General features: G+C 39.8%; 7 protein-coding genes across 13 annotated transcripts in view; 6 read left to right on the top strand and 1 right to left on the bottom strand.

The window, feature by feature from the left end:
• Window positions 1–20,788: 20,788 nt before the first annotated feature.
• Window positions 20,789–27,029, bottom strand: LOC121792266 (pentatricopeptide repeat-containing protein At5g02830, chloroplastic-like). 5 transcript variants are annotated; one of them, XR_006048861.1, is made up of 14 exons: window positions 26,428–27,029; window positions 25,954–26,041; window positions 25,343–25,547; window positions 25,000–25,107; window positions 24,644–24,808; window positions 23,737–24,306; window positions 23,190–23,255; window positions 22,989–23,069; window positions 22,813–22,910; window positions 22,432–22,636; window positions 22,152–22,212; window positions 21,602–21,950; window positions 21,414–21,474; window positions 20,789–21,030 (listed from the first exon to the last, which is right to left on the bottom strand). XR_006048861.1 is itself a non-coding variant. In XM_042190138.1 (13 exons), the coding sequence occupies exons 1-12, from the start codon at window positions 26,969–26,971 to the stop codon at window positions 21,610–21,612; spliced, it is 2,532 nt and encodes an 843-aa protein (XP_042046072.1). In that variant the 5' UTR covers window positions 26,972–27,029; the 3' UTR covers window positions 20,792–21,030; window positions 21,602–21,609. The 5 variants fall into 5 exon arrangements, 3 of the variants coding, with proteins under 3 accessions (XP_042046072.1, XP_042046071.1, XP_042046070.1); XR_006048860.1 differs by having other exon boundaries at window positions 20,791–21,030; window positions 21,414–21,950; window positions 26,428–27,028; XM_042190138.1 differs by lacking the exon at window positions 21,414–21,474 and having other exon boundaries at window positions 20,792–21,030.
• A 618-nt stretch (window positions 27,030–27,647) lies between these two features.
• Window positions 27,648–32,397, top strand: LOC121792264 (zinc finger CCCH domain-containing protein 11-like). Its single transcript, XM_042190132.1, has 8 exons — window positions 27,648–27,953; window positions 28,086–28,170; window positions 28,383–28,523; window positions 28,631–28,725; window positions 30,470–30,658; window positions 30,805–30,935; window positions 31,041–31,140; window positions 31,950–32,397. Exons 1-8 carry the CDS (start codon window positions 27,786–27,788, stop codon window positions 32,142–32,144), a joined length of 1,104 nt encoding a protein of 367 aa, XP_042046066.1. The 5' UTR covers window positions 27,648–27,785; the 3' UTR covers window positions 32,145–32,397.
• A 1,917-nt stretch (window positions 32,398–34,314) lies between these two features.
• On the top strand, window positions 34,315–38,142 carry LOC121792265 (protein REVEILLE 8-like). Of its 3 annotated transcripts, none has more exons than XM_042190134.1 (8): window positions 34,315–34,569; window positions 34,645–34,702; window positions 35,024–35,147; window positions 35,244–35,402; window positions 35,535–35,657; window positions 36,024–36,133; window positions 36,920–37,054; window positions 37,652–38,142. In XM_042190134.1, the coding sequence occupies exons 1-7, from the start codon at window positions 34,436–34,438 to the stop codon at window positions 37,052–37,054; spliced, it is 843 nt and encodes a 280-aa protein (XP_042046068.1). In that variant the 5' UTR covers window positions 34,315–34,435; the 3' UTR covers window positions 37,652–38,142. The 3 variants fall into 3 exon arrangements, with proteins under 3 accessions (XP_042046068.1, XP_042046069.1, XP_042046067.1); XM_042190135.1 differs by having other exon boundaries at window positions 34,319–34,569; window positions 35,301–35,402; window positions 36,920–36,979; XM_042190133.1 differs by having other exon boundaries at window positions 34,319–34,569; window positions 36,920–36,979.
• Window positions 38,143–38,835: 693 nt separating this feature from the next.
• LOC121792263 (60S ribosomal protein L4-like) lies at window positions 38,836–40,577 on the top strand. Its single transcript, XM_042190131.1, has 2 exons — window positions 38,836–39,994; window positions 40,328–40,577. The coding sequence occupies exons 1-2, from the start codon at window positions 38,888–38,890 to the stop codon at window positions 40,439–40,441; spliced, it is 1,221 nt and encodes a 406-aa protein (XP_042046065.1). The 5' UTR covers window positions 38,836–38,887; the 3' UTR covers window positions 40,442–40,577.
• Window positions 40,578–51,090: 10,513 nt separating this feature from the next.
• Window positions 51,091–53,262, top strand: LOC121764629 (L-ascorbate peroxidase 2, cytosolic). Its single transcript, XM_042160650.1, has 9 exons — window positions 51,091–51,312; window positions 51,583–51,757; window positions 51,837–51,902; window positions 52,150–52,198; window positions 52,276–52,358; window positions 52,435–52,514; window positions 52,578–52,680; window positions 52,757–52,815; window positions 52,966–53,262. The coding sequence occupies exons 1-9, from the start codon at window positions 51,197–51,199 to the stop codon at window positions 52,982–52,984; spliced, it is 750 nt and encodes a 249-aa protein (XP_042016584.1). The 5' UTR covers window positions 51,091–51,196; the 3' UTR covers window positions 52,985–53,262.
• A 3,578-nt stretch (window positions 53,263–56,840) lies between these two features.
• LOC121792262 (probable LRR receptor-like serine/threonine-protein kinase At1g67720) lies at window positions 56,841–63,741 on the top strand. Its single transcript, XM_042190129.1, has 15 exons — window positions 56,841–57,233; window positions 58,287–58,818; window positions 58,903–59,408; window positions 59,718–59,850; window positions 60,022–60,093; window positions 60,188–60,256; window positions 60,335–60,406; window positions 60,714–60,782; window positions 61,049–61,197; window positions 61,292–61,533; window positions 62,120–62,246; window positions 62,317–62,385; window positions 62,532–62,718; window positions 62,920–63,055; window positions 63,155–63,741. The coding sequence occupies exons 1-15, from the start codon at window positions 57,155–57,157 to the stop codon at window positions 63,488–63,490; spliced, it is 2,778 nt and encodes a 925-aa protein (XP_042046063.1). The 5' UTR covers window positions 56,841–57,154; the 3' UTR covers window positions 63,491–63,741.
• A 4,753-nt stretch (window positions 63,742–68,494) lies between these two features.
• The window catches only part of LOC121792256 (nuclear transcription factor Y subunit B-8-like), a 14,000-nt gene continuing 13,051 nt past the window's right edge, over window positions 68,495–69,443 (top strand). Inside the window, exons 1-2 of the mRNA XM_042190128.1 lie at window positions 68,495–68,546; window positions 69,384–69,443. The exon at window positions 69,384–69,443 is cut by the window's right edge and continues 124 nt beyond it. Of these exons, the coding sequence (XP_042046062.1) occupies window positions 68,495–68,546; window positions 69,384–69,443 (112 nt within the window). The remainder of the gene's footprint in view (window positions 68,547–69,383) is intronic.

Below are 69,443 nucleotides of genomic sequence, written 5' to 3'. Positions count from 1 at the left end.
TGAACCGTTGGACGAGCTCGATGGCGAGCTCAACAAGATTCCCATAGTTAGGAAACAATACCCGGAGTCTGAGCTCGTCAAGGGCGACGTCGTGTTCGACATCTCGTCTTCGGACGAAGAGGCCGAGGGTGAGGATTTCTCTTTATCTTTATGCTCTACTGCTTTAACGAAGAAAACCTGACTTTGCTTTCTTGCTTTTTGGCAGTGTACATGCTGAGTAAGGCTACCCGAAAATCTTCGGAGTCCAAGGAGCCGGAGAGGCCGAAAACGACCAGCTCGGCGTCTGATGCCGAGAGGACTCCGAAAAGGCAAAAAACCTCTTCGGATCCGAAGAAGCCGGAGTCGACTTCGGCAAAGGGGAAGGGGAGGGCCCAGAAGCCCCCGAGAGTGCCAGAGAAAGATGTGGTCTTGGCGCCTCCTTCGGAACATATCTGTGAGCCGTTTTTATGGCCCACGGACTTCGCCGAGGTGAACTCTCTTCTTGATTTTCTGGCCTTGCTTTTTTTTCTGTATTTTTTGTGGCCCCTTTGTTGACTTTTTTCTTTATCCATTTTCAGAGGAACGATATGCTCTCCAAGCTCGTCGCCGTCGAACTCTCCAAAGCGTCCAATGACTATGCCGAGATGCAGAGGAAGTTGGCGGCTGCTTGTCATCGGGCCGGACAGGCTGAGGCTAACTTTGAGAAGGCCAGAGCTGCTAGGATTTCGGCCCAGGATGAAGCTCAGTTTGCCAAAAACCAGCTCGTCATCCAGCGAGAGCAGACGAAGCGGAGCGATGCTGCTGCCGTGGTTGCCCAAGGGGAGGCTCTCCGTGTTTACACGGAGAAACTCTTTTTGAGCAGCCAGTTCTCGGCCTTTGTCGGTAGCCTGGTAAGGCTAATTGCCGATAAGGGCGAGCAGGGGGCCGACGTCGTGCTGCCTCTGTACAGCCGAGAGATAGCAGCTCGGCTTCAGAATCTGCCGCTCCTTGAGGAGCTCGCTTCATCCTCGGTCCTGCTTTCTGCAGACCGAGTCCGGAGTTGTCGAGCTGATCGGGACGAGAACCTGGAGGCTATCTTTGCCTCCGTGGGACCCGTTTCACCCGCTTCGACTTACAACGGAGAGGGTGAGGCCGAGCCGCTGGAGCTGGAGGCCGAAGTCGAGCGGGCCGGGCATCCGGAGAAGGAGGCCGATCAGGAGGCGGAGGCGAGGCCGGCAGGAGACGAGGCCGGGGCTGAGGTAGTTCAGGAGAAAGAAGCTGAACCAGACCAAGGAGCCGGAGACGAAGCTGGCGAAGTATGATTTCGTCTCCCTTCTCTTAGTCTAGTTTCTTCCTTGTAAAATGGCCTTGAAGCCCCCCTAGTGTAAAAAATTTTCCTTGTGAATGAAAAATTCTCTACACTTGTCTTCGTATAGCTTTTCGTACTCGCCTTTATTCCTGTAGTATTTTACTATCTGCTCGGTACATCTGCCGAACTAATATAGCTGCTTTGTACTCAAGGAGATGGAGATACTTCACTGGAAACGGCTGTACTCTTCGGCTTTAGACGAAGCTGAGAAAAGAGCTATAGCCGATCAGACGAAGAATGACGAGCTTCTGGCTCGTTTAGTGAAGCTGGAGGCCGATAATAAGGACTTAGAGTCCGATAAGAAGGATCTGGAGGCCGAGCTGAATACGACCATTGCTGAGAGGACTGCGTACGAGGATTACATCCGTGTGCGCGGGGGCTTGACCATATCAGATGTTCAGAGTCGAGTTGACGAACTGTGGGAGGAATATCATGTACTCCGGAGGAACAATGCGCTGGAGAGCTCGGCTTGCCAACAAGTTGTGAAATCATTACGGCGCTGGGCTTCTCAGTACGACATTGTTCTTTCTCGGCGCCCCTCCATAGAAAGATTCATTCGGCATATCGTGGCAACAGATGCTCGCACTCCAGATCAAACCTCTGGTTCCCTTGTTCAAAATCCTACTCCCAGTCAACAACGAACTCCGGAACAGCCGGAAACGTCAAGACGAGAACGGGCTCAGGAGCAACCGGAATCGTCAAGACAGGGACGGACTGAAATTCGCCGAGGAGTTGTGACTATGAGCGAGCACGATCAGCAGATGCTTATTGCAGAGACTCTTCATCGCCGAGGTGTTAGGACTTCTCGGGCTCGGGGAAGAGGCGTTGGGTCGAGGATAGCATCTCGTCGACCTGCTTATTCTTCATCTGCTCGGAACAACCGAACTCGGCTTCCAGAGGGTTTTGCAGATAGGTGGCTTAACTTCAGCAACCCTGGACAGTAGAATAGTCCTTTGTAATAGCGTAACGCCATTTTGTAGGGTAGCGGAGTTGTATGCCGAACAAGATTTGAAAAATGAAATTTTGTTTTCGCTTCTAACACTGTATTTACAGCTTAGCGAAAAAATTTCATCATACTTGTCCTCGGTCTTATGAAGTAAACTTCTTTGACCGGACTTGGTCCTTGGTCTTATGAAGTAGACTTCTTTGACCGGACTCGTCTTTGGTCCGATGAAATAAACATCTTTGACCGGACTCGTCTTTGGTCTGATGAAATAAACATCTTTGACCGGACTCGTCTTTGGTCTGATGAAATAAACATCTTTGACCGGACTCGTCTTTGGTCCGATGAAATAAACATCTTTGACCGGACTCGTCTTTGTGTTCTAATTTGGCGATTTTTGTCGCCGGGATCGAACTTTCCCTTGTCCTAATTCGGCGAGTTTTATCGCGTGGATCGGACTTTCCCAGTTAACCGAAGTGGTCTTATGCAGTAAACCTCTTTGACCAGACATGGTCGTCCCCGGTCTTATGAGGTAAACTTCTTTGACCGAACTTGGTCGTCCTAATTCGGCGAGGTTTATCGCGTGGATCGGACTTTCCCTTATTGCAGTTCGTTTCAGACGAAGTGCTTGTTAAGCTGAATTGCGGTCTTGTATCCTCTTTGGAAGCTTGGACTCACAATCGTTGGCTTATTGCAGTTCGTTTCAGACGGACTGCTTGTTAAGCTGACTTGTGGTCTTATATCCTCCTTAGAAGCTTGGACTCACAATAGTCTTTAATAATCGATCTAAAAAGGGGATCAGTCTTTAAAGAACGATATACCTTGGTACCATTTGTAAGAGACGACAAGCACATAGAGACAAAACACAGAGAGAAAAAATGAAAAAGACGAAAGAAAAAACTTTAAACTTTTTATAAAACGACAAGTAAAAAGTACAAGTAAAAACAAACAAATAAAAACATGTACCCCTATGACCGAACTAGACACAAGACAGACTGACCGGACTTTGTCTCTTACAAGTGGAACTTCTTGAGGTTGGAGACGTGCCATGTTCGGGGTACTTGTTCTCCTGACATGTGAGTCAATTTATAAGACCCTTTGCCGAGGACTTCTGACACCCGATACGGACCCTCCCATGTGGGTTCGAGTTTGCCCAGCTTTTCTGCTCGGCTTACTTCGTTGTTTCTCAAGACGAGATCTCCCACTTGAAATTGAAGCTTTTTCACCCTTTGGTTATAATACCGGGCTACTTGCTCCTTATACTTGGCTGCTTTTATGCACGCCAATTCTCTTCTTTCTTCGGCGAGATCTAGTTCGGCTCTCAGTCCGTCGTCATTCATTTCTGAGGAGAAATTTAGAGTTCGGGGACTGGGTACACCGATCTCCACCGGAATTACGGCTTCAGTGCCGTACACCAGACTATACGGGGTTTCACCGTTGGAGGTTTTGGGTGTAGTTCGGTAGGACCACAGGACTTGAGGGAGATTTTCTACCTATTGTCCTTTGGCTTGTTCTAACCGAGCTTTTAACCCTTTCACCAGAATCCGGTTCGTTACTTCCGTTTGTCCGTTTGCTTGGGGATGGGAGACCGAAGTGAACCGCTGTTGAATGTTCAGCTCTTGGCACCAATTCTTGAACTTCTTGTCGGTGAACTGAGTCCCATTATCCGAGATGAGGATGTGGGGTATGCCAAATCGGCACACTATGTTCTTCCAGACGAAGTCCAATGCCTTTGAGCTCGTTATCGTAGCTAATGGTTCAGCCTCCACCCACTTCGTGAAGTAGTCCACGGCAACGATAAGGAATTTCATTTGCCGAGGAGCTTGAGGAAGTGGTCCCACTATGTCTATGCCCCATTGCATGAAAGGCCAAGGGCTTTGCATAGTGTATAGATCGGTCTGCGGCATCCTTGGGACATTTGCATGAATTTGGCACTTCGTACACTTCTTGACGAGCTGCACTGCCTCTTGTACCATGGTTGGCCAATAATATCCCCATCTCAGAACTTTTTTAGCTAAAGCTCTGGCTCCGATGTGGCTACCGCACGATCCTTCATGAACTTCTCTGAGGATGTAGTCCGTCTCTTCTGGTCCTACGCACCGCAATAACGGCTGGAGGTAAGACTTTCTAAAGAGGACTCCTTCATGAAGTTCGTACCGAAGTGCTCGGCACGTAATCTTCCGAGCTTCTCTCTTATCCTCGGGCAATTGTCCTTGATCCAGATACTGCAAGATCGGCGTCATCCAGTTCGGCGAGCTGGATACTGAATGTACCTCGGCTTCATCAATGCTTCGATGCATTAATTCTTCCGCCTTTGAGCTCGGATCTGAGGCCAACTTACTTAAGGTATCTGCTCGGCTATTTTCCGCTCTGGGAATGCGGATTATCCGAAAATAGGAGAAACTTCGGCTGATGCTTTGCGCTTTGTCCAAATACTTCTTCATTCTCTCGTCACGAGCTTCACTTGTACCCAACATGTGATTTACTATGACTTGTGAATCACAATGGACTTTGAGAGATTTGACGAGCAGACTTTGCGCTAACTGGAGTCCGGCCAGGAGGGCTTCGTACTCGGCTTCATTATTAGTAGTGGGGAATAGGAACCGAAGTGAGTAGGTTACCTCGTGTCCGTCGGGAGCGACAAGTAAAATACCAGCTCCACTTCCCATCTTGTTTGAAGCTCCATCTACGAATCCGCTCCAGCAGTCCGGCGGCTCTACTTCGGATTCCAAGGGCTGTGCTAGTTCGGCATTGGCAGAATTCTTCTGTTCGGCAATAACAGGAATTGCTTGATCGAACTTTGCTTCCGCAAGAAAATCTGCCAAGGCTTGTCCCTTGATGGCTTTCCGAGGTAGATATTCAATTGTGTGCTCTCCCAACTCTATAGCCCACTTGGCGATTCTGCCTGATGCTTCTGGTTTGGTCAACACTTGCCGAAGTGGCAGATCAGTTAGGACGCATACCTTGTGAGCATAGAAGTATGGCCGCAGTCTCCTTGCTGCATTTACTAATGCCAGAGCAATTTTTTCCAGAGGTTGATACCTTGTTTCTGGACCTCTTAATGCTCGGCTTGTAAAGTAGATGGGAAGCTGCTTTAGGCCTTCTTCTCGTACAAGCACCGCGCTGATGGTTTGATCCGATGCCGCTAAGTATAAGAATATTACTTCGGCTTCGGTTGGAGCAGAGAGAATAGGAAGCTCGGCTAGATAACTTTTGAGCTCGTCAAAGGCCTTTTTCTGCTCGGCTCCCCACTCGAACTTTGGTGCCTTTTTCAACACCTTGAAGAACGGCAGTTGCTTTTCGGCTGCTTGGGAAAGGAATCGATTCAGTGCGGCTAGACATCCGGTTAGCCTTTGCACGTCATGTATGGACTTCGGCATCGCCATGTTCTGAACGACTTGAACTTTTGAGGGGTTTGCCTTGAGTCCGTCCTTTGAAACCCAACAACCCAGAAACTTTCCCGAATCTACCAAAAAGGTACACTTTTGGGGATTAAGTTTGAGGTTGGCTTTCTTGAGCACGTTGAGAGTGGACTTGAGGTTGTGCTCGTACTCCGAAGTGCTTTTGCTTTTGACGACTATATCGTCAACATACACTTCGACCTCCTTTCCAATCAGGTGCCGAAAAAGCTTGTCTACCATCCTTTGATAAGTGGCTCCGGCATTCTTTAAACCGAATGGCATCTTTTTATAAGCGAAAATGCCGAAATCAGTAATGAAGGCCGTTTTTGAAGCGTCAATCTCATCCATTAAAACTTGATGGTATCCTTTGTACAGATCAAGAAAACAAAAAATTTCAAAGCCTATCAAAGCTTCTACTTTTTTATCTATGTTCGGAAGGGGATAGCAATCTTTGGGACAGTGCTTATTTAGATCGGTGAAATCTATGCACATCCGCCATCCTCCTTCCTTTTTCTTGATCATGACAGGATTGGCCACCCACGAAGGATACTTCACTTCGAATAACACATCCGCCTTCAATAATTGACGGACTTCGTCATGGATGACTTGACTTCGTTCTGCCGCAAAGAGTCTTTGCTTCTGTTTTATCGGCCGGACTGAAGGATCAATATTTAACCGATGAGTGATTACCTCGGGGGGCACTCCGGTCATGTCCAACGGAGACCATGCAAAGACGTCTTTATACTCCTTGAGGAGCTGGATGGTTTTTTTCCCGAAGTAGGGGCGTTCCCGCGAAGCCGATCTTAACCGTTCTGGATGGATCGTCTTCGTACAGCTGAACTGTCATCGAGTTCGGCTCCGGTATGACTTCGGTCATCGCCTCTGACTCCGGCTGCTGTGATTGCTATGCTTGGTGGTGCCGATCTGACTGCTCGGCACTTCTAAGCGCAATTTGCAGACATTCCTTTGCTCTCTTTTGGTCACCTCGGATGACCGCTATCCCTCCTTTAGTAGGGATCTTGATGGTGAGGTGATAGGTGGAGCAAACGGCCCGAACTGTGTTGAGCCAGTCTCTTCCCAGGATGACGTTGTACGGGGACCGAGCTTTCACCACGAAAAACTCAATCATCGTACTGGAGCTAGTAGGCGCTTTCCCCACCGTGATCGGAAGGCTGATAATACCTTCAGGGCGGGTGTCCTCCTGGGTGAAGCTCTTCAGGGGAAGCGGAGCCGGACTGAGCCGAGCTGGGTCCACTTCTAGTTTGTCGAAGCACTCTTTAAAAAGAATGCTAACCGACGCTCCTGTATCCACAAACACCCTGTGGATCAGTTTGTTTGCCACTCCGGCTTGGATGACAATGGCGTCTTGGTGAGGAGAGATGGCCGGGACGGGATCAGCAGCCGAGAACGTAATCACTTCGTCCTGCTTCAGCCTTTTATGCGTTGGCTCCTCTCGATTGGAGCCTCTGCGTTCTGACTTTAGGGACGACTTGGTCTTCCCGGCAGGGAGCGCGTCAATAGTCTGGATTACTCCATCATATTGCGGCTCGTCATCGTCTTCGGGATCCGGCTGCCTTTTCGGATCCTGAGGAGCGCAGTTCGCACCACTCTGCTTTTTATTCTTCTTTGGCTGCTTACTTCGGTATTTTTTCAATGTCCCTGCCTTCACAAGAACATCGATACCTGCAGCCAAGTTTCTGCACTCCTCGGTATCGTGACCGTGGTCTTGATGGTAGGAGCAGTAGTTATCCTGGGGTCGGCGCGCGGCTGATTTCGTCATCCGCTTTGGCTTTTCGAACAGGTCAGAGTGCAGTTCGAAAATTTCCGCTCTCGGCTTGTTCAGCGGTACGAACTGAGCGGGCGACTTCTCGGGATTGAGACGAGGTCCCAATCTGTCTTGCACCGGAGCCCTTTGAATTCTTTCAAATGGAGTCCGGCGAGGATGCCCCTGATCGCTATGATCGGGCTTCCTTCTGTCTCCTCGGGTCGATGAGCTGTCTAACGACCGTTTGCGACGGTCTGCCTCATCGGCCCGGGAGTACTGGTCCGCAATGTCCCACATTTCCTGAGCTGTCTGCGGACCGCACTCAACGAGCTTCCTGTAGAGAGCTCCGGGCAAGATTCCATTTTGGAATGCCGAGATGACAAGCAGATCGTTGAGATCGTCTACTTGCAGGCATTCCTTGTGGAATCTTGTCATAAAGTCGCTGATTTTTTCGTCGCGACCTTGACGAATGGAAAGCAGCTGAGCCGAAGTGATTCGGGCTTCCGCTTTCTGAAAGAACCTCCTGTGGAAGGCATCCATTAGATCTCGGTAAGATCTGATGCTGCCCTGGGGGAGGCTATCGAACCACCTTCTCGCGTTCCCGATGAGCAGCTCGGGAAACAGCTTGCACATGTGGACCTCGTTGAGACCCTGGTTCGCCATGTTATATTGATAGCGCCCCAAGAAATCGTGAGGGTCCACGAGCCCGTCGTAAGTCATCGACGGAGTTCGGTAGTTCTGTGGTAGGGGAGTTCGGGTGATGTCGTCCGAGAACGGAGTCTTCAGTGCTCCGTACACGGCGAATCCGATATCTCGTCGGTATGGAGGAGATTGAGTTCTCCTGTGATTCCGGTACCGAGGAGGAGCTGGAATATGTGGGGGACGGGGATTCTTTCTCCTGGGAGATGCGACACTACTGCGGTAGTGACTTTCTTGTGCGGAGGGAGAAGGAGAATCCGTCGTTTTCGTCTCCGGCGGCTTTTGGCTTTTTCGCAGGAAGGTTAAGAATTCCTCCTGCTTTTCAGCCAAAAACTGCTTGACAGCCTCATTCAAATCGGGCTGCTGGGAAGACTCAGTGGGACGGTTTTTGGAGCGGCTTGTTCCTTCGCCATGAGAACTGGTGGTGGATTTATCCCTAGGCTGTTTTCCCGACCTATGGGATGGATTGGCTTCCTCCTGGTTCTCACGGGCTGGAATACGGGTATTCTGCGATCTGGTATGCATTTTTTGGGTGGAAAAAATGGATCAAAAATTCGCTTTATCACAAATTTTGTTCTCTGCTTCCCACAGACGGCGCCAGTGATGAATCCGCGAATTATTGATGATGATGAATGCTCGTAAAAATAAATTACGACACGGTGAATTTACGTGGTTCGATTTACTGAGGTAAATCTACGTCCACGGGAAGAAGGGAGGGCAAGATTGTATTGCTTGATCTGGGATTACAGCTTACAACACAGACTTGCTATATGATTTTATCTCTAGAGAGCTTAACCCTTTTCTATCTGATCTAAGTTCTATTTATACATTGAACTAAGATCGTGGTTTGCAGCCCCACTAACAAGATCGTGGGTGAGCAATAACTGCTCAATAACTGCTTCATACCACTAAATAGATCGTGGGTATAGTGGAGGTCGTGGAGGCCTTTCATGAGTCCACTAACTCCTAGTTCGGTCGAATGCTGAGACCGGGCTGCTGGACTTTACCGATCAGCTCTTGCCGATCTGAGAGGAGAGCTTGACTGATCGGCTTTTACCGAGCTGTAGGCTGAGTCCGAACTCTTTGGTCGTGCCGAACTCTTTGGTGCCGAACAGATGATGGGCCGTCACTGTTATTGGGCTTGCCATTAGGGTTTAGTTCGTACCCCATCAATGTTCATCCAAAACATTGATCCCAGATTTTCAGCCGCAATCGCACTTTGATTACATTAATATTACGAAATTTAACCACAGCAACAATAATTTTTACACACCACTTTATTTTTCCAATTCATCATTTTCTATTAATCTTTAATTTCACATACTTATTGAATTTGATATATATATATATATATAGGGTCATGATCTATGGCAAACACCTCTTAACCATATAACTAGAGAACAAATAATAGCCACAAGATCAAAAAAATCAAGGGCTAGTATTAATTTTTGAATTTAATGAGATATTAGTTCTCTCAATCACAAATTTACTCCACAATAATAAGGCGGGGGTATAATGGTCATTGCACATCCAAAATTAGATTACATCATTGGCATTTGAAAAAGAAACCGCATTCTTCTCTCCTCCTCCTCTTCCTTCTTCTGCAAAATAGTTCTCAGCTCTCCTACCGCCGATTCGTCCGATTGAAGAGGAATTCGATTGGAAATTATCAATATTTTCGCGATTCAAGTGACTCTCTTTCCCCGACGAAGGAATCTGCATCGGTGTCTCCAATCATCACTCTTCCAGCGGCCAACAACACCGCCACCGTCAACAAGGCGGCGGCGGCGCTCCGGAAGGAGCTCATCGCGGTGATCAAGGAGAAGAAGGAGGCGATGGCCAAGGGCGGGCCGCTCTACGACATCTTGTCGCACATGATCGTGGCATCTGACCCCGAGCGGGAACACACAGATCTATGGTATAATTTAGCCTGCATTTCCCAATTTATCTTCTGTTTTTCTTAGTTTTGATTTCCTTTAATTAGGGAATTAACATTAGGTGATAAGCTATCGTTGCAATTTTTATGATGGGATGTAGTGTAGTATTTGAATTTTGTGAGATTTTAGCTATGCATTTCAAATGTAGCCCCTTTCTGTTTCTTCTTGCTCTGATCTAATTATAATATCAATGTTGAATTGTCCCAAAAATAATCATGCTAAGAGTGAAGAGTGAAGTAAAATCATGCTAAGAGTGATGTGTTTTGTAAACAAGAGTGAAGTAAAATCAGAACAAGAGTGATGTGTTTTGTGAACAAGAGTGAAGTAAAATCAGAACAAGAGTGAAGTGAAATCAGAACAAGAGTGATGTATTTTGTGAACAAGAGTGAAGTGAAATCAGAACAAGAGTGATGTGGTTTGTGAACAAGAGTGAAGTAAAATCAGAACAAGAGTGATGTTTTGTAAACAAGAGTGAAGTAAAATCACAATAAGAGTGATGTGTTTTGTGAACAAGAGTGAAGTAAAATCATAATAAGAGTGATGTGTTTTGTGAACAAGAGTGAAGTAAAATCAGAACAAGAGTGATGTGTTTTGTGAACAAGAGTGGAGTAAAATCAGAACAAGAGTGATGTTTTGTAAACAAGAGTGAAGTAAAATCAGAACAAGAGTAATGTGTTTTGTGAACAAGAGTAAAGTAAAATCAGAACAAGAGTGAAGTGAAATCAGAACAAGAGTGATGTGTTTTGTGAACAAGAGTGAAGTGAAATCAGAACAAGAGTGATGTGTTTTGTGAACAAGAGTGAAGTGAAATCAGAACAAGAGTGATGTGTTTTGTGAACAAGAGTGAAGTAAAATCAGAACAAGAGTGAAGTGAAATCAGAACAAGAGTGATGTGTTTTGTGAACAAGAGTGAAGTGAAATCAGAACAAGAGTGATGTGTTTTGTGAACAAGAGTGAAGTGAAATCAGAACAAGAGTGATGTGTTTTGTGAACAAGAGTGAAGTAAAATCAGAACAAGAGTGATGTTTTGTAAACAAGAGTGAAGTAAAATCACAAGATACATCAGTAACATTAAACGTAGACGGAAACTAACTATATCGAAGACGAATCTTAGAGCCTACAGCCACCGCGCCCCGCTCTTGTTCAGAAACTCCGCTTCTCTTCTACGGCAGCTCATCGTTGCGTCTCCTTACCCGCCGACGCTGATTCCGGTGAGTCCGACGTAGAGGTAGGTTTTGATTTGGGGTTTTTTCAGCATTGGCGCGACGATTGAATCCGCCAACAGCCCCTCCGCCCCGATCGCCTTTGCCAGCTCCCCCACCGCCGCCAGTATCCTCTCCGGCGCCACCCCCAGTTCAGAATTACGATTTGGAAGAAGAAAGGATCGCAGATTTGGAAGATTTCGCGTAATTTGATCGCATGTTTTAATTCAGAAAGTAATTTCCAAAAATACCCTCAGCATATTTTATTTTATTAAAATTAATAATATTTGTTCCATTAAGATGTGTGGCTGAGATTTGTTCTCTAGTTATACCCTTAAAAATAGTTATATCTTGATCACTATATATATATATATATATATATATGGTAGTGATCTATGACAAACACCCTTTAACCAAATAACTAGAGAACAAATTATAGCCATACGATCAAAAAAATCAAGGGTTAGTATTAATTTTTGAATTTAAGGAGATATTAGTTCCATTAATCATAAATTTACTCTATAATAAAAATGCAGGGGTATTATGGTCAAAAGTAAAGATCTGTGGTAAATGGCCACTCAATTGAATGAAAGTCTACGTCTACGAATTGCCACCGAAATTCAACTCCGACTGGCTAGCAAACAAGCGGTACAACAGCCATCTATTCGCGGCGGAGGTGGCCATCCACCGAGTCTTGTTGAGCAGTGATATTCGCACGTTCGAGCCATGGGAGGCCGACTTTTTCTTCGTCCCCGTTTATGTCTCCTGCAACTTCAGCACCGTCAATGGCTTCCCCGCCATTGGCCACGCCCACTCCCTCATCTCCGCCGCTATTGATCTTGTTAATTGCATTTCTAGAGAGAGAGAGAGAGGCGCACGATTCCATCTTGCGGGCGGTGTGGCGGTGGTAGCGTTTGATTTTGGCGGGGGCTGCTGCTCCGCCTCCTGCTCGTTGCCCGACGCTCCTTCGATGTGCTCGCTGCCGGAGCCGCTTTCCAATAAATCCTCTTTAGCTTTCGCCATCGCGGTGGCTGATTCTTCCTTCTGCTTTTTTCTCAGAATCAGTCAGCCATTGTTTTCAATTGCAACAAAATCAGAGGAGATCGATAGTGTAGAAGCTCTTACTGGGAGAATTGGAGAGAACATGTTGAAAGGGCTGATGAGAAATTGATGAAGATTAGGAAAACCAGAAACATTTTTCAGGTTCAGCGTGGTAGAGATATTTGGATGGGCTCATTTGTTTGGTGATATGTTTTGAATTTTGATCTCAGATATATGTACTATATATATTAATTGACACATGTTTTAAAGATTGCATTACTGGATTTGTATTTCATATACATTATATCCTTGATTGGTGATTAATAAAAAAGAGTTGGTCTCTGAATTCTGCAAAAAATTTCACCTTTGACATTTTGCATCCGTGTTTTTTTGTTAATAAGAGTGAAGTAAAATCATAATAAGAGTGATGTGTTTTGTGAATAAGAGTGAAGCGATATCATAATAAGAGTGATGTGTTTTGTGAACAAGAGTGAAGTAAAATCATAATACGAGTGATGTGTTTTGTGAACAAGAGTGAAGTAAAATCATAATAAGAATGATGTGTTTTGTGAGCAAGAGTGAAGTAAAATCATAATAAGAGTGATGTGTTTTGTGAACAAGAGTGATAAGGCTCGTTTCATGCATTGTTTTTTGGTAATATTACATGCTTTTTGGGGGAGATAATGCGCAAATTTGAGCTTAAGTGTGCAGATATTTGCTGGGTCAAGTAGATGCTGCAAATTGACCGAACAGATGCAAAATGAGCAGAAAAGGAGTAAAAAGTGTCAAACATCTGCTAGGTCAAGGAGAATTATCATGAGAGCAGGTGTGTGAAAAATCTGCCGGACCCAGGAACGCACACAAATTACCCGGGGCGGGGAAAATGGAGTAGAGCAGATTTAAAAGATCCTATTTTAAGGGTACAAACGTCAAATCATGAAGAGCATACCCTAGGGATTCGAGCTTGAAGCCTCCCTATATAAAGGGACCAACATGAATGAAGAAAAGGAGCGCTTAACGCTATGGTAGTTTAGGTAGGGAGCTCTCGGTAGCGCTTAGCGCTATGGTAGTTTAGGTAGGGAGCTCTCGGTAGCGCTTAACGCTACCGTTCTCGTAGTTTAGGTAGGAAACTCTCATAGGCGCTTAACGCCACTGCTCTCTTAGCTTAGTTTAGTTTAGTTGCTGATTTCTTAGCTTAGTTCAATGGTTTCGACGGTGGAATTGACGACTCCGACGTTGGATCCTTGCTTTCTTTACCGCTTTTGAGACGATGTAGTTGGATCTCGAGTTTCATCGGAGGAATTGACGACTCCGCCTTTGGATCTCGACCTATTTCTGGTTTTATGAAGCTTTGGTGTTTATTTTCATGTTGATGATGCTATTTACTTATGTTTCTTGGATGCTTTTCGCAATTGATGGCTTAGATGTTTAGATCCATGATGTTTACATGATTTCCAGTAGTTTAGAGGTAGAGGTCTAGTGATTCTCGTGCTCGATTCTGAGATCTGTTAGTTTAGGTGATGCATGCAAGGTTAATTTGTGTTTATTCTGTTTTCTGCTTGATCCAGGAGAGTAGATCTGGCAGTTCTAGCTTGAATTTCGTGTTTACGTTTCATTTTCGATGTTGGATTGTGGTGGATCTGAATCTGTGCTGGTGGATTTGAAGTTCTCTGTTTCTATTCTGCATGATTATGGCTGTTTACTATTCGATCTCGCATCTGCTAGACCCAGTAGCGTAGATCTATTAGTTTAGGCTTTAATTTCATGTTTAAATTTAGATCTGAGATTGCTCTGTTTTCATGGTGTTTAATGCTCTGTTTTGTTATGTATTTCTCGTTAAATTCATGAAGAAGATGAAGTTTGCTGGTAGTTAGAATCAGATCTACTTTAGTTTGTTAGTTGCAGCTTTCTTGTCAGTAGCTATTAAGGGAAATCTGTTCTGCTGCTTTTCTTACGATCTGTTGTCTGGCTGTTTTAGGAAACTTATTTGCTTGACCCAGGAAACTTATTTGCTTGACCCAGGAAATTTGGTGAATGAACTAGAGTTAATTTTCTGTTTCAAATCATGATTGCAATTACATTTGAAGCACATTCAGTTCTCTGGATCTAGTAGATAGAATAGATTAGGTTTAATTTCCCAGGTCTAGGAGTTAAAACTCAACCCTCTCGTTGCGTGGCAGCAGCCGATCACTTTTCTGAATGTGTCGTAGAAACAATCTCGAGTAGGTCCCTAGTCTCAGTGGTTCGACCCCGCTCTTGCCGCTTATACTTCGTAATATTTGTTGCATTAGTGGGAAAATTATAAATCTTGTTGAAAGGAGGAACACGTGCACACGACACACGTGCAAAAATCCTCTCTTCAAATGGCGCCGTTACCGGGGACTATGGCGTTATCTACTTGATTTTGTTTCTATGACACTGTAAATAGCTTTCGGCTTTCTTTAATTTTCTGTTTTTGATCATTTTCTTTTGTTTAGGCATGACTTCTTATCCAAGGCGGTCTCCAAGGTTGAAAAAAAAAATCAAGGGCTGAAGTGGAGAAGGAAAGCTCTCCTAATACATGTGGCTGAAAGAATGCCAGTGGGGGCAGGGAGTTTTCTTGTTCTTTCAATTTTATGATTATTGGTTGCATATATAATCATTGGATAGTTTAGAAGCTCATTTTGTAAATACTTTTAGTTGAGTTTTAATTTTTGTAAATAGTTTTCTAAAAAAAAAATTTTCAAAAACATTTTAAAAAATCAGAAAATTACAAAAAGATTTTATGTTTTAAAGAAAAAAAAAATTTAAAAATAAAAAAATAAAAAAAATAGTTTTTAGGGATAATTCGGAGTTACGCATAGTGGAAGAAATTCCACTATGCATGCACCTTATTATTGCCTAGGTCAGTTTGCTAAGTACTCTTTGGGAATCTGTTGGGTCAGGTAGATAGGAAGGAATTTGAAAATTTTTGGACTGAACCAGTTTACTCCCAAGAATACTTGAGCAAAAGTTGTACATAGTGTGAATATGTTTTTTCTGAAATTCCTTATTAAAATCCAAACAAAGAAAAAAATTTAATCCCAAAAATATTTTCAAAATTCTAAGTAAATCTAGGAAAGAAGTTTATAAATGAAAAAAATTTGGATCTTACATCCACTTGACCAGTTTGCTAAGAATTTCAAGTTTTAGTTTTGTAGGTCAGGAAGAGAGTACAAGGGACCTCCAAGGAATTCCAAGGATGAAGCTCCCAATTCAGGAATTAAGGATGACGACTGCCTGACCCAGCAGAATGGCAAGTCAGAAACAGGGGAAACAGATGATTATGCTCAGCAGGGGGTGGCCAAACCTGCTCTACAAACTCCAGAACTATCAATGTTGATGTACCAGCAAGAGAGGACTAACCCCCATGACCAGCAAGAGGACCAAGAAGGCAAGCACCCCAGCACCCCCAGGAAGGCTGACTCTCAAAGGAGCCAGGGTCTGAATTGATCCACCACCCCCAGTAACCAAGTAATTTTTTTTTTGTGTTTTATTTTTGTTTTAGTTTTTAGTTTTCTTTAGTGAGCATACTAGGTTGTTGTTTTTGTGCCTTCTCCCACTTAGGCTTTGGCTTGGCCTAAGTGTGAGAAGTTTGTATGCCTAGTATGTTGTGTTTCTTGTGTTTTTCTTGCGTATCTTCTTACACTTAGCCCATTGCTTGGCCTAAGTGTGAGAAGATTGTTTTGCTTTTGTTCGTTGTGTTTTTGCCTTCTTACACTTAGCTCAATTCTTGGTCTAAGTGTGAGAAGTGTGTGTCTTGTTGTTTTTCTGTTTTTTGTTTTGTTTTGTCGCCACTAATTGGCCTGCTTTCCACTTCATAAGGATTGCTTGGGGACAAGCATAAATGAAGTGGGAGGGGGGAAGCAGTTAGTGCAGTTAGTGTCTTGTACATATTCTGTTAGGTCTAGGAGTTTGCAGATGTTTTTTTAGGTTCTGTGTTTGCTTAACTGGTATAATAGATAGCAAAAGCCCCTTAGGGAGAGTAATTGAAGAGAAAATACATGCTAATTTGTGAATCCTTTTCTCTTAATAAATCAAAGTCAGTTGGATGAAGTAAGAACGATAGAAAATGCCTAAATTTTAAGCTTACTGTGAAGCCCCTCTATAAGAGTGAGTTATAAGCCTAAACACTTTGAGCTAACAAAAAAAGGGGGACCGCCACTGAATGCTTAGGGATAAGAGTCTGACGGAGAAAAAAAAGGGTTTCTGGAGGTATAAGCTGGACGAAGTCCAGGAAAAGGAGGTATAAGCTGGACGAAGTCCAGGAAATGGAGGTATAAGCTGGACGAAGTCCAGGGGAGAAATAAACTAAAAATTCGGAGGTATAAGCTGGACGAAGTCCAGGGGGAAAAATATATATATAAAAGGGGGAATAGAAGAAAAAAAAAAGAAATCTAAGGGCAGGAAGCAATAGTAACCTGACCCAGGATTTAAAAGGAAAAAGGGGACTGTAGAAAGGAGAAACTCTCATAACCCGAAGCATCAGTGGTGTGTCATTGACTTAAGAGTGAATCGATCCTAACATCCCTGGTGAGGAATGAGTGATCAAGTGAATCCAACAGAAGATAAAATTTAAGGCTATCTTGACGAACTGACAGCTTGACTAGATAGAAGAAGGGAAGGGGAAGAATCTGAGGCTGTAAATGCTTGGATTGACCTTAAACTTGTGGGGATGGCTGCTAGGAAAAATACCAGCTTATGCGTTTATGTGTTTTTTTGTTTTTCTTTGTCAAATTGTTTTCCGTATGAGTGTTCGTGTCTGTTTTCTGTGTCCAAGTTTTCCTAGGTCTAGGAGTCTTAGTTTGGTTTTCTTTTCTTAGGGTCGGTTAAAAGGGGAACATGCATTGAAACTTGCCTTATTTCTTTTTTCTTGTCTTTCATGCTTGAGGACAAGCATGGTTTAAGTGTGAGCAAAGAGTGAAGTGAAATCATAATAAGAGTGATATGTTTTGTGAACAAGAGTGAAGTGCAATCATAATAAGAGTGATGTGTTTTGTGAACAAAAGTGAAGTAAAATCATAATAAGAGTGATGTGTTTTGTAAACAAGAGTGATGTGTTTTGTAAACAAGAGTGAAGTGAAATCATAATAAGAGTGATGTGTTTTGTGAACAAGAGTGAAGTAAAATCATAATAAGAGTGATGTGTTTTGTGAACAAGAGTGAAGTGAAATCATAATAAGAGTGATGTGTTTTGTGAACAAGAGTGAAGTGAAATCATAATAAGAGTGATGTGTTTTGTGAACAAGAGTGAAGTGAAATCATAATAAGAGTGATGTGTTTTGTGAACAAGAGTGAAGTAAAATCATAATAAGAGTGATGTGTTTTGTAAACAAGAGTGATGTATTTTGTAAACAAGAGTGAAGTGAAATCATAATAAGAGTGATGTGTTTTGTGAACAAGAGTGAAGTAAAATCATAATAAGAGTGATGTGTTTTGTGAACAAGAGTGAAGTGAAATCATAATAAGAGTGATGTGTTTTGTGAACAAGAGTGAAGTGAAATCATAATAAGAGTGATGTGTTTTGTGAACAAGAGTGAAGAAAAATCATAATAAGAGTGATGTGTTTTGTTGGCACATCAAATAGGAGTATTTAATTTCACCATGAATAATGTTCTCAACTTTCGTCATATTGGATGATTCCACTGCCTACGGCAAATTCAAGGGTTCATAGCCATTGGCAAATTATGTGAGTAGTATATACAATAGTAATTGTTAGCAAATTTGACAAATGGAATAATTAGTTTTAAGTTGAATCTCATGTATTTTTGTTAGTAATATGTTTGGAGTGATTGGATTGATAGAATGATTCTTCTAAGATAAGTTTATTTTTTGACAAACCTTGATTCAAGTTATACGTACAGAAAATGCCAATCAGTTGCTTAACAATCAATGCAAATTTACAACAAAAACATGAAGAAACACAAGATCAAAACATACAAATAATCCATTCAATCAAAGCTCATCCTCTTCCTCCTCATATACAATCACCTCTCTCTCCTTCTCCTCAAGATACCCATACTTCCTCATCACATACAACACCGCCCTAGTCATATTTCCGACGAACACCACCGCCATCAGCACCAGCCACAGGATCATCGACACCCTCGCCACGTGGTACCCGTGGAAGGCTCAGCAACGTCGGAGCTACGATCGACGTCGACAAGTGGTACCCGCAGTGTATCCACGATCCTACAATTATTTTATTTTAATTTAACTATCACCAAATCCACAATCTTAATCATTCTCTAATAATGCAAAATATTGAGAACAAACTTGTTTGATCCCCTCTAGATTTCAGAAAAAATTGTGCACCGGCGTCTACCGCCTTTTCGCCGGCGAGAGGTATGCCGTCATTAACCTCTGCAGCAGTTGGTCGGACACCTCCCATGTTTGAGCTCGGCGGCGGAGGCTGGGGAGAGAAGGAAGAGAGGGGAGAGGGAAAAGAGTGTGAATAGAAGCCCAATTTTTTCTGAAATTGGAGTTGGAAATTTGAAGGAGACGATGGAGTTGAATACAGATTCCAAAAATGCCCTTGTTAATTTGTTTTTATTTAAAACATGTAAAAATAGCTAAGCCATGTGATTAATTTGGAGTATTAAGATGTGTGGCTGAGATTTGTTCTCTAGTTATACACTTAATATTAGTTATACTTTGATCATCACCCTATATATATATATTTATATATATATATTTATATATATAGGGTCATGATCTATGGCAAACACCTCTTAACCATATAACTAGAGAACAAATAATAGCCACAAGATCAAAAAAATCAAGGGCTAGTATTAATTTTTGAATTTAATGAGATATTAGTTCCCTCAATCACAAATTTACTCCACAATAATAAGGCGGGGGTATAATGGTCATTGCACATCCAAAATTAGGTTACATCATTGGCATTTGAAAAAGAAACCGCTTTCTTCTCTTCTCCTCCTCTTCCTTCTTCTGCAAAATAGTTCTCAGCTCTCCTACCGCCGATTCGTCCGATTGAAGAGGAATTCGATTGGAAATTATCAATATTTTCGCGATTCAAGTGACTCTCTTTCCCCGACGAAGGAATCTGCATCGGTGTCTCCAATCATCACTCTTCCAGCGGCCAACAACACCGCCACCGTCAACAAGGCGGCGGCGGCGCTCCGGAAGGAGCTCATCGCGGTGATCAAGGAGAAGAAGGAGGCGATGGCCAAGGGCGGCCGCTCTACGACATCTTGTCGCACATGATCGTGGCATCTGACCCCGAGCGGGAACACACAGATCTATGATATGATTTAGCCTGCATTTCCCAATTTATCTTCTGTTTTTCTTAGTTTTGATTTCCTTTAATTAGGGAATTAACATTAGGTGATAAGCTATCGTTGCAATTTTTATGATGAGATGTAGTGTAGTATTTGAATTTTGTGAGATTTTAGCTATGCATTTCAGATGTAGCCCCTTTCTGTTTCTTCTTGCTCTGATCTAATTATAATATCAATGTTGAACCATTAATACATTAACACTACATTCATTGAACAATAATAATAAGAGTGATGTATTTTGTGAACAAGAGTGAAGTAAAGTCATAATAAGAGTGATGTGTTTTGTAAACAAGAGTGAAGTAAAATCGGAGTAAGAGTGATGTGTTTTGTAAACAGGAGTGAAGTAAAATCTGAATAAAAGTGATGTGTTTTGTAAACAAGAGTGAAGTAAAATCGGAGTAAGAGTGATGTGTTTTGTAAACAAGAGTGAAGTAAAATCAGAATAAAAGTGGTGTGTTTTGTAAACAAGAGTGAAGTGAAATCATGCTAAGAGTGATGCGTTTTGTAAACAAGAGTGAAGTAAGATCATGCTAAGAGTGATGTGTTTTGTGAATAAGAGTGAAGTAAAATCATGCTAAGAGTGATGTGTTTCGTTAACAAGAGTGAAGTAAAATCATAATAAGAGTGATGTGTTTTGTGAACAAGAGTGAAGTAAAATCATAATAAGAGTGATGTATTTTGTGAACAAGAGTGGAGTAAAGTCATAATAAGAGTGATGTGTTTTGTAAACAAGAGTGAAGTAAAATCATAATAAGAGTGATATGTTTTGTGAACAAGAGTGAAGTAAAGTCATAATAAGAGTGATGTGTTTTGTGAATAAGAGTGAAGTAAAATCATACTAAGATTGATGTGTTTTGTAAACAAGAGTGAAGTAAAATCATAATAAGAGTGATGTGTTTTGTTCTTTCCAAAGCACCCTTAAAATTTAATTTCAATCTTAAACAAATTCTCATCATTTGAAATTTCGAATCCAGATGTAATTGGCACACTTTTTCCATCAAGTAATTGATCTAAAAGTATGTACTCTTTTCGACAATATATAAGTTGGAAAATTGTTCAAATAGACGGTTTTTGACAAATCAAAACCTTTAAATATTGCATATGTCGTGATACAAGTAATACAAATCATAGTTATAATTAAATAATTTCTAAAGTATCATATAGAACAATGGATTACATATTACAGTATTGAAGTAAAATTTGAAGACTTGCTTCATAATCGCCATCTTCCTCCTAATCTCCATCACCGTCATGGCCATTTTCTTCGTGACGGAGACCCCTCAAGTTGCGACGGAGCCAGATTCGGCGAAGAAAGGGCAAATCCTGGTGTTTGGGGAATTATTCGGTGCGCTGAAGGAGCTGCCAAGGCCGATGTGGATCGTGATGCTGGTGACCGCTGAAGGAAACCGCTTAATTGATTTAATTCTCATAATATAATTTACAAAAATACCCTTAGTCTATTTTATATAATTAATATAAATAATATTTGTTCCATTAAGATGTGTGGCTGAGATTCGTTCTCTAGTTATACACTTAAGATTAGTTATATCTTGATCACTACCCTATATATATATAGAAATTAAATTATTAAATATTCGAAAAATACTTAATTGAGATTCCTAAAATTACATAAGTAAAAATTTTAAATTAGTAAATATAATTTAAATATCAAAGTTACATGACCTAAGACAAATAAACTTCATAACTTTAATCAGTAGAGTGCCAATTTTCTTCAATGAGAGCTACTAGGTTTATTTATAGATTAGTGAAGAATCCTACCAACAATAGGAATTGGATGTACTGTTACAACTTACAACACTTCTCTCTCTCTCTCTCTCCCCTGCAAAATGACTATTATTATGGGACAACATAGAATCACAGCCAAACTTATTTGCATGGTGCAATGGTAAAAACTAAGCACCTACAGCATGAAAGAATAAAGAATGGATGAGGTAAAATACACCTACAAGAATTTTCACCGTTTTGACGACACAGTCTTCCTACGCAGCCATTGATGCAGAGATTTCTTGGTCACCTTTAGCCTTTGAAGAATTACAGGTCTTCGTGTTGGAGATTCTGATGTTTCTGCCAAGCTACTCTTTTTGTCTACTTCAAAATTTAAACTCGGACTTGTAGGACTTCCCTCGTTATCTCTGTCACTCCCAGTTCTTGAACCAACTTCAATAACCTCAAGCGCCAAGTCATGTTTCAATAATCGAATCACAGCTTCCCCAACTCCACTATCATCTCTGCTGTCACGGTCACCGTGCCTCTGTTGCTCTAGTATGATCGACAAATCATCTTTTATTGATTTTCCTGCAAACACAATTATAGGTGAAATTATTGGTCTTGTTAATCTTGACTTCTAACAGCAGAAACAACAAACAATGAGGATGTCAACTTTATTTAGTCACTGTTGTTTCTCATATTTTGAAGAATCATTTTCAGATAGAGATTATGAAGGATATGAATGGTTTCAAAATCACCAATGGGGAGTATTGTATACGACATTGTTACCTGCAGCACACTTCTCTTTGATCTTTCGAATAACTGCAAGAACAACAATTCGAGCTTCCACCTGCCATTGTATCATAGAAAGCATGGTGAAATCGAGCAACATGTGTTTAATGATATATATAACCAGAGAGCAACTACTTTCAGCAGCATAAAATTGATTGAATACTACTACTATTTAAGTCATAACATCATTTTTGTGGATATGTTAAATTAACATCATTTTTGTGGACTCTGTACAGCTGTTCCACTACTAGTACAACTTAAGGATGTGTAAGTATACCTTGGTAAGACCTCGGAGGTCAATGAAGAGACTTTCAGCATTACTATCTTGCAAGTATTCTGTAACTTTCTCCAGCAGCAGGCTTTGACGCCCAAAATCTGTTATATGAGAAGCATATTGACCTTCACTTCGACGTTCGGTTTGCAACAAACCTTCGCACCAGTCTTCAATGAGTTGCTTCAGATGATGATCATTAGGTTTGTACCTTCAGAAGGTTGGTTGATGCACTGAAGATTAGGAACCGTGAATAAAATTTATCACCACATACCAAATCCTAATACACAAGGGCATTACTGAACAAATCAAAGTAAACCTCATCATGTTCATGATTGATACAAAAGATGAATACAACATTAAGAAATAAATCTCAGGTGTTCATACCCTGCTTTTCTCATTTGCTGATATATTGCAAGACACTGTTGTAGTCCCCGCAGTGAACCATCCACACTACGGGCTCTAAGAATAGTGTTGTAGGTCACCTGAAATTCAAATTTTTAGGTAAACTGCAACTGACAAATTAAAGGGAAGAGGAAATCAATCACGGTGAGATCCTCTACCATATTTGGTTTTATTTGATATTTCTTCATCTCTTTAAACAACTTAAATGCAAGCTTTGGCTTCTTCTGTTTTACACAGATCTGCAGTCGAAAAGTTAAAAAACTATAGAAAGCAAACCAGTTATTTTTAAAAGGGCAGAGTATTCAAGCATACTCTTCGAACCAGTATAGGGAGCTGGAATAGTTACTGAGATTATGCACCTTAATAGCTGTTGTATAGGCAATAACATCAGGTTGAACCCCACTTTCACGCATGGATGTCAAGATCTGCAAAGCAAGAAAAAAGGTCATCTCCTCTAACCTTATTAACTTCCACTGCCTATCGTGGAAAATTTACTCAATGATACAACTAGATATGAGTGAAACTCCAAAGCCCAAAATAAGCCTGTACAAAGAACTAACATTTCTCTTTTCACGGTTCACTTGTGATATAACCTTTTACCCATTTGCAGGATTATGGAATGGCAGGCAATACAATATAAGTATAACTTAGACTGTAGAGCTGAAATTCTAGACCTTGCAAGTCAGGATCCTTTTCATATGTTCCAAGTTACATACAAATGACATCATTATGATAATTTCTCATATACTACTATATCAGAAACGAACCAATATTTCAAATGCAGCAGAATTTATTATTCTATGCACAAATGTGATATGAAGCTTTTCAACACTGCCATATTATTATAGGCTGAGACAGACCTTAGAAAGTTAAGCATTATATGACAGGGAAAGTAGAACTGCTTACTTGTAAAGCACTCAGTACATTTCCTGAGTCTCCACAAACATCTATTAATATTGACCAGCTAATATGATTAGGAGTAAGGTTGAAAGTCTGCATTTCATCAAACAAATCTTTGGCACGGTAATAATCAGTCCCACAGGCTTTCATCATAATATTATAAGTCGAAGTAGTGGGTCGAAATGGAATTCTCATGGTTAAGTGTGAGGACAATGTAAGAGGAACTCCCATTTCAGTCATTTGGTCCACTGCTTCATTGTATGCACTATTAAGCTTATCACCACTGATAGTTTGTTGAGAACCCCTCTCTTTCCAGCATTGGAACAGCCGAAAAGCCCGATCAAATTGGCAAACCTCAACACAGGCATGAAGAAGGGTATTGAAACACTGGGTATTGGGTTGAGCACCAGCTTGAAGCATATCATCAAATAGTACAATTGCTTTCTCTACGAGACCAGCATTCGCACATGCACTGATCAATGATGACCAAGTAATTGTGTTGGGAACGATACCAGATAACAGCATATCTTCTTTGATTTCGAGTGCCTGTTTCCACATTTTGGCATCTGCAAAGACCTGAATATTAATGGGAAGAGGGGACACATTTAACCTTCTCACTCATAATTCCTTGGAACAGAGAACAATCGTAGTATTCAAGGATTTTTCTTGTAACGGAATGCATATAGTTGAATGCAATGGTGAATACTGCAAAAATGGCATCTATTTTAATTGCAATAATATTTGGCTATCACATCCTCACAAATTGGTAGTCTATTTATCATGAAAAAATGGAGTACAAGGAAAAATACATCACAAGCATTCCTCACAGGAGAATGCAATTAAATTTTGTACCCTAGCAGGACTAAAAAGGCCAAAATTTTAAAAACATATGAGTCAAAATTCAAGATTATACCTTAATGATCGTGCTATATGTGAAGTCATCCAGTTTCAATACACCTTTTGACTCCAACTCCTGTATCTGCTTATAAGTATCTTGGGCAAGCTCAACTTTTGCAGCAAGACAGCATGATTTGAGAAGTATGTTATGTGATGTAATATCAGACATCATACCAAGTGTCTACATTTTGCAATAACTTGAGTCAAAGAGCTGATATAGTATTTCAGCTATACGTTAAAAGAGAAGATAGTCAAGAAGTAAAGAGAGCAAGGAGGTTAAAATCCTGCATCTTGTTATTAACGAATCAAGTTCGGAAGAGTGCATGAAAGCAACAATGCCCATGGAGAGAAGAAAGATAGAGAGAACCTTACTTCCATGTTCTTGTAGATATCCAGCGTGTAGTTTAGATCATGGGAATTCACATTCATAAGACTGTTGAATACATATATGTTTGGGGTGATATTTGCAGCAAGTAAACCCTGGAGAAAAATCATTTAATACATCAGGCATCATTTATAGGTTATAACAACATAAGACGCCCAGGGGAATAATTATTAATCAGTACCAGTTAGACATAAATTGTGCATAAGAGAATTCCTGATAATATGACATTGACAGTTCATATTTACATAATTTGAACATTGTTCCAAGATAACTAATAAAGAGTAAAATACACCCTTATCATAAAGGTCCATACAGGACAAGCATAAGTACCTCATAAATGGCCCTTGACTTCAAGTAGTCACCACAAAGACCACATACATCTATTATAGTCCGGTGAGCGTGCATATTACGAGAACTTAATATTTGCTTTGATGCTTCGAAGGCTTCCAGTGCAGAACCCAAGTCCCGTTTCTTCCCAAATTCAAGAATTATTGAACAAAATAGCACTTCAGCATGGGGAAAATTCTGTGCATACCTGAGAAAGTTTGATCAAGTCTTAGGAGAGTTTGTTATTCAATTAAAGGTTGCCCTTAATCAATACCATTGAGTCCTGGGCCCTACGGCTTACTAAATATTAGTACAAAACATTTTATTCTGTGTAGGAATATATTAAATGCATTTAGCATGAAATGAGGTGACTGGTTTTGATCGAGGGTAGAAAAAATGGAATAGAAAACCATAAGAGAGAAGTAGCAACAAACAGGTTATGAGTTCATAGTAGGGAGTTAATAAAAGAAGATGGAAGAGAAGGCAGAAGATATTATCTTCCCAGCCAGACCAATCATCACAGATCTATCGTCTTTTACTTCTAATAAGCTTCACCTCAACACATATTTAACAGAAAATGATCTATTATAAACCAAAAAAGAGTTAAAGTAAACCTGATGGCTGCTGTAGGATCCCTCTTGGTGATGCAAAGTTTTATGACCTCAGATGGCTCCACCAGCTCTTTGATTATAAATTGAAATCCTGAACCAGATAAACACACACTTCTGGGATGTAAAAATCTTGCAATCAATCTGATCAGGCTCTCTAATTCCAAAAAAAATTGAATAATACTACTAATAATTATAAAAATGATTAAGCTCTCCAATCTATATATATAGTATATATATATATAGACACTTTTTTCTTGCAATTCAATGTAAACTGTTTCTGCTTAGGCCTATTGCCCGGAGCATTAATGGTGGGTCAGTTAGTTTCATAATTCCTCATCAAATTTGGGGGAGAATAAGCATGCTGATATTTACTGATGAGGTCATTTGCAGAATAACAACCATAAGGTACTTTACTGATACAGTGATACTACAATTTAGACAGTATAAAATACTAAATGCTAGAGTTGAGTGTCATACCAGCAAACATTTCTATCAAGCTCACGAGCCGATCCAGCTCACCGCATTTCAATAATCTCCGGCACTCTGCCTTCAACGACTCAATAGCAACTGCATCAAACAGCCCCGCCGGCTCGACGCCGAGCTTCTGAATGCCGCTGAACAGCGTACCAACAATACTATCGAGCTTTCCGTCACGAAGAAGTCTGACAACACCACGGGCTAAATGTTCCGAATTCAGCAAAGCTAGAAATTCCGACATGTTTACCCCCGATGCGACGACGCTCTCTGCTATCAAGAGAAAATCATCGAACTTGCCGTCCTCGGCGAGCTTGGATGCTAGCTTGGTGTAGTAAGCCAGGCTCTGGCGATTAGCCCAGCGCGAAGAGGAGAGAAGAGGAGAGGAAGCGGGAAATTGGGGCTTTTGCTTGGGGTTATGATTTGGTCTGGATTTGGTGGTGGTAGAGGTGGCGGAGTGATGGTGACGGCGGCGGTAGTTACCTGAAGGGGTGGCTGAGGGAGGGAGGACGGGGGCGGAGGCGAGGATCGATAGTGCGTCCCTCATTTCCTGGCCAACCGTTTTTTCGCCTTTTTCCAGTTGCCGGTACAAATATTAAGTCAAGTGATGGTATTATGGTTTATTAACTTTATTTTCACTTTTCGTTTTTCAGGATTGAATTCGAAAGGCGGACGCTTCATTTCTTCACGTAATGAGATAAATTCATATAAATATTACGAAAAAATACGATTCTTTTTAGGAGTATTAATTTATTCGTGAAACAACTCCAAAATATTTATGAAGTTATTTACAAGTAACATTTTCACATTTTTTCTTTTCTATATCTTGTTACCTCAACATAAATTTATTTTTTGTATTTGTTCATATGTATTAAAACTTATATTTATTCAAAATTATTACTCAATATGAAAAAGATTAATCCCCGTGTTTTATAGTAATTAAAAGCATACTTAAAATTACATTGAAGTTACAAATAAGCAGTACTGTTGACTGTTTTATAAAATTACTATAAAAATACTAGTGTATGTAGTATTTTTTAGCATGTCAAATGTTTATGGTTAATTTTGAAACACGTAGTATGCATATGAAAATATTTATGTTTATTACGGACTTTTTTAAAATTAGAAAAATAGTTTGGGCCAAAAATTTCTGAGTAGTGGGCCAAAAGTCGGACGAGGAAAATCCAATAGTAAGATAGTTCGTTGGGCCAGACTTTGTTCACAATACGCGTATTGCCCTTCCTACCCACACATAGTGTTTCTCCACCGCCGGCCGCCGCCGAGCTATCACTCAAATTTCTTCGACGCCAACAACTGCATTCGGTATCAATTGAAGCGAAAGCAATCTTCAAGGAGAAAAAATGCCTCCCAAGCAATCGAAAGCTGAAGTAGCGAAGAAGCAGAAGGCGGTCGAGGACAAAACTTTCGGATTGAAGAACAAAAACAAATCTAAGACTGTACAGAAGTACGTACAGTCTCTCAAGCAGTCCGGACAACCCAAACCCGACCCAAGCAAACTCCAAGCGCAGGTCAAATTATAGTATTCTAGTTTTCAGTTATCAACGATTGCTTCTATCGCTCCAAGTTGTGTGTGCAAATCGCAGTTGCTACCAGCCTCATTTTTCTTTTTCTTATTTTTTAAATTGACTAAAAATGTACAGAAGAAGAAAGAGGATGAGAAAGCTAGGGAGAAGGAGCTTGCTGAGCTGTTCAAAGTCGCTGTGAAACAGCCTAAAGTCCCTGTTGGTGAGTTTTTCTCTGAGATTTTATCTATTGACTTACTAGGAAGCTATTATTAGGAGTATGTATTTGGTCAGATGCTCTCTGATTTGTATGTCTTAATCCATGTTTTCAATCTTATTTACCAATTTGTTAGTGAGGGGCGATGTTTAATTTTTTGAGTCCTCCTGTGATTTGTTATTATTGTTTGCTTATACTCTTTATAATGCTGTCTTCAGGCGTTGATCCGAAGTCTATACTGTGCGAGCATTTCAAGTTGGGGCAATGTGCAAAAGGGTTCAAGTGCAAATTCTCCCATGACCTGAATGTGCAGAGGAAAGGAGAGAAGATTGATATCTATAGCGATACACGGGAGGAAGGTTGGCACTCTAATTGTCATTCCCTAGTAACTTCACTTCAAGTCTAACCCCAACCCAAAATTTAATGCATGCTTTTTTAATGTTTAATTTTTGCACCAAACAAAAAGAACAAGGAACCATGGAGGATTGGGATCAAGAAACATTGGAGAAGGTTGTCGCGTCCAAGAGCAATGAATACAACAAGAATAAGCCTACTGATATCGTAAGCATTTGTCTGTTAATGTTGTCTAATTCTGTTACTTATTGACATTGTTCAACTGGATTGTTGGTATGCTTCCTTTTCCTTTAATGGAGTTCTTAAGGGCATCCACAATGTGGATCACGTCCAGAGGGGGCGGGACCCTCGCAGAACGCGATGTGGGTGGGGTGGGGGTGGAGGCTAGCATCATGAAAGCAAGCAAATGGGGCAGGCTATCCTGCCATGCCCCTTCCCTCGGTCGAGACCATGAATTAGTAAAATATTATACTTTGTGGGATATAATCCTATACATTAGAGAAGTTTTTATAAGTTGTTTCCCCCACCTTGTTCAATTGTGAATTAGAGGTGGGACAAAACTTGAGTGAATTTTGCCGTATGTTGAGGGATCATTTTATATGTGGTTTTCCCACTCTCATATTGCTTGTGACTTCAATGTGAGATATTGGTTGGTTTTACACTTGAGGGGAAAACTTTTATTGCTTTTTATATAAATATGTTGGGTTTAAATCCAAAGTCAATACTTAGCCTACTTGAAGATTTTCTTTGGTGAAATTAAAAGGTTGTGGGTTCAAAACCCACCTCACTCTTTTTTTAATTAATTTCTGTTTTCGACTCTTTTTATGTTTATTTCTGCTTTCACTCCTTTTTTATTGTTTTGTTTTGTTGTGTTTTTTTTTTTTTTGTTTTTTGCTTGTTTCTTTCTTATTTGATTTTTTTTAAATAGTAGTAGTATGTTTATATTGTTGTTAGCATGTGAATCCATTAGGATAGGAATTTAATTCATATACAAAAGTAATTAGCATTTGAATTTAATTTAAATATTAATTCAAAATTTTTAGTAAATATTGTTCACATATGTCTAATGAATTTCGTATTTTGAATTAAACTGAAAATTCAATTCAATTAGAATATGCATAATAAATAAAATGAAATAAGAGATGAATAAAAAATTAAAGGGTGGAACCTATGAATAGTTAAGGTAAGGAAGAGGTGATGTGATGGGTTGTAGGTGGTATTTGTTAAGGAAGAGAAGAGGTAAAAAGTGTGGTGGGGCCCATGAATAGTTAAAGCAAGGAAGGGTTAGGGGACGTGGATACTGGGGGCCTAATTGATTACATAGGATTTGTTAGATTCTAGCGCTCAACTTCTTGTAAGCACAAAAGGCTGTAATTTCGGAAGAGAAAAAACGAAACGAGGGATGAGTAAAATTATTCTGAATCATATATTGAGTAAAGTGATTATTTAGTTCTTCCAAATGCAATGTTTGGTAATTACAAGGTTAGAAACTCTTCTTTTGTTTGTTGGCTATGCATATGCTTGTTCGAAGCTTAATGGATGATCATCATGGTGAAACTAAACAAAGTTTATATAATATTCGTTGAATAATTTGAATTGCTAATGGAAAATGTTAGAATTTCATTTTGATAGATGTATGTAATAGAAAAAAGTTTTTTTTTTTGCTGTTTTTTATGAAGAGCCTCAGTTTATGACAAATGTAAATTTACAAATCTCATTTGCATGAGTAAGGAGTGGAGTCATTTTCTGTTGAGATAATTACATAGTCGATAAACATGCTGAGCTGCACTTCTTTTCTACTTAAAAAATGATTCATAAACAAAAGTTGAGCTATTGCGACTCTATTTAATTTAGCTTGGTGAGAATGTTTATGTGTAATTGACTAATTGTATAAGTGGTTTCTCATTATTTGGAATTTTGTGAAAAACTTTCTCTTCTCACCTGACTGCAGGTATGTAAATACTTTTTGGAGGCAGTGGAGAAGAAACAATATGGTTGGTTTTGGGTTTGCCCAAACGGCAGTAAAGAATGCCATTACCGGCATGCACTTCCACCTGGATATGTTTTAAAATCTCAAATGAAGGCCCTGTTGGAGGAGGAAGCTCAGAAGATAACTATTGAGGAAGAGATAGAAAACCAGGTAACTTCTGCCTGGTGGAGCCATATGTTCTGAATTCATCAGATTTTTTGTGGATTGTTTTGCTTCTTGAGTTTACCCTCCTCACTTCCTCCGAGCCCCTAATGTCAATTTATTGTGCTAATAGGTTTTCATATTTATTTTTTCAGCGTGCAAAAGTATCTACCTGTACTCCTATGACTACGGACTTGTTCGTGCAATGGAAGATGAAAAAGGTTGAAGAGAGAGAAGCTGGATTGGCTGCACAAAGGGCAGAGAGGGCCAAGAATGACCGTATGAGGTAATCCCTCTTCAGGAACTTCTCATATTCATGTTTAGGTATTCTAATCCTCATTTGCTTGCTGGGTATAAAAATATTCTTAATATATGTTTTCTTATTTCCCAGTGGCCGAGAGTTGTTCCTCTTAGATGCAAGCTTGTTTGTCGATGATGCTGAGGCTTATGACAAGTACCAGAGAGAAGAGGAACCGGACGTCGAGCAGAAGGTAGTGAGTTGTCTCTGTCCTACCATTCTTATCTCTTAGTTGGTGATCTGATTTGTTTCTGAAATGTTATCTGGTCCTCAACAAAACGTAGTCGATGGAAATTGCAAAAATATAAGGCAATTTAAGGGTTAAAATATGTTAGCACTGTCAAGTGATACTAGGTCCTCCTATCAGATACAGTTCCCCACATGGTGCTGTTAGTCAAATTAGCATGAAATCTTATAGCTCTCGAGAAGTCTTGCACACCTGTTGAAAGAAATAAATATACTCCAAAACCATCAACAGTTTGGCTCTCTTGTATTATCCTCTACATGGATCACCTTAGAGTAATGAAAGACGTAGTTTTCACTCATTATCTTTAGTCTTTACTTCTTTCTATCAAATTTGTAGCATCCAAATTGTTCCAATCTTCGATTGTGAAAATGTGCATACAACATACTACCCCCTCCTTCCCTCAATAGTTGACTCGGATTGTCCCATTATACTTGAGTCATTTATTTGTTTAGCCATAAGCAACATATTACATCTCTCTTAATTTATTCTCTCTCATACTTTGTTCTTTCTTCACTTAACTCATATAACACAGTTTTCTTAATTCCTGTGCCAAAAGAAATGTCTCTATTGGGACGAAGGGAGTACTGTATATATAGGCACAAGTGTGTATCAGATATTTTTTCTTACTTGCTGAGCTGATCATAGTGTCAGAAATAATTGCTTTTACTCTTATTATTTTTGTAGAGCTTCACAATCTTGTTCTCTTGTGCATTTTGATGGCAGTCTCTGATGTTTTGACTCACTCTTATATTCAGGCTGATAACGGTCCTGCCATGGACGGGCCAAGTTCGTCTTCGTCAACTGCACACAATGAAGAAGATATCACTAATCATGTTGGTGACAACGAGGAGGATGATGACGATGATCTTGACATGGATGAGCTGGACGAACTGGAAGCTAGCCTTTCGAGAACAACATTGCAAATCAAAGAACCAGGGGACAGCGCATGATAATCAGACTACTCCCAAAAGATGTGAAAAATCGATCAAATTTTTGACTAATTATCTGAATGAATGTATTTTATTCGATCTCGACTGATTGCTGAAGCAATTTTGTGAAAGTAGATACTGATTTTTGTTTGTAGACATCAATTACATTAGCAAGTTTTGGATTGTTTCAAGACTAAAAATATTTGTGGACTAAATTGCACCTAAACTGTATGCCAAACACGTTTGTGCAAAGAGTTTACTAATGGCAGGTTTATATTGATGGTCTATAATAAGTGATTCTCTCGTGTGATTTTTGTTCATACAAAAAATGTTGCTGGTATTTGTAAGATTGACTAAACGTTTCTATAATTCTATTTATAAAGAAAAATGTATTGTTATAAATATATTTAGACAAATAAATGTGTTCTCTCTCACACTATTTATTAGAAGCAAAATTTATATGCTTGTACATAAAGTAGTCGTGTTATAATTGATAGAATAGCTGCCCATGATACGGATGGGTGAGAATGGTGAGGGAGCACCGGAGCAGGAAGCCAGTCTAGTCTCGAAAGATTACTAAGAGGCCGTTCGGTTTGAAAGATTACATCTCATGATTGAATGTGTATTATACTTGGCTTATGAGATTAAATTTCACAACTTAATCTTAGATGGATAAGCATATGATAATGAGTCATAGTCAACCCATTTTAATTGAGTCTCACAACTTAAAATCATAGATGAATAATCATATGATGATAAATCATAGCAACTGAACAACACTCTATTAATTCTACTATGCCTTTGCATTTTCATTTTATTATCTCCTCCATTTCATTTCCTCTTTTATTCCATCATGCCAAGAAAATCCTTAATATTTGAGGATCAGAATGTCCAAAGCACAGACCAATATTTTGATAATATTTTTGTCTAAGCGACAATCCAACTTCATTGCAATTGAAGTCTGAATGTTTTTTTCCTTCTTTTCAATAAATGACTATAATGGTTCCTCATTTATTCCCATGATAATTTGAACTCCCGACCTATTGAATGGAGGAGACCCGTCTTACTATCTAAACCACACTTCATTGTCGCAATCGAAATTGAGGTTACTAGCTAAAAGTTCCCATAATAAAATGATAAATCATCTCCCAATCTACTGCGTGATTTTGCATGCAGTAACGATAAAGAACAACAAAGAATTATATGTGGTTTGGCAAATGCCTATGCCCACGGCCAGAAGAGTATCTCTATAGAAAGAAGGATTATACACAGATTAATCAAGAAGATCGACCCCCTCAGGCATCAACTACTACGAAAGAATTTCTCTATTATCTCATCCTTTAACTATTCATTGCCCTCACTGCACTTTTTACCCCAACTATTAACTAAGAGACAACACCTACAACCCTCCATCTCTTAACCATCTCATCCCTTAATTATTTATTCAATTTCATTTTTTATTTTTATTTCCAACAAATTCAATAAATATTTCATTGAAATATTAAATTAATACTAATAATTCATAAAATCATTAAAAACCACGAAAATTACAACATCCGAAAATACGAAAAATAAATAATTGAAATCATAATATTACAATTTATTGAAATCCGCATAATCATGGAAAGTGATGCGGTGATCGTCTAACGGTTGCCAAATTTTGCCCAAAATTTTGTGGGAATTATTTGATATTTATAGAAGTGATTGGTGGCTTAAAAAAATAGAAAAAAATTAAAATATTGGAAAAAATGGTTATAAACGGCTAGTCTTTCTGAGGGATTTTTTGTTCGATTTTTTTCGGAATTTAAAAAAAAAACATTTTTCAACGGATATAAACGGCGTCACGGCATGTAAATTCTCACGTCACATAAATAAAAATAAAGTCTTGACGCCCCCAAAAAACACATTTTATACAGCACACAAAATGAGTTCGGCCCCAAAACTGATGTCAACATCAAACTACCTATGCTCTAATTTGGCAGGAACAAAAACAAAAAGTTATGTGGACCACCTCGGGACACGTGTCGCGCACCGAGTTAGGATTGTCACAACAAGTGGCGGCCAATCGGTAACCACATAATATTAGAACGCTGTAAATCCTCGGATCTATTCTGATCGGACGGTAACCCTCGTGTTGTCGCTTTCGAAGAAGTTCAATCAAAGGGCCAACAGTAACGACGTGGCCACATGCGAAGGGAAGGGACCTGATTAATCCGGCGCCTATGATTTTCCCTCTAGTTCCACCAAACAAGTTGATTCGCATTCTCACAAACACCACACAACCGAATTCACAAACCACCCCGCCCAGCTGAATGAATTCCAATCCGCCGCCGTCCCAGCTCTCCGATGCCTCCGCCAAGAAGGTCCGGAAGCCCTACACCATTACCAAGTCCAGGGAAAGCTGGACGGAAGAAGAGCACGACAAGTTCCTTGAAGCTCTCCATCTGTGAGTGTCTCTATTTACTTATGCATCTTTGGTGTTTAACTTGTTTACAAGTCCAACGTTCCTGGTCAAATTCAGCTTCGACCGTGATTGGAAGAAAATTGAAGATTTCGTTGGCTCAAAGACAGTAATTCAGGTGCCAAATTCATTTTATTTAGGCATTTATTTTCAAAATTGGTGATTTCAGCCATCTCTCTGTATTCTATATTCTGTATCTCTATATATATAGTTATAAACAAGTGCAAAAGATAATTAACTTTCTGAAAGATCTGGGGAAGTTTGTGGCATCGCCTTGCTTGTACATGTGTAGGAATTATGGTCTCGATTTGGTGTTTCTAGTGATTGGCTCTGAGTACTGAACAGGATTTCATTTGAACTAAGAAATCTTACTAATTATATGGATTTTTCTCGTTTGATGTTTTGAAGACATAAAAGAATTTTAAAATGTTTTTGACAGATTCGGAGTCATGCACAAAAGTACTTTCTAAAGGTTCAGAAGAATGGAACAGTGGCTCATGTTCCTCCACCTCGTCCTAAGAGGAAAGCTTCTCATCCATATCCACAGAAGGCGCCCAAAAATGGTTGGTTCCTATGTGACAAGAAAAATACTTTTACTGGGCCTGAAGTTTGTGTTTCTGAAATCCTGAACTTGCTCTTCTCATTACTGTTTTTGGTAGTTTTGGTGCCCCTGCAAGCATCAATGGCTTATCAGTCTTCTTCTGTGAATTCTATAGCGCACGGATATCCGACATGGGAAGAGGCTTCAGTGCTTGTGAACAATGAAGTGCCTGGAAGCATGCCATCTGAAAATGAATACAATTATCTTGGAGTTGAAGGTTTGTTTATAATTTATTACTAATTGTTGTTGTGTGTGTATGATTGTCATAAAAAGGAGAAAAAATGAAAACAATGAGTTACTTATCAAGTGAATTTGCTCTTATTATGGCATGTAAACATTACTGATTCAGCTGATATTGGATCAAAGGGGGTTACAACTATTAGTAACTGCAGCATGAATGCCTTTGGAAGTTCCCCGAGAGCAACACCAAGTTCTGAGTTGCCAAATCAGGGAAAGCAAGGCTCTATTCATGGTAAACTTACAAACCTTGCTTCTAATTCATTCTAGTTACATTATCCCGTTCTGATTTCTCTCTTTCATCCTTTTGGCATCCAGATATTTATTGTCGTTATGGGTTTTGAGTTAAGCAGCCATATATTTTGTTCTCAACTCCTGCTTTGTAACATTACTAATTCACTTTTTGTTGCTTATCATTGTTGTGACTTATGAGAAACTTCTAGTTAGTACTGCTTCCTTGGAGGTTCAAATTATTTTGTTCAGTCAAATCAACCTCTTAGTATACTATACGAAATGGATAATTGAATGCATCATACCGTATCATATGACCTGCCTATAGGTTTATAAATATATGAGGTTAATGCCATATTTGTCTTTTCAGGTATTCCAGATTTTTCTGAAGTCTATGGCTTCATCGGTAGTGTCTTTGATCCAGATAGCAAAGATCATGTGCAAAAACTCAAGGAGATGGATCCGATAAATTTTGAAACCGTAAGCTCATATTAGCTTGATGTGGGTCATTTGCTTGAGAACTAATGCTGCAGTTGACATCTTGAATATGAAGTCAATGTGTTATGTATTCCTTCTTGCGATATACTCCCTCTGTCCCGGCTAAGATAATACATTTCTTCATCGGCATGAGATTTTGGGAGTTATTGGTTAATTGGTCGATTGAAGAGAGAAAGAGTGAGTTTATGTATTAAATGGAGAGCAAAGGGGGTTGAATATTTTATTGGAGAGTGAAAAAAGTGGTTGAATGTGTCATCTTGGTTGGTACAAACTAAAAAGGAAAGTGTGTCATCTTAGTTGGGACGGAGGGAGTACTATATAATTTCCATATCAAAATGAGGATATTTACAACTGGACATACAACTGAAAATATGTGGTTGAGAAGCGTAATAATGACCATCTCATGACTTATGGACCATCTATACCTAAAACAAGAGATGCAACTAATTCTATGCTACAAATAAAACAAAGGTTAACAATACTATCTCTGCTGTGGTTCTCCTTTCTCCATTCCCTTCTCATTCAGTAACCTGAAATTTTGGTCAAGCACCGTCAAGTATATTTTTTCCAAGTGTATGGAATGGGGTGGGTGGGTGGGGGTAGAGAGGGCTGGGATTGTTGTCTGCTCCCAGATGCTTGTAGCCAAGGCTCAGTTTGTGTTCATTACTTGGTATTTTAATGTGCACCTGTAAATGGAGAGTTATTTTGCATAACGTTTATTGACAAATTGTATATATGAAAGATTAATTGCTTCACATTGATTTGCAGGTCTTGTTATTGATGAGAAACCTGACCTTAAATTTGTCCAATCCTGAGTTCGAACCAATTGTAAGTGCGCTGCCTCATCTGGTTGCCCCAACATTTTATGTAGAATTTTCGATCTTGCCTACAAGAAGTGCATAGGTGTGCTTTCTGTTTGAGACATTGCGTTAAATGTAGTAGAATGAGACATTTATATTCTAAAATTGACCTAGTATAGTGGATTAGTTATTGACAAAATAGTAAGATGATATTTTTTCATGAAATTCTCCTATTAGTTCATCAGAGCAGGCCATACATATCATAAATCAGTTGTTTCAGGTTTATAATAAGTACTAGTACTAAAATCAATCATACGACCTCAACAACCATGAGTATTACCTCACTAATAAATTTTGCAACTCCAGAAAATTCTTGATTATTCGGTCTGAATCCCACTACTAACCACGGGCCTCTGGTAATCCAGAACCTTGCTTAAGATCGAATTTGACACGCAAGTGTTGATGACACACACAATTTCACCTTGGCTTCATGGAATATAATTCCAAGCTGGTATTGTTAATAGAAGTCTGCTATTCGTGTACCCTTCTTCCAGTTACATTTTGGCAGTAGTTTTGGGGTTCCAACATTAAACAGCCTATTATGTAAACTTAAGGCATTAGTATAATCTATGAAGTTCTCTCGCATTCCTGAAGATGATATCTCAACGTCACTAAGTGGTTTACAAATATATGTTTGCAGAAAGAGGTGCTATCATCATATGATGTGCACGTGAAGGAAGTACAAGTTTCACCTGGCACTGTGATCAGTGCTGAATGAGCTTACCGGCTTACCAGAGAGGACGATGTAATTTGATCTGTGTATAGTAACAGCTGAAGCATATTTATGTTATCTGGATCTCTCTTTGCGGGCATGAAAGACCTTTATATACAAGGTAGAAACAGCCAGCCCAAATGGCACCAGAGATGACCAGAATCACCGGCTTGATTTGTGTAGCCGAGCAGTTGCATGTGATTCCTCGGATCTCTTCTTTTGCCTCTGTTGTATAGAAAATTGTTTAGGTATGAGCATGACACCTTTCTCGCCGATAACTTGTATTCTTTTCAATTTTGGTGCACTGCAGTCTCCTTCTGATTGGCTGCAGCTATGTAGATAAGTGAGATTGTAGTTCAGTTCTTGGTGTAAACTTTCTAGTATTGATAGTGCATCTTGAAGGCTGCCTATATGATTCACTCAATCGAACTTATTAATAAATGTCGGAGATGTTTTTTCATGGGAATCTGCAACCGCTAGCCAAACTCGCTTTCCCACTTTGAATAGGAAGGAATCCCTTCAACTGAATATTCTGCTGGTTTAGTCTTTCCCACTTCTATTAACAATGCCATAGTCATGTACAATAAATTTACCATACATTCACTTGATCTTCTAAATACTGAAAAATTGCCAAATTCTATTTATAAAATACTACTTCTTCCGTCTCATAAGAATATGCAATCTCTTCTTTTTAGTTCGTCCCACAATAATATGCACTTTCCAATTTGGGAAACTCTTTTCACTCTAATGAGGTGAAACTCATTTTACACTAATAATACTTTAATTACTTTTTCTCTCTACATCTCTTTTACTTTTTTAATTTTGCACTAAAACCCGTGCAGAATTCAAAGTGCATATTATTTGGGGAGAGTATTAGTTATAAACAATTATGGAGTTTAGCAACAATGTACAGTTCTTAAGATCATACTACTATCGTTTTAAATATGGAACAAATTCATTTATGTGGTAAAGAAGTAGATTAAGCCCATTCAAATGGACCAGCGGCCTAATTCAAATGCCGCATGCTCACTAAAAAAATTCATTTATGGGCTAAAGAAGTAGGGTAAGCCCAATGAAAATGCGGAATGCGCACTATATATTACTCGCTGCTAACCCTAATTTTTTCACATTGAGCTCAAAACCCTAACGCTGCCGCCCGGGAAAATGTCAGCCGCCGCCCGCCCCCTCGTCACCGTGCAGTCGCTGGAGAGCGATATGGCTACTGACGGAGGATCCGCCAGCCTTCCACTTCCAGACGTCATGAAGGCCGCCATCCGCCCAGACATCGTTACTTTTGTGCACGGCCAGATCTCCAACAACGCCCGCCAGCCCTACGCCGTCTCCAAACGCGCCGGCCACCAGACCTCCGCCGAATCCTGGGGTACCGGCCGCGCCGTCTCCCGTATCCCCCGTGTTGCCGGAGGTGGTACCCACCGCGCCGGGCAGGGAGCCTTCGGTAACATGTGCCGAGGCGGAAGAATGTTCGCCCCGACCAAAATCTGGAGGCGCTGGCACAGAGCCGTCAATGTCACCCAGAAGCGCCACGCTGTCGTTTCGGCGATCGCGGCTTCTGCCGTTCCTTCACTAGTCCTTGCCCGGGGCCACAAGATCGAAGAGGTTCCCGAATTGCCTCTTGTCGTTTCTGATTCCGCCGAGGCGGTCGAGAAAACGAGCGCCGCTCTGAAGATCCTCAAGAAAGTCGGAGCCTTGGCCGATGCCGAGAAGGCGAAGGATAGCCAAGCTATCCGCGCTGGAAAGGGGAAAATGCGGAATCGCCGCTACATTTCTCGCAAAGGACCTCTTGTCGTCTACGGCAATGAAGGGTCCAAACTCGTGAAAGCTTTCCGCAACATTCCCGGTGTTGACGTGGCGCACGTTTCGCGTCTCAATTTACTCAAGCTTGCCCCCGGAGGGCATCTTGGGAGGTTTATTGTGTGGACCAAATCAGCTTTTGAGAAGCTTGATGAGGTTTATGGAACGTTCAATAAACCCTCGGAGAAGAAGAGTGGGTATGTGCTGCCCAGGGCGAAAATGGTCAATGCTGACCTTGCTAGGATTATCAACTCTGATGAGTTGCAATCTGTGGTGAAGCCGATCAAGAAGGAGTTGAAGAGAGCTCCATTAAAGAAGAATCCTCTGAAGAACCTCAATGTCATGTTGAAGTTGAACCCATACGCCAAGGCTGCCAAGAGAATGGCTCTTCTTGCTGAGGCGCAGAGGGTCAAGGCCAAGCAGGAGAAGCTTGACCAGAAAAGGAAACCAATCACCAAGGTACCATCCTCTTTTTTAATGAAATACTAATATCATTGTATTTATATGTTAACAGTTTTCTTTTTGTGTTAAATTGAATTCATTTTGTAGTTTCTTATGGTTACTTGGGCATGCACTAGTTAAGATACACTAAATGTTGTCTATGAAATTGAATTGCTCAATTAAATTTATAACCTTCCCCTCCATTTGTCATTGCGCATTGCATCGTGTATCATTTGGTTTGTTTAGCTCTTGCATAAGTTAATTGCGTGCTTTGTGTGTACTCTGCTCAAATTATTAGTAGTCCATTCCTTTACAATGTGTAATTCGTATATTTTACCTTGGTTGTAATAGGAGGAATCTGCATCAATCAAGTCAGCGAGTAAAGGATGGTACAAAACTATGATCTCCGATAGCGACTACACTGAGTTTGAAAACTTCACAAAATGGTTGGGCGTATCTCAGTGATGAATCTGCATTTCGAAACATTTTTGGGTTGTACCGTTTGTTTTGAGACCTGCCTTTTTTTAAAGCTTACATGGAGACTTCTTGTTTAAACCTTTATTATATTTACTTAATTTTATGTTTTCCCCCTCCAGTTCAATTATCTGTTTATTACGCTTGTTTTTCCTGTATCTTTTTCCAATCACAGAAACTCATAATGTGGCACTAGTTAGTTAGATTACTTTGTTTTAAATTATGAGTTTAGAAATTTTAAATTAGGAGTAAGAGTTCTCAACTTTAAATTCCTATTTTCAAGTGATGTTAATCGCAATCAGACTTGAATTAATAGTATGCCTCTTTTTCAATGTCAAATGAGCCGATTTTCCTGAATTTACAAAATAGGTTCTTTTCTTTCTACATTTGAAATATATTCATGTCGAAATTGTCACTATAAATTCTAAGCCGTTTGATATGTTTGCACACTAGGGCCTAATTGATGGTCGCATGCAGGACTTAATTGAGATTATCGAACAACATTATATAAAACCAAACAATACCAGTCTTGACTAATGACCTAAATATTCCATCCAGTACAGATCGTTTAGAGGGATGGTGGTAATAATATTTACAATAACCAAGTTTTCAGAAGTCGAGAAAAATAAAGGGTCCTACACTTCGGGACCAGGTAGCGATTGTGCTTGATTTGTAATCTCCTCCGAGACCCGCCTGATACATGCCTTTGACCTCTTTACAGATTGCTTTGGCAGGCCATCGCCTGAGCTTTGTTTGCAGCTCTCCTCACTTTATCCTCTTTATTAAATTTGATACTACTGTCACTATAACCAGTCCCATGTGCTTGCTCAAACCCTTGATTCACCTTTTCCGCGAAGCCATCAGCTAAGGCGTTGTTGAGGTCTTCTGGAACACTCCGTTCCTATAATTCTAAGGCTTTAACAAGATGATGTCCGTATCTTGCATCTTCCTCATAGATAAATGTGATAACACGATGGACGTAGTCCTCATAATGGCTAGGAACATCTAAATTGACAACTAGTTCAACATCTTTGACATCTAAACCTCTACAAGCAATATTTGTAGCAATCAATATATTGCAAACATTACTCTTAAAATCCGCTAATGTGGGTTCATAGCCTCTTTGATCCTTTCCCCCATGAAGTGATTCACACGGATATCCATATCTTACCAAATCCGTAAACAATTATAAATGTTTGTAATAGAAATGAAATAATTGATGGAAAGTGTAATGTGAAACATCCTATATATTTCTCAAATATTATCGATTTAACTAGAATGATGAAGAACGAAAAGTTAATGTATAGTTTGTAGTTTGATCGTGTAATAGAGATTGATGCAGTTGTGGATGCTGTTGAATATTATTTGGTGGACTTTTATCTGGGTTATGGATTAATTTGGCCCAAGGCTGAATTATTGGGCTAGGCCCAATGTGCTAAGCCCTTTAGCCCGGTGACCTTTGGCCTCCACCGTCATATTGCTGCCACGTTGCTCCCTCACTTGGATCCTGCTCCTGCACCGTTGGATTGTGGAGTGTGTTTGTTATGTGTGATGAGTATGCTGGTTTGTCTCTCACTTCTCACTTTGCTCTCTCTCTCTCTCTCTCTATTCACTATATTCAGTGAATTCTCTCTCTCTTCTCTCTCATCTCTCTTCTTCTCCAATGACTTCTCCGATGACTTCTCCAGTGGTTTTTCTCGAGTCCTTCACTGTTCCGTGGTGTGATTGACGGTGGTGTTAGCCGGCGAAGGCAACTGCTCCGGTTGCGTTTGTGAGACCTCTTGAATTTGGTATTCGCCATTGTTTAGGCTAGGGATCGAGTAAAGAAGATGATTTGTGGAATTTTGTGTTGTATTAGTCATTTTGACTACTTCTCTTTAAATAGAGATTTACATACTTTGTACAAGGTAAGATTTCATGGGATCATAGGAAATTAATTACTCAATCAATGTGAATTGATTTGGTGTTGATTTTATTCCCGTTTCCTTCCTTTGAATGATTCTTGATTTTCTTCCTTTCTCAACACTCTCCCTCAAGTTGAGTCGTGGGTTCTCCAAAGCTCAACTTGCCCAAAACGTTGGAGAGACTCTTGGAGTTGATAGCTTTGGTGAGAATGTCTGCCAGTTGATCTTCGGATCGTACAAATGGCAGTTCCACAGCTCCATTCTCGATATTCTCCTTGATAAAGTGTCTGTCGACTTCTACGTGTTTGGTTCTGTCATGTTGCACTGGGTTCTCGGATATACTGATCACTGCTTTGTTGTCGCAGAACAACTGACTTTTTTCTTGCGGCAATCCAATTTCTTTCATTAGTCTTCTCAACCATAATATCTCCATTAGTCCACTTTTGATACCCCTAAACTGATACCCCTAAACTCAGCTTCTGCACTTGATAAGGCGACTACTTTTTATTTCTTACTTCTCCAAGTAACTAGATTCCCATCAACAAAGGTGAAGTAGCCTCCTGTTGATTTTCGGTCAATCGGATTGTTTGCCCAATCTGCATCTGTGTATCCATAGATCCTCTGTGTTTTACTTCTTTTGAATAATACACCGTGCCCAACTGTTCCTTTTAGATATCTTACTGTAGCACCCCGGAAAATTTTGACTTTTTATTATTATTATTATTATTATTATTATTATTATTATTATTTTATTTGATGGCTTATTTTCGTTTTATTAATGTGGATGTTGATTTGGAAATGCATTTTTGGGAATTGATTTCTATGTGGTTGTGTTAACGATGTGAAATTAATGGTTGAGAGTTATGTTGAATAATATGATATGTTTTCCAATTGGGGGATTTAATTAAGTGGGATCATGCATATATTTCTAGCCATATTATTTGGAATTTTTGGCCCTCATATCCATTGGAAATAATACTTTCTTTCTTGGATTTAATTAATTGCTTTGGGATATTTATCCAAATTAAATTCAAACCAAATTATCTCTATGCTATCTACATAATTTTTGCCCATATGCCTTTCAATTGCTTGTGGGATTAATTTATTTGTTACCTATTTTGTGGGAGTCTTTTCCTACAAGAAATTACCAATTTAAATCCTATTCCTATTTAATTGAGGATTTAATTTTTTTTTAAAATACTCCCCTAGTACACGTCCTTTTTCCCTATTTTTACTCCACAAATTTTATTTTTATTTTTGTTTATTTAAGTGGGGAATTAATCCTAGAATATAAAAAGGGAGAAACCCAAACCCTAGCCCCATTATTTCAACGTCTTTTTCTCTCCATCTTCTCCCTCCCACACGCCTTTTTCCCTCTTCCCCACCAATCATTCATAAATTCTTCAATCTTGCTTCGTTTTGGAGTTGGAAACTCAATAATCGTTGAAGAATCGAGCCATTCGTTGCCTCTACCGATTGTTTTTCAAGAGAAAGGTATACTTTGATTCATCTTTCTCCTTCTTACCATTGAATCCTTGTTCTTGATTCCCTCATGCATATAGTGAGTGTAAAAGATCTAAGAATTAATCGGGTGGGATTGATGGTTACATGAGAAAATATATGTGTAAGCGTTTATTGATGTGTATGAATGAACTTGTGGATGATCGTTGGTGAATGATATGTGAACATATGAGAACATGGTTGTGAGATCTTTTTGAAGCATGATTATGTGTTGGAAGCATGAATAAATGGGTTTAGATGAATGATAGATAAACCCTAATTCGAATTTGTGAAGCATGAAAACTGTGGTGTTCGAACAGTAGATTCCGACGTGTGTTTGACCGACCAAACAATCTTATTTTGGCACGAATTTTTAACTGAGTAAAATTTGAGATGTCTTCTATGTTGTGTATAAATTGTAGCCTCTTTTGACAAAGATGAATTTTTAATGAATTTTTGAAGTTAACTGCGCAGTTCTGTCAGAATTTGTATTCTCGTCCAGTGAGTTTCATTTTTGATTTTACCAACCTAAAGATGTGATTTTAATGTGAAATTTTAACTGGATGATCTTTGATGTGTCTACCGTGTTGTGGTAAAATTTCAGCCCCATCGGAGGTCGGATGGATTTTTAATGATTTTTACAAAACGACTGCGCAGTTCTGCCAGATTTCTGTCATGTTAAAATAATACCTGTTGTCAAGTTTGAATGAATTACATGATGCATGTGTGATTAAGGAACATATCTTATGGCGTGGTTATGTGTGACACGTTGAGAAATATTATGGCATGTTTTCCTTATGTTGATGAATGTTTGGGATGGGTAATTTAAGAGAACGATGAAAGGAACGATAGGGCATGCATGTTAAATTGTATTGATGGAAGGCTGATTGTGTTGTGGAGTTGACAAGGGTTGTTGTGCGTACGTGAGCATAAGGAACGAGGGTTGCTTTTGACTTGCGTATTGTGTTGTCTAAGCAAGCGAGGTGGGCTTTCTTTTACTAAACTCTTTTACGTTTCAAAAATATGATTGTGGAGCTATAAGGGTGGTTTAAAGTGTTATGTCATGCCATGGTTGTTTTGATGTTGAGATTGTTGCCTGATGCCTAGTTCGTTTGAGCTTGCTCCGTTAGGCTATAGGGCTATGTTGAGATTGTGCTTGATGCCTAGTTCGTTTGAGCTTGCTCCGTTAGGCTATAGAGCTATGTTGAGATTGTGCTTGATGCCTAGTTTGTGAGTTCGCTCCATTAGGCTATAGAGCTAAGATAAACGAATTCGGGTCTGAGTAGGGCCGCAAACCCTATCAGGCTGTGTACACAGGTGGGATCGGGAGCCGTCCTTGCAAGTCGGCCGGTCTCGTGGGCGAATAGTGTGGCCTCACTTTCGTCGCACTATGGTAAGAGGATGTGAATGATTGATTGATGAGAAAGTGGGGAGATTGTTTTGTCTGGCCAGACTATGAAAATGTTTTTGTGTTCTCGATGATATTTCTTAACTACATGTAAAACTCGAGTTCACTGGTATGGATGACATAACTGTTATAAAATATTTTCGGCATGAGCCCATTGAGTACAACAAGTACTCAGCCCTGCATTTCTTTTTAAAATTTTACAGGTTGAGCGGGATGTTGCGATGGATGTTGAGTGAGCTTTAGGAATTCCCGGATGCGTCGTGTCTTCATACATGGGCGTCATCCTATGACTCTCCTTTGATACTTGTTTTTCCGCTGCCGTGTTTCGAATCGTTCTTGTTAAAGTCTTTCGTTTTTCCCCACACGACGTTATGACATTATTTACCTTGAGACATTAATCCGCTGTTTAACTATTCGATAGACCAAAATATTTCTTTTTGAAGTTAATTGGGTTTTCATATTCAATCTCGTCCTTTATTGTTATCTTTCATTGCGTCCCCCTTTTCTTCCCCGCTCCTTAGTCCCTCCCCTCGTCACGTTTTCCCCGTCTTCACTATCCTTAGTAAGGGCGGTCGTGACACTTACAATTCTTAGCGCAGCTTCATAGTGATCTCTATGTGGTTGGTGCATGAATTGGCTTACTACACCTACCGCGTAAGCAATATCAGGTCTTGTATGAGACATATATATGAGTTTTCCCACTAATCGTTGATATTTGCTTTGGTTTGCTGGTTCCGCTCCTTCCACAATCTGTAATCCATGGTTCACTAAAATCGGTGTGTCTGCTGGTTTGCAATCTAGTAATCATGTTTCTGCAAGGATATCTAGAATGTACTTCTTCTGTCTTAGGAAAATACCCCCTTCTGATCTTAGTACTTCTATCCCCAAGAAATACTTAAGATTTCCCAAGTTCTTCATCTTGAACTCTTGTGATAGGCCTTCCTTGAGTCTCTCGATTTCTTCAGTATCATCACCAGTGATAATCATATCATCTACATAGATGATTAGGCAGGTTATTCGACCATCCCTTTTCTTCAAGAATAGTGTATGATCTGAGTTGCTTTGTTTGAACCCATACTTTCCCATAGCTTCAGTGAATCTCCCAAACCAGACTCTAGGAGATTGCTTGAGTCCGTATAAAGTTTTCCGTAATCGACATCCTTCTCCTTTGCTGTAGCCTTCTGAAAAAACTGGGGGAGCCTCCATGTATACTTCTATCTTTAATTCTCCGTGTAGGAATGCATTTGTTACATCGAACTGATGTAAGGGCCAGTCTCGGTTTGCAGCTACTGAAAGTAGGACTCGGATGGTGTTCATTTTTGCCACTGGGGAGAATGTCTCGTTATAGTCTATTCCGTAGGTCTGCGTGTATCCCTTTGCTACTAGCTGTGCCTTATACCTTTCGATAGAGCCATCAGGTCGGTGTTTAATAGTAAACACCCACTTACATCCGACTGTATTCTTTCCATCTGGAATTATGCATTTCTCCCACGTACCATTTCTCTCTAGTGCTCCCATTTCCTTTTTTATTGCCTCTCTCCAATGCTTGTGTCTCCAGGCCTCCTCCACAGTACACAGGATTTCCTCTTCTTCATATAGTGCTGCCTCAAATGCATGGACCATCTCTGAAAGGTGGTGTTTGGCCAGAAAAACTCTTGAGTATTTGGCCTTTGTGTGGATGTCGGGGCTGTATCTCTTTGGTGGAACTCCTCTGTTTTCCCTTAGGGGTAATTTATACCCCTCAATTCCCTCACTAATCTGCTCTTCTAATAAATCACAGATTTCCGGTTCATCCAGATTCCCATCATTTAACTATGCACCTGTCTCTTGAGTCTCTTCAGTAACAATATCAGTATTATGAAGATCAAGTGTGGTATTTTCCGGTGGTGTGTTTGGATCAACAGAAGGACTTACAGTGGATATCGGGTCTGGAGTATTCTGGACCATGGTGTTGAGCGTTGGTGGCTGTATATGTGAGATCAAGCTTGCCTCCTCTGTTCCTTTCTGTATTGGCCAACTTAGTGGGTCGACCCTGTTGTCACTCTCCCCCTGACCGCTAAGGTGGCCAAAGTAGTAGTCCGTTTCTAGGAAATCGCAGTTCATGGTGGTGAACACGCGATTAGATTTAGGATCAAAACATCTATATCCTTTCTGGTTTACTCCATACCCCACAAACACACACTTTACTGCACAAGGGGATAGCTTGGTTCTTTCGTGTTTCGGAATGTGGACAAAAACATAGGATCCAAATACTCGAGGTCGAAGGGTTAAAGGTAAAGGAATTTGCTCTATCGTCGAGAGGATCTCTAGCGGGGTTTTTAGGTTTAGTGAGCTTGAGGGTAGTCTGTTTGAGAGATAGGCTGAGGCCGCAACTGCTTCGGGCCAGAATTTCCTTGGGGTGTTGGATTCAATAAGTATGGCTCGGGACATTTCCAGAAGTGTTCGGTTTTTTCGTTCAGATACTCCGTTTTGTTCTGGGGTGTGGGGACATGTAGTTTGATGTATAAGGCCTTTATCGTGGCAAAACTGTTTCATATCAGAATTTACAAATTCTCCTCCATTATCTGACTGAAGGGTTTTGATGGCTTTTTGGAATTGGGTTTGGACTAGGTTGTAAAAATGGGTGAAATGTTGGAAGGTTCCGGATTTTTGTTTCATGAAATACACCCACGTCATACGAGTACAATCATCCACAAAGAGAAGAAAATATTTAAAACCTTGTCCCCCTAAAACCGGTGAGGGTCCCCAAACATCCGAATGAACAAGATCAAACAAGGAATCAACTCTAGTATTATTTGATTTGTAGGTTTGTCTGTGGCTTTTGGCCAAAACACATGTTTCACAATACAAATCCTGACTAAATTTAGGAAAAAGTAGTTTTAAATAACCGGATGAAGGGTGTCCAAGACGGCGGTGCCACAGCCATGCTTCCCTGTCAGCCGTCCCATGAGCCATCATAGCATTTCCGTGTTGATCTATCTCATCCACATAATACAGCCCATTCCGCTCAGTGCCACGTCCAATAATTTTTCATGTCCCGATATCCTGCAGAAGGCAAAAGTTGGGTTGCATTAGCTGAGTGCAATTCAATTCTTTGGTTACATGACTAATAGAGAACAATTTATGAGACATAGAGGGGGCATATAGACAATTAGACAAGGTTAAACTGGGTGAGATTTTAACGGTTCCCGCTCCCTCTACCGGTGTCAACTCTCCATTTGCATTTTGAATATGACTCTTTGGTGCCCTGTGCATGCTGGAAATATCAGATTTATCAAAAGTTATAGTATCCGTGGCTCCACAATCAAAAATCCATTTGTCATTCTTGGCATTGGAAGAAACGGACAGGGCATAGGCTTCAGAATTATCGGATAAATTCTCAAGGGACTGGAATTTATTTTTGCAAACTAATGGGGCTGATTTGGGAAGATTTAAACTAGGAGGCCCTTTTTTCAGATTTTATAACTCGTTTGGGGTACTTTAAGGGATATTTGATAGGTTGGGGTTCATTTCCTAATTCTTTAAAAATAGTAGGGTTTGAGGATAAAATCCCAAACTCTAGCTTGCCCCCTTCATTCCCGCCTCCGTTCTGCGCCGCCTCTGATCCATTCCCTCCGTGTGCGAAGGACACCGTTCTGAGGGTTATCTCTTCCGTCTGGTCGCTTCCTCGGGATGTGGTGGCCTCGGTGCTGCCCCCGATGGCGGTCGGTTCTCTGTTTCCGATGGCGACGGCTGCCGTTCCTCTCCCTCCTCGAAACGGCAACTGGTGTTGTTTGGATTTACGCTCCTCCCACCATTCTGGATAGTCGTGGAGTTCGAAGCATGTCTCTCGAGTATGTTTCTTCTTCCCACAGTGATTGCATGTGAGTTTTAGCTTTTCTTCCTCCGTCCTTTTGGTCCAGTTGTTGCCGGTGTTGTTGCCGTTTCGGTGTGGGGGGTTTCGGTGCGTTGCTTGGTTCGTCCATGGCTGCCTTGTAATGAGTCCATCCGCGACTCCCTGTGTAGCCCCGATGTCCCCTGCTCTCAAAATGCTTGCTCTGGTGTCTTCTCGCCGGAGAATCCCATATGCTATTTCTACCGACGGCAGTGGCTCCAACCTAAGTATTTCTTTCTTGATCCCTTCATACTTGTCGTTCAGTGCTACGAGTAATTGATATAGCCTTTGTTCTTCCTTCTCAACGTTGTGCATTTCAATATCCTCTGGGTATTTAATTCGATTGGGCTGTTTTTGATCGATGGAGACCCATAGATCGTTGAGGATTGTCCATATATCCTCTAGAGATTCATCCGTTTGCTTTAACCTATTCGCTCTTGTGTATAGGTCATATACTTGGATTTTGTCGCCTCCACTTGCATACGTGACCTCCAGGCTCTTCCATACGTCCCTAGCTGTTGGGTACTGAGATACCCGATTCACCAACTTTGGCTCCAAATTTTGGATCAACCATGTGAATACACAGTGGTCTCCTTGCTGCCATCTTCCGAAGGCTGGATCGATTTTTGCTGGAGGGGTTGAGACTCCAGTAATGTGAGACACCATTCCCCTCCGCTAATTGCCGCCGTCATGTGGATAGCCCAAAGCTAATAATTTCCGTCGTTGAGTTTGGTTCCGATTAACAGCGGTGAGGCATCGATTCTTTGGGTTTCAATTTTGGATTCTGGATGGTTTGGTATGGTAGGTATGATTTGTTGGCTTTGTGCATGAACTCATCAAATAATCGAGCAAAATGCTCGTTTTCTGTCGGTTTTGGTGGCTGATTGTCGTCGGATTCTGACTTTTTTTTTGGGTTTGAACAGGGTCTGCCGGGTTTTGGCCTTTTGGTTTGAGATTGGTTCGGAGACAGTGATGAGACTTCTCTGAGTCTCACCCCTGCTCTGATACCATCTTGAATTTGGTATTCGCCATTGTTTAGGCTAGGGGTCGAGTAAAGAAGATGATTTGTGGAATTTTGTGTTGTATTAGTCATTTTAACTACTTCTCTTTAAATAGAGATTTACATACTTTGTACAAGGTAAGATTTCATGGGATCATAAGAAATTAATTACTCAATCAATGTGAATTGATTTGGTGCTGATTTTATTCTCGCTTCCTTCCTTTGAATGATTCTTGATTTTCTTTCTTTCTCAACAAGACCTAGGGTTTTGTGTGGAGAGAATTGGTGTGAGGCTGTGTGCTGTGGTTCTAGATCTGGTGTGTAGGGGCTGTGTTGGGTTGGTATTGACGGTGAGAGGTGAATCTCTGGTCAGATTCAACGGTGCTCCCTTGGGTCTAAAGTTCTGGTGAATAGATCTGGACTATAGTCGGGTGGCTAAGCCATCTGTTGTGATCTATCTGGTGTTCTCTGTTGTGTTCTTGTTCTACTTGATTGTAATACCTTAGATCCGAGAGGATCTTGTTTGTTATTACTAACTCGTGTGTCAAGTGTGCAGGTTGTGAAGTAATCAAGGGATCTAGCTAGGTTTTCTGTCAAGAACTTGTAATAGCTAGAGTTTCTTTACTTGTAACCAAGTTTGTAATACTTGATTAAATTCAGCCGCGTGGTTGAGAGTTTAGCTGAGCTCTCTTATACAAGAACAAAGAAGTCTCGGTAATTAGTGAATTCGGACCGGTCTGATCCCTAAGTGTGCGAAAATCATGAGGGAGACGAAGACATTTTAGATGAATAGTGTATAGTTTTAGTAAAGAGTGGGGGTCGGCTCAGTTATGGAAGATGAAACTAGAAAATCCACAACGCAAACAATATTATACTAATCCATGTGTAAACATGCAACTGGGTACTTATACACCACGTAAGCCTGTGGAAGCCCGTGGAATTTAATCGAAGTTTCTCGTTCTTCTACTTCTACTTTTACATATATATACACCTTGGAATTTAGATCACTCCCAGATTTTGCATTGCTAGCTTTTAATCAGGCCAAACTTTTCCTGCGATCATGAAGAAGTATCCGGTGGTGAGCAAGGACTATGAGGCGGCGGTGGAGAAATGCAAGAAGAAACTCAGGGGTTTAATCGCAGAGAAGAACTGCGCTCCGATCATGCTGCGTTTGGCGTAATTAATCTTCTTCCTTGTGTATTTAATTTCAACCTATTTTCATCAATCATCCTGCTTCATCTACTCCAATTTATCTATCTGCATCCTACTATAGTCAGAGACTGAGATCGCATGTGAAAACGATCTCTGAATTGCGATTCTAGTTGACGTCTGTTTGAATCATTGTTGTGTTGGCCGGGCCATTAGTCTAAGTGATGTTGGTAGAGATCGCCTCGTTATAAGGTTGAATTAATATTCATCTTAGCATGTTGGTATTCTTGAATCCAGATGGCATTCAGCTGGAACATATGATGTGAAAACAAAAACAGGAGGTCCATTTGGGACAATCAGGAACCATCAAGAGCTTGCTCATGGAGCTAACAACGGCCTCGATATTGCTGTTAGGCTGTTGGAACCAATCAAGCAACAATTCCCTGCTCTCACCTATGCAGACTTTTACCAGGTGGATTTATTCTCTCTCCACTATCTCCATCCATATTTATCACATAACAAAACATTAACATTTTGCTCACTCAATCTAGCTAGCTGGTGTTGTTGCTGTTGAAGTAACCGGAGGACCAGAGATTCCTTTCCATCCTGGAAGACCGGTAAGTCTTCCTCCCTTTTATTGGCGTGTTTAATGCTATTAGTTTGAACCTACAACACCTTTTTTTGCAGCTAAACCATGATGTTTCTTATCACAACTTTTTACGGTTTCTTAAAGAATCTTAGCAGCATATGTTATGGTTCTATTTGCAATGGCTTCTTTTTTTCTGATTGCATAACTAGCTAGTATCTCGGTATGATGATCAAGTCATTTAAGTTCAGCTTCTATTCTCATTCTCTCTGTTTCAGGATAAAAATGAATCACCACCAGAGGGTCGCTTGCCTGACGCCACGAAAGGTAACACTTGCTCCTTGTGTGTAATCTGAAATTTGTTTGTGGAATTGTTTTTTAAGAGAACCATCACTTAATGTCAGGCACGGACCATTTGAGGGAAGTTTTCGGGCACATGGGATTGAATGATAAAGACATCGTGGCTCTATCTGGTGGACACACCCTGGTACTCCACGAAACAAAACATTGAACTAGACTAGTCTTGGCTGATCACACCAATGATTTGTGATTCTTGTTTTCAGGGTAGGTGCCACAAGGAGAGGTCCGGTTTTGAGGGAGCATGGACATCTAATCCCCTTATATTCGACAACTCTTACTTCAAGTGAGCTCTTAGAACCTCTTGCTTCACATAATTCCTTTTGATTGATGAGCTTGTTGAACATAGGGAACTCTTGAGTGGGGAGAAAGAAGGCTTAATCCAGCTGCCATCAGACAAAGCTTTGCTAGAGGATCCCATCTTCCGCTCCTATGTCGAAAAATATGCTGCTGTAAGATGATCTGCTACATTGTACCGGTTCCCGTTGATCATAATTTGCTGATTGTGTTCACATGCTTTTGTATTAGGATGAGGATGCCTTCTTTCAAGACTATGCTGAAGCTCACATGAAGCTCTCTGAGCTTGGGTAAGTTTTCGTTTCGCCCCATTTAGATAAGCTGGGGAACGCAAATTGGATCCAGATAACATTCATCAATCAACATTTTGGAGCATTGTGATAATGTTATAGAAATTTGACTATATATATGTAATGAGTCTTTTATTTGTTGAGGTGCAGATTTGCGGATGCTGAGTAAACTATATGATGGGATGATCTGTGCGTGGCTTCTGGAATCATCAAATTATAGTTACTTTATTTTTGAGGCTATCTTTTGTTTTTTTAGTTAAGTGCATGTGGCTGCTTGTGTGGAATCGCATCACATCAATAAATAGTTTGGTCGTGTGAATTAAAGTCTATACAGGAAACGAATATTGCATCAGTTGTGGAAGCATGTAACATGTTTTAATGCGTGTGACCTTTTCGATTTGGAATTGCGTGATGGCGTGAAAAATTAATTTTTATTAGTAGATGATACATACGGAGTATTTTATTTGTTTTGAAAATTTTGAAGTTTGCAAATTTCTTTAAATGGGCTCGTTCGGGAATCCCTGGCCCGAAATGGGCCATTTCCTATTATTTTTGCTTTTGAGAGTTACGGATTTAGCAATGGCATAACTTTTTAAAACTCATTTTGCAGAAATCATAAACCCTAAATCGCCATTTTTTTTGCCAATTCCTTTTCTATTTACTTGATCTTCCGAATTAAAGTGTGTTGAATTTGTAGCCCATCCTTTCAATTTTGGGCCATGAATTCCCAAACGAGCCCATTTTTAAAAAATTGCCTGTCACGCCACGCCTTACATGTTTTCATTAGGATTTGATGAAAATCATGAAACTAATTAGTAAAATCGCTTTACAACTTAGAAAATCAAGCCAAGATTGTCAAAAAGAAAACAACCAACTTAAACACTACTACTAATATAGTGGAAAAGTATGGGAAAGGCTGGAAATACTTAAAGGTTAAGCAATAGCTTATGCATTAATCAATGTCAAAATTGGAGACAATTTGACGACTGTATTCCCATACAACCACAAACATATAAATAAGTATACGTTTGCAAAGTGACGAAGAATCCACAAATCTTTCTTTAAAGTAACCCACTTTTATATAAACTCGTCCCAAACTTTGCCTTACTAATACTTTTTCATCTGGAATATGCTCTACCAATTTTAACTTCTTTCTGCACAAATAATTGATTTAACATAATATTTTCTTTTTTTTGGAATTTAGTAAATCTGCGAGTTGGAAGAATATTAATTTTACTCCCGGTCTCCCCAAAGTATAGTACCGTTACCTATTTACCTTATTAATACATGGGAGGGGTGCACTATGGTCCATAAGTGAAATCCTGTAAAAAATTATATCAAATCTCAGCCCTTGGATCCTTAGATTGGATGACTGTGATAATAATATCCGAGCTACATTATTACACTAAAAACGTTACATTATTAGTCGAGCTACATTATTATACTACACAATCTACATTATTAGACTACAACGTGTTACATTATTAGCCGAGCTACATTATTAGACTACACAATCTACATTATTAGATGACAGACGACATTAATCTAACGGTTACATAATAAGATCCAATAACTATGATTTGCTTTGATTTTTGACATATTTGAAGTTATGAATATGAACACTCCCCTATTACCCCTATTAATACATGTATATATAAAGAATAACATGAGTTTCTTCCTTTATGCCCTGATCTATTATGAGTCCTTGCATTATTTTTGTTCATTAGTATGATGACATACTTCCTTTATTACAAAAGGCAGGCAAATTTCTAACACGACAAAGAAATTGCTACCAAACCCAAATAATAAGAGGGTCATATTTTTGTAGTCCCCACTTCACTTTTTCTACTTTCACAATTTAGAACATGTTTACTAGTGTCAAATATGTAAGTGGTAACTGGTAAGTGGTCTTGCACTTTAGTATACTATATGCGTGAATTTGCACGTAATAGAGTTCAAATACTACCATATTTTAAGCCACGAATAAACTTTAAATATTATTTACTACTTGTATCAACCGTCACCGTATATAATTAACATAGTATCATTTTTTGGTCAATTTTGTTGAAATATGATCTAATCAAGTCTCAGTTATAAACTTAATTATACTCTTTATGAATCATCAATGTACTTGTTTCAACTAAATTTTCATTTTTATCTAAAAATAGTCCATGTTAATTTGATTGGATCTACACCAATTTGATTGATACTACATCCCAGTGCCAAAAATAATTGCATCAGTCTTTTTTTTTCTTGCTTTTAGGTATGTATTTTTGGTTCTACCTAATCCAGAGGAAAAATAAAATTATAAAGTGTCAGTTTTAGCTTTATATTTTTCAATCTTGATTGAATGGAAAGGTGCAAGCCGTTGGTTTTTACACTAAAAATTGCTAGACTGAGTATAATCATATCATGTAATATTTTGTTTTTCTTAATTATACTACCGTTATTTTTGACGGGGAGGGATGAAAAGTCTTTAGAAAAGTTAATTGGCTTTTGCAAAAATAAATTTGAAGCTTAGTGGAAATACTTTAGCGATTCGGAATGTATATCCAGTCCTATTATCTATCATTATTTCCATTTTGTCACTTTAGAATTTAATAGTGAGGCTGATTTTTTAATTAATCTTATGTCAATCGCCGATGTTTTGTTGTTACTCTACAAAAGCTATATATATTACGACATCACATATTCCTCATGCACTTTGATGAAAATTTATTCAACTATTAACTTCAATAATTTGACCCCATCCTTATTTATGCGTTTGCTTTCTTTTTCTTAATAAAATTTTTAGGCCTTATTCAGTTTTCAATACTAATTTTCCCATTAAGAAATTAACGTGAATTATCATCTGAATGGATTAGGAAAATTTTCAAGTACGCTCTCAAATGTCAATTTTAGTAGAGTAATTATGAGGTTATTAATATGCATGGGAGAACGAAGAAAAAAAACTCTTGTATGGGCTATATTATCCAAATAATAATTGAAAGTATATTTTTGAATGATTTAGATTATTAATAAGGGCTTTTGTATAACAATTTACACAAACTTTAGATAAAATTTAAAAAAAATTTAAAGAAACTATTTAAAAGAATGAGTTGATTAAACCCCTTGTTCCATCACCTAGTTCCGCCAATGTTAATATGATTAAGTACGTAGTAAATAATTACGGAGTATTACTAATAGTTAATTAAGTACTCCATTAATTATCTGCTACTAATTATAATTAGGAATTGTTGTCACTGCGCGCATAACCATCTCAATGTGTGAGAGTCGTGTGTTTACGATTACGCAAGTCTATAAAAACAGAAACGGGATAAGTTCACAGTTCTCTTTTTTCAGTTGTTAGCAGCTCTATATTTAGCCACACCACGATACAGCCTTATTTTCATCCCAAAATATATCAATTCAATTTTTTTCATTTCAACTTTTTTTATTATTGTCGAATTCCATATATCTGTTTAATTTTTTATAATGGTAAAACAAAAAATTTTAAAATTAATTAATTAAAATTTCATTAATTAAATATGGAAAACTACATGAAAAAAAGCATGTTAATCCAAAAATTTCCAGAATTAAACATTGAGAAGAGTTGATGATTACTGAAAGACTAGATCTAAGTTATTACCATTTCCATCTGTGTCATCATAGGTGGAGTATTTCTTTTGGGTATATAGATTAAGGAAGAAGTGTTTGTCAGTTAAGGGTTTGATTGATACTCCTTATTTTGAGTTCGTACTTCAATAATTTATTCAAATATGATTGACTTCAATAATCACGAGATAACGACTTTTCTAAGATACCTACAAATCATCCAATAAAATAGTAGTAGCTTTAAGCAATGCTTAATAAGAGCTATAGAAGTACGGGGAATCATATCATTTGTTCTAATTAACGAGCCATAAAAATTATTATCAATTTTATTTTTGGAAAAAATATTAGTATAACAATTTTTAATCCGATAACATAAATCCGGTGCTAAATGTAAAGAAAGATAAAGTAGCAGCAGCAACAGACTTGGAGCTGGAGTCTATTCAACACTTTCTTTTTTTCTTTTTGAGTTGTATCAACACTTGAACTTCAGCAAAAAGCTAAACCCACTCTCTCTCTCTCTCTCTCTTGTTCACATTGTACTTATTCAAGAACTTTCCTCTCTCACGAACTTCTTACTATAATTATTGCAGTTTGAATCATTATTCGATACTGGGAAACTAGGATCTCCATCCACTTGTGCTCCAAATCTTTCTGTTTCTCTTCTTTTTTCGTACCTCTTCGTAATAGTTCATGGCTTCAACTTCCTAGTACTCTTTCCATATTCGTATTTGAAGAGAGAGGAGAAATGGGGTGTGCTGGATTTCTCTTCGTTTTCTCTCTGTACTCTCTTTTCCTCATGGATGTTTCCACAGCCCAGATGCCAGGTTCCTCACTTTTTTCTCTACATGCTTTTCGATTTGGTTTCAATGTTTTTTTTTGGTTGAATTTTCTCGAGTATTTTCCACGGTGGGATTTTCTTTTTCTTGTCATTATTTATTTTGTTTCCCCAAAATGTCTCCATCTTTTTTATTGTCAGTTTTGTATAAAACGATTTTTGTTAGTGTGGAGTAAGTTGTATGAGTGGGGCAATTAATATGGTGTCTTGTAGTATATGAATTGTGGATGCAGCCTTTTTGCAAAATTCGATCTGTTATTTGCTAAGTAAGGATACAGTGTCATCTTTAAGGTGCCGGAGATTTATGACCTATTTCTGACATTTCCTATTTACATAATAAGGAGAATTGCCCACTGTGTTAGATATGTGACTTGCTATAGTCTCTTACTTGAGGTGTATTCCACTGTCATACAGGACTAAAATATGTTATTCAAGGAACTAAGGTGGTTTAGCAAGCCTCCAATGTTACAGTTGTTACTTTCATAAGCTTTATGATCTGATGTAAATCTGCCATCTTTATGTATTTACTTCAGGGCTGGCCATGTGCTCGATTTGGAGACAACCTCTTGCCCTGCTTAGTGCTAATATAGGCCTTTTTCACATAATCGTTTTAGTAATGTAGGTTTCCGAAACAAAAAACTTTGTGAAGCTGAGACTTCTTTATGGCTTGTGGCATCACTGCCATGCTCCTGCTTTACTGCAAACTGTTCTACTATATTTTTGCTGTCACATGTTTTGTTTGAGCTGCAAATGCAGAACAATTCACTCAAAAACCAAATCATTGACATTCTTGGTTAACTAATGTTAGCTTAGCACGGACATGCTACCAAAACCCTGCTACACTTAGTAGTAGTAAGTTGCTTCATGTCCTTCTGTATGTGTGGTGATGAAGTGCAGAGGTTTCAATTGATATCATGTTCAATAGAAACCATAGCTCATGTCATGGCTTGTTGTATATAAGTATAGATTTACTCGGGCCTGTTAAGTGATCGCATAAACTCATTTGAATTTACTCTGATACCCAATCACTATAACAATGCAGGTTTTGTGAGTGTGGATTGTGGTGGTTCCAATAATTTTACAGATGAAATAGGTCTTGAATGGAGTCCAGATAACTACATGTTAACTGGAGATATAGTTAACATAGTTGTAGCCAATGAGACCAGAAAACAGTATAAGACACTAAGATCCTTCCCAGCAGATGATAACAAGTATTGCTACACATTCAATGTTGTCAGTAGGACCAGGTATCTCATAAGAGCGACCTTCTTGTATGGAAACTTTGACAACAACAATGTGTATCCCAAGTTTGACATTTCGTTTGGGCCTACACGTTGGGCTACTATAGTAATTTCAGATGCTAATACAATAGAGCTTCAAGAGTTAATATTTCTAGCTACAGATCCTACCATCAGTGTTTGTTTGTCCAATGCAACAACTGGTCAGCCGTTTATATCCACCCTTGAGCTCCGACAGTTTAATGGTTCCATCTATTTCAATCAGTTTGAGAGCCAATTTTACCTCAGTGTGTCCGCAAGAATAAATTTTGGTGCAGAGAGCGACAAACCGGTCAGGTAGACCTGAAATTTGAAAAGTTCGACTTGTTTTCGTTTTGCTTCTTGGAATTGCAAGTCTTCAAAGTTTCATTTATGTTGTAGGTTTCCAGATGACCCATTTGATCGAATATGGGAGTCTGACTCAGTGAGAAAAGCCAATTACCTTGTTGATGTTGCCCCAGGAACTGAAAAAATATCCACACAAATGCCAATTGATGTCAGCAGGGATGAATGGCCACCGCAGAAGGTAATGCAGACAGCTGTAGTTGGCAGAAATGGATCATTGACGTATCGCTTGAACCTCGATGGTTTTCCTGCTCCTGGTTGGGCATTTTGTTACTTTGCCGAAATTGAAGACTTGGGTCCAAGTGATGCTAGAAAGTTCAGGTTTATGCTCCCTGGCGCTCCTGATCTTAGCAAGGCTGTTGTTAATATCCAAGAAAACGCCCAAGGACAGTATCGCTTGTATGAGCCAGGATACTACAACATTTCTCTACCATTTGTTTTATCTTTCAGATTTGGGAGGACTTCTGATTCTACAATGGGTCCTCTGCTGAATGCCTTGGAGGTCAATAGATATTTGAAAAAGAGTGATGGCTCTGCAGATGGTGAGTACGAGAAAATTTTCTTAAACATGCAGACTCTGCATTTCTGTTTTGATGGATTCATTACAATTGAAAAAAACAATAAAAGAGTTCTTCTACGATACCACAATACTATGTAGACTTTTTCCTCCCTACATATCCCATATTTTGTTGGGAAGTTGAGTCCATTGAGCTACGATCATTTGTTCTTTTCTGTTTAGTAGGTTGAGTAGTTAACTTTTTGAGTGAGGAACACGAAAAAGAGCTTCCTTTTACTTACTACATAATGTGCTTTCCTACAGCTTGTAGACTCTCTAATTCTTTGAATTGCAGGACCAGTTTTGGCTGCAATAGCCTTGTCTTATAAATCATTTAAGTGGGCAAATGAAGGGGGTGACCCCTGCATTCCAGCTCCATGGTCATGGGTCCAGTGTAGTTCAGATCCTCGACCAATGATAGCATCGATGTAAATTCTGCTTCTTTCTTAGTTTAATGTTGTATTCTGCCGTTTTAGTTTGAAGTTCAGAATGGATTACATTACATACAGATAAATATGTTTGGTTGCCGACTTTTGTAACTTAACTTGAACCTGAAAATATGATCTGTATCTTTTTTGACCATTTTTGTGCTTGTGCAGTAAACTGTCTGGGAAGAATTTGTCGGGAACAATTCCAGTAGAGTTCACAAAGTTGGGGGGCTTAGTTGAGTTGTAAGTTGCTGGCTCCACTGTTTATTATTCAATGCCGCTTTCCCTATCCTGGTTCATGATCAAATCGTAATTGTTGTTCGCCTATTCATTGCAGATGGCTTGATAATAACTCACTGAGTGGTCCAATTCCAGACTTTTCTGGATGCCCTAACTTAAAAATAATGTGTGTACTCCAATTGTTCTGTCTATTTAAATATTTGCTTTATTGTTAGAGCAACTGATTCATTGTTTCACTGTGCAGACATCTCGAGGATAACCGATTGAATGGTGAACTGCCTTCTTCCTTGGCAGATTTGTCAAAGTTGAGAGAATTGTAAGTTTGAAGAGCTAAAATAATATCTCAATACTAGCTCGTTACATAACTTTGGTCAGGAGTATGGTGAAACTTCAATTTCTGAAAATTCATCCCATAATAAATTGTTCTTTATTCTTGCTTACCTGCTAATTGCTCCAACGGGAATTTTGTTTTTTACTGTAAAAGTTTTGTACTTCCAAAAACATCAATTTTCTGACAAAATGGCCAAATTGGTATTGTTCGATGTGTTTGCTCAGTATTATTCTGTTCTTACATGTGTACTTTTCATTAAGATTTTTCTGAGTCTCGTCTCCATTGGTCGCAGATACATTCAGAACAATTTGTTAGCTGGGACAATTCCATCTGGTCTTCTTAATAAAGATCTGAGTTTGAAGTGAGTATATTAGTTGCCTGCCAGTCTATTTACTTTGGATACTGGGGTATATATTAATTGCTTCCATGGTGAATATATATTTCATAATCAATTTTGTGTATAAATAAATATTTATACTTATTCTTGTAAAATCTCTCTCTCTCTCTCTCTCTCTGCCTTAACTAATAAAACAATTTTGAAATGCATTTCAATTTTTATCTTGCAAAAAGACTTCTAGTAAGTTGTTGCTCAGGCTTATCTGAGAACTCTTTATCATCTGTGTTCAGCTACACAGGGAATGCAGGCCTTCACAAGGAGAAGGGAGGGAGCCATAAGAACATTATTATCGGGACATCAGTTGCAGCTGCTGTTATGCTTATTGCTACCATTACATATTTCTTATTGCTCAAAGGAAAGAAGAAACCTCCTCGTAAAGGTTAGACTCAAACACTTATAACCAAGGTTTCATTATGTACAGCAATCTTACTTGGACGAACACAACAATTTTTGCTATATTTGATTTCTATTAGGAGAATCTCAACATAATTTGCCTCCTCAAAAGCTTGCTTCTTCCCTGGGTGATACAAACGCTGAAGCTGCTCATTACTTCACTTTAGCTGAGATCAAGGATACTACAAATAATTTTGAGAGAAGAATTGGATCGGGAGGCTTTGGGGTTGTATATTATGGGAGACTGCCTGATGGTAAAGAAATTGCAGTCAAACGCTTGACCAATGATTCCTTCCAGGGGAAGCGAGAGTTTACCAATGAAGTACGTAATATTACTGTTTAGCTTGAATTCTGCAACAGTTTGGAGAATGTTAAACCTCTTCAATCACTTGACTACATAATTATCGGAATGATTTATTGAAATTGCTTCCAACTTTCTTTCTACGTTTCAATTTTAAAGTTGCAATTGGTTTTTCATTAACATAATCAATGTCTATCAATCTAATTGTCTATAAAGGCAGTAAAGAATTAGGCCTATGTACACATGATTTTGAAAAGCAAAGCCAAGTAAATGATTATCCTATGATATGTCAGAGATTTTAGTGTCTGGAAATTTGATATTCTGTTTCATGCATCTTCCAATTATGTTTCCCATTCCTGTTTCTTGCTTGCAAGAGTAATGTAATCAGACTCTAACTTCGAGATGGAATCTTTATTGATTTGCCTGTATATCAAACTTATTTACTTTATTGTGGCATCTGCCACAGATGATTAGATTTATTTAAGCAACTTGAGCTGGTTAATTCATATCTGAAATCCATATGGTTAGCTTTTGCATAATTTAATGAACTGTGCAGTAGTGTTATATATTAGGTCTGCTCTCTGATACTGATTTGAGGTGCGAACAGGTCTCTCTTCTTTCAAGAATACATCATAGGAATCTAGTACAGTTTATTGGATGTTGCCAAGAAGAAGGAAAGAGTATTCTCGTGTACGAGTTCATGCACAAGGGGACTCTTAAGGAACATCTTTATGGTAAGTTTTTTCATCGAGATATGATCAATTAACCTGATGATAGCTGAACCAATTTGGTATTTTTCCACAGGGCCCTTAACACTTGGAGGAGGAATTAATTGGATTAAACGCCTTGAGATTGCTGAGGATGCTGCCAAAGGTTGGTTAGCCAGTTCTAAATTTCATCCATTACTGAATAAACTCATTTTACTGCATAAAAATTGGAGAAGAGAGCTGACCCAAACACCGGCATATTGATTAGTAGAAAAAGCAATTTTGAAATGTTGTCTCCTTTTGTTCGTTCAGGAATAGATTACCTCCACACTGGTTGTGTTCCAGCGATCATTCATCGAGACTTGAAGACCAGCAATATTCTTCTTGACAAGAACATGAGAGCTAAGGTTTCAGATTTTGGCCTTTCGAAACTAGCAGTTGATGGAGCTTCCCACGTGTCGAGCATAGTTCGAGGAACTGTTGGTTACCTTGATCCTGAGTACGTCTTCCTTCTTTTTCTCTTTCTTTCTTTAGGAGTGTGTAGTATCATATCCATTGGAATAGCTACAATTTGCTTGGTATATGATAGTTAGGTCTATTCATAGGTTTGCATTTAAACAAGAATCAAATATAAGCTCAGTTTGCATTGTTATGTTGCTTATGTTCACACGAGTCATTGCTCTTCCTTCACGCAATGCAGATATTACATCTCCCAGCAGCTTACAGACAAGAGCGACGTCTACAGTTTTGGGGTCATCCTCCTTGAGCTAATATCCGGTCAAGAAGCAATCTCTAACGAAAATTTTGGACATAACTGCCGAAACATAGTCCAGTGGGTAAGAGTGCCTCTTAGATTTCATGTTACTCATCGTTTACTTGAAAATAAAACTAAAAATTAGTAAAAATGATAATACTATATGTATCCTTGTGGGCAGGCAAAGTTGCACATTGAAAGTGGAGACTTGCAAGGGATCATCGACCCTGCATTGCACGAATACGACATACAGTCGATGTGGAAGATAGCGGAGAAGGCGCTGATGTGCGTGCAGCCCCACGGGAGCATGAGGCCGTGGATGTCTGAAGTCATAAAGGAGATCCAAGATGCACTCGCCATTGAGAGGGGGGCAGAAGCAGTGAGGGAAGGCAGCTCAGACGAGATATCTAGGCGCTCGGCTCACTCGTCCCTCAACTTGGGGTCATTGGATATCGGCTCCAGCGACCACCGCTACTTGGCCATCGATGAATCCATAGCACGCCCAACTGCTCGGTAAAATTATTGTGATAATTTTTGGTTGGATTACTTTTGCTGCTACATTTAGTCACACAGCCTGCTGCTGGGATAAACCATAACAGTCTGTGTAGATTTACTGTATATTCCAGCCTTTTTTTTGCTTTTTTTTAAGGATTGGTCTATATATTGTTCATCATTCTTGACCATTTTTCTGGGAAATATATCGTGCATTCTGTAAAACTATAATTTATGATGCGATAATTTGAGTGAATAGTAGTGTCCTTTCCGTTACTTTAGTTTTTCATATTTTTTGTATAGATTTTTTCTGCTTCAATCAATTATTTTCAAGAAGTACTTTAAAATTTACTACTACTCTAATATATAAGTTTTCTTTGTGAGGCCACCCGCAACGCGTCACGCGGGTGGCCCGTGTTCCGTGTTCCGTCACGCTGGGATGAGACGGCGGCGTGACGCGTTGCGGCGCCCCGTCTCGTCCCCAGCAAGTCACACGTCCCGTTCCGCCGCGACGAAACGCGAGACGGCTCGCCACGCGCCGAGGCGACGTGGCGCGCTCCCAGGCGATGCGTGACGCCCACTCGCCGTCCCGCGAGTGGGCGTCGTCACGCTGACGCAATAATTCTTTTTTTAAAAAAAAATCAGATTAAATAAATATAAATAAATAAATAAAAATTGTTAAACGGTAATATTACCGTTAATAGAGCCGTTTTTCCCTTTTTTATTTTATTTTTTTATTTTTTTTACTCTTTAAATACTCCTAATTCATCATCATTTCACACACAATTACACATCTATTCTTCCCAAATCATCTCCATTTTCTCTTCAATTTTCATCTAACATCTCATCACAAAATGTCCGGCGACAGAAACTCCGGCGGTGGCAGCTCCGGCTGGTGGGATCTCAACGCGTTCGGAGACTGGGGGAACATGTACAACACATTGGGTGGTTCCGGTTCGTCGACGCCGGGCACTCATGGTTCGTCGACGCCGAGGGGGTACCAACCACTCAATTTTGATATGGATGCATACACTCGTCCCTCCGCCCCGCGGTATTCGCAGGGACTCTCCCAGATTCGGGAGGATTATTCGGTTCAACCCAGTCCAGAAGAAGGCCGAGGCGGGGGAAGTTCCAGGGCGGAGGCGGAGGCGGAGGCGGACGAGGAGGAGGAGGGGACTCTCCCAGATTATTCGCAGGGACTCTCCCAGATTCTCGTACGATCCCATCGTGGGGAATCAACAACCCCAGAAGTGCTTCTGGGAAAAAGGTCACCGAGGCCTACTAGGAGATTAAGCCGAAAAAGACCCGCCGCCGCACATATAAGATGCTCCGCGCTCACTTTGACCGAGTCGACAGAGAGGTCAAACGATTTTGCGCCATCTACAAGCATGAAGCGGCTCAGTACCAAAGCGGAGCCACGAGAGCCGACATTCTGAGGTCGGCTTTGCGGGTCTACTACGAAGACACCGGCAAATAATTCAAATATGCCGATGTTTGGGAGGTCGTCAGGGACGAGGAAAGGTGGGCCGGCGGTGTGCGGGGTCCAGCTCGGGCTTGACCTCGAAGCGCATGAAGCACACGGCTAGTGGCTAATACTCGTCTGGTGAGGGCGGTTCGGGCAGCGGGCCACAAGAGTTTGCCTCGCAGAAGGAGGAGACCCCGCCAGACGATACCGAGGGGGTTTTCCCGTGGGCGCCGTCGGTCGCAAGGGAGAAATGTGGCGAAGGCGGCTAGAGGGAGGAGGGGCCGAGACGAATCAAGCCAGGCGGGCTCGGGCTCGGGGGGTGGGAAAGTAAAGTTGACAACGAAAATGATTACTGAGAAAATGAATTCTGAGAATAAGATTCCCAATAACTTTACTTTCCTGTGTTTAGAAAATATCAAGATTTTAAATTTTATAGTATTTGATTTAAACACCGAACTAAAAATAGACTTATTATTATTTTATTTATAAAGAAGAATAATAATAAAATTTTTAATAAATTATTATTTACAAACTATAATAATTATATTGTTATATTTATTATTAAATAGTTTAAATATGGATCATCCATCACAATATATAATAATACAAGTATATTATAGTTGCATGGAGTATTATAATTATAAATTATTATAATGATGATGATAATAATAATAATAATAATAATAATAATAATAATAATTATTATTATTATATTTAAGGAAATTATAATTAAATAAATTTTATAATTTAAAATTTCACTATGATTTTATTAATTAATTATTAATTTATAAAATAATAATTAGTATTTATTATTATATAATTATATTTTCATTATTTAATAAATTATTAATTATTATTATTATTATGATAATAAAAATTATAATAGCATAGTTATAATTATGATCATTTTAATTATAGTTATTTATTATTCTGAAATTAAGCATGATTTATAGTTTTAAATTATTTTAAAACAATCTAATTATTATTATTATGATAATAATAATAATATCATAATAATAATAATAATATATTACATTAAAAATGTAAGAATCCTAAAACTGGAAAAAAAGAATACCTAAGAAAAGTTAGGATTTAGAATCCTGGAAAGTTGTACTAAATTTCCTTGTTCATGGGATTCTGATTACTTTCCCATATGATTAAAAATTGAAACAAACATAGGAATTTAAAATTTAAGGAATCAGATTACTTTGCCAAACAGAATCCTGACAACCAAATGTGGCCTTAGAGCATCCACAGTGGTGCGGAATTCCCCGCGGAATTCCCAAAAACACCTCATGCCACGTCATAAGGATTTCCCACTGCATAGTGGCGGAATTCCCTGCGGAATTCCTGAAGGAATTCCCACAATTAAAAAAATTCACAAATTCACAAATTAAACAATTTCCGGAAGTAAGAAATTTACGAAATTAAATAGTCGACACAAATAGGGAAAAATATTCCATTAATAAAAAAAAAGAAAAGTACATTTCACCAAATTAAAAAAATACATTTCAATAATGCTTCACCCCCACATCAACGACGACCCCTCCGCTGCCATACTTCTTTAATAATATCGTTCTGGAGTCGAACATGGGCTTATTTTTGGCGCATGTCGGCGAATGCACGGACTCGATCGACATCGTCGTGGGGTATCCCCATGCGGACATTGTCAGTGGCCACACCATAGCTTGGACCCGCAGCATCAGCGTCCTCGTCGGTCCACTCAGTCAGTGTTGTACCTTCATCTTCGACAATCATGTTGGCGTACATGATGTCGGCGATGCTGTCAACATACCACAGCCGTGCGGGACCCTTCACTGCCACCCATCGACCCTGTAGCACTCCGAATGCCCGCTCCACATCCGTGCGCGCTGCCTCATGACGTTGCGCAAAGTATATCTTCTTTTCATCTGCTGGGCATCTGATCGTCTTCACAAAGACGGGCCACATCGGGTATATCCCATCCGCCAAATAATAGCCCATGTTGTGCTGGTTGCCGTTGGTGATGAAGTTGACGGTCGGACAGACGCCCATGCACTGGTCGTTGAAAAGGGGCGACGACTGGAGGATGTTGATGTCGTTGTTCGACCCGGCTACTCCAAAATAGGCATGTCAAATCCACAGCCGGTAGTCAGCTACCGCTTCAAGGATCATCGTGGGATTCTTGGCCTTGAAACCAGTAGTGTACATCCCTTTCCAGGCAGCGGGGCAGTTCTTCCATTCCCGGTGCATACAATCTATGCTGCCTAACATCCCCGGAAACCCGTGCTGATTCCCGTGCATATCCAGCAGAGCCTGACAATCTTTGGGGGGTAGGCTTCCGAAGATACCTATCCCTGAAAATCTCTCTAACGCCCTGACAAAAATACTTCAGGCAGTCGCGCGCAGTCGTCTCGCCGATGTGGAGGTACTCGTCGAATATGTCTGCCGAACCTCCGTATGCCAACTGCCTAATTGCAGCAGTGCACTTCTGAATTGGCGTGTGGTCGGGTTTACCACCCGCATCCTCCCGCACCCTAAAATACCCGTATCGACGCTCAAAAGCGCCCACGATACGCATAAAGAGCGGCCGATGCATCCTAAACCGTTGCCGGAATAGGTTCTCCCCAAACCGCGGCTCCGGCGCAAAGTAATCCTCGTACAACTGCCTGTGGGCAGCGAGGTGATCCCGGGAGACTATAGTGCGACGCGATGGATAGGTCGAGGCACCGCCGCCGCCGCGGCCGCTTGTTCCTCCCTCTCAGCGGCCTCCCGCACACGTGCGTGTATCATCCGCATCATGTGTTCATAATGCCCACCACCACCACCACCACCACTACCGGCCATTACGAATATATAAAAGAAATTTAGAGAGAGAAACTTGTTAATACAAGTGGTACGAATGAAATGAAGTTCAACGAGATGTATAAGGAACCGAAAAAAAAAATTTAATGCATTAAACGGGAATTCCGCGGGCGTCAACGCAATGTCGGACGTCCGCGCAGAATTCCCCGCGGAATTCCGCCGATGGCCGCGAAACTGCGAAATCCTTCGCGGAATTCCGTATCCATGGAAGGGACGTGCAATGGTGGACGTCAGCCACGGAATTCCCCCACACCAGTGGGAATTCCGCGTGGACGTCCGCTATTGCTGATGGTCTTACTATTTTTGTGAGTCCAAATTCCAGAAGTTGAAATACAAATGCAGCAAGACAATTATTTGTCGCAAGGAAAGAAAAGAAAAGAAAAGAAAAGTTCAAGACGTCGTCGTAGATCAGCTATAATACGGTAGACCGACAGAGGACACGTGGGGTGATATTGTAGAAGCATCCAACACCTAATCAAATAAATTTAGAAAAACCAACGGTGCTGATAAACCTAAACTCGTTTCCAATCCCTCAATCTCAGTCGTCGTCTCCTTCCTCACTTCTCAACCCTACGATCCTTCCTCTCGCGCCCAAATTACAAAATTCGACGAATCCCCTTGCAGGTAACGGACTAACGGTTATCCCTCCTGTTTCTCTCTCCATGCGTTTACCCGCTGCGTATCATCGTGACCTAGGGTTTCTTTTAATATGCTAGATTCATGGCGGACGGGCACTCGTCGCAGGGAGCTCCGGGGAGCCCCATCTGTGGCAGCCACGACCTATGCGGCACGGATACGGATACGCGTATCAGTATCCGAAGGATACGGATACGCGGATACGGCTCTTTCCCAAACAACCCGATACGCGGATACGTTTTAACTATTTTTTTAATAAATAATAATAGTGCATAATAAATTACAAAATAGATATTCTAATGTTATTATACAAATAAAAATAATAAAATTACAAAATATTAAAAGCTAGTGTCAATTTCTTTTATGGTCGATTACACCACATCGATTTTTTGGTTATACTTATCCATATTACCAATAATATTGATCAAAATATTTATTTATAGTTACAAAATTAGACAAAGTTAATGGAGTAATAAATTGGCCCAAAAAATGAGCCCCAAATATACTCCTTTTCCATCGTGACTACTTCTTGCCCAATTCATTCTCCCATTTCCAATTTTCTTCAATCCCTAGTTGAGGCAATAGCGGCGCCTCCCCTTTCTTCTTCTTCTTCTTCTTCTTCTTCTTCTTCTTCTTCTTCTTCTTCTTCATATCCGATTAACTGTCAATTTTGTTCCCAAATCGGATTGAAGTTCGTAAATTGAAAGTTGCGAAGTTCTTCGACAGAGATGGACGTTGATTTCGAAGAGGAGAACCTCAGATCTTTGCAGATAGAGGAGGATGAAGGCCCAATACGGCCCAGCTCGCGGATACGCCGAAGGATACGTATCGAATCTGAGGTTTCCCGGCCCAATACGGCCCAGCTCGCGGATACGCCCAGGATACGTATCGACGGTGTATCCGTCGCGTATCGGTATCGGATACGTATCCGATACGTGATACGGCAACAGGGTGGCGTATCGGTGTTATATAGGCCACGACAGCGGAGGAGATCAAAGCCCGCGCTGCGGAGTCGGTGAGCCGGATAGGTTTC

This window comes from Salvia splendens, chromosome 2 (genome assembly GCF_004379255.2).
Source record: "Salvia splendens isolate huo1 chromosome 2, SspV2, whole genome shotgun sequence".
Lineage (NCBI taxonomy): Eukaryota > Viridiplantae > Streptophyta > Magnoliopsida > Lamiales > Lamiaceae > Salvia > Salvia splendens.
This window is presented reverse-complemented; position numbering and strand designations above follow the sequence as displayed.

Coding starts and splice junctions, on each gene's coding strand:
- LOC121764629 (XM_042160650.1), top strand. CDS start 51,197: ATGAAGAAGTATCCGGTGGTGAGCAAGGACTATGAGGCGGCGGTGGAG. Junction 51,903..52,149: donor CTTTCCATCCTGGAAGACCG/GTAAGTCTTCCT, acceptor TCTCTGTTTCAG/GATAAAAATGAATCACCACC. Junction 52,515..52,577: donor TTCGACAACTCTTACTTCAA/GTGAGCTCTTAG, acceptor TGTTGAACATAG/GGAACTCTTGAGTGGGGAGA.
- LOC121792264 (XM_042190132.1), top strand. CDS start 27,786: ATGCCTCCCAAGCAATCGAAAGCTGAAGTAGCGAAGAAGCAGAAGGCG. Junction 28,726..30,469: donor AGAATAAGCCTACTGATATC/GTAAGCATTTGT, acceptor ACCTGACTGCAG/GTATGTAAATACTTTTTGGA. Junction 30,659..30,804: donor AGGAAGAGATAGAAAACCAG/GTAACTTCTGCC, acceptor TTATTTTTTCAG/CGTGCAAAAGTATCTACCTG.
- LOC121792266 (XM_042190138.1), bottom strand. CDS start 26,971: ATGAGGGACGCACTATCGATCCTCGCCTCCGCCCCCGTCCTCCCTCCC. Junction 26,042..26,427: donor CTTGATAGAAATGTTTGCTG/GTATGACACTCA, acceptor TATCTGGTTCAG/GATTTCAATTTATAATCAAA. Junction 22,213..22,431: donor ACCTCCGAGGTCTTACCAAG/GTATACTTACAC, acceptor ATACAATGGCAG/GTGGAAGCTCGAATTGTTGT.
- LOC121792262 (XM_042190129.1), top strand. CDS start 57,155: ATGGGGTGTGCTGGATTTCTCTTCGTTTTCTCTCTGTACTCTCTTTTC. Junction 57,234..58,286: donor TTCCACAGCCCAGATGCCAG/GTTCCTCACTTT, acceptor ATAACAATGCAG/GTTTTGTGAGTGTGGATTGT. Junction 60,257..60,334: donor TGCCCTAACTTAAAAATAAT/GTGTGTACTCCA, acceptor TTCACTGTGCAG/ACATCTCGAGGATAACCGAT.
- LOC121792263 (XM_042190131.1), top strand. CDS start 38,888: ATGTCAGCCGCCGCCCGCCCCCTCGTCACCGTGCAGTCGCTGGAGAGC. Junction 39,995..40,327: donor AAAGGAAACCAATCACCAAG/GTACCATCCTCT, acceptor TGGTTGTAATAG/GAGGAATCTGCATCAATCAA.
- LOC121792265 (XM_042190133.1), top strand. CDS start 34,436: ATGAATTCCAATCCGCCGCCGTCCCAGCTCTCCGATGCCTCCGCCAAG. Junction 35,658..36,023: donor AAAGCAAGGCTCTATTCATG/GTAAACTTACAA, acceptor TTGTCTTTTCAG/GTATTCCAGATTTTTCTGAA. Junction 36,134..36,919: donor ATCCGATAAATTTTGAAACC/GTAAGCTCATAT, acceptor ATTGATTTGCAG/GTCTTGTTATTGATGAGAAA.